Below are 70,555 nucleotides of genomic sequence, written 5' to 3'. Positions count from 1 at the left end.
GTGAGGCCCGTGGGTCAGGGAAGCAGGATTCTTCTCCAGAGAGGAGGCGAGAATATTTGCGAACAAAGGGACGGCGTGCCACAGGCCTACAAGCAAATCATTACTGGACGGGAGGAGTACCACATACTTCTGCAGGGTGCTAGGAGGGGAAGGGGTCCGCCCCTGCCTGGAGGGCAGGGAAAGCTTCATGGTAGAGATGATGCGTGAGCTGGGTCTTGAAGAACGTGTAAGAGTTTGCTAGGAAGCGAAAACAGGAAATCTTCAGGCAAAGCGGAAAGGGCAAATGCCAAGCCATGAAATTGGGAAAAGGTCCCGCGTGTTCTCAGTGCCTTGAGCACCAGGGGGGCTAACTCTGGCCAGTGATCTGGGCCAGGACACGGGTGCTCTCTCTGTCGGGCTAAAGACTCAGGATTTTTCCGAAGGGTGTTGGAAAGGGTGAGGTTTCTGAGCAAGCAGATACGATTTTGAACCCTACGGTGGCCGACTGGGGTGGGGGTGGGGGGTCATCCTCGGTGCAGGGAAGCAGCCCTGAGTCAAGGCAGAACCGCCGGGAAGGGCAAGGTTTATCTGCACTACGGCTCAGATAGGAACGATCTCTAGGGGCGGGGGGGTCCCCCTTCCTGCTGCGGGGCAGCGGGGCCGGCAGGAGCCCGGGAGGAAGGGCGCTGCGGGCTGAGCCCCGCGGACCCGCCTGACCCCGCGCGGCCCCCAGCGCCCGGAGAGAGGCCCCCCTCCCCGGCCTCCGGAGGCCTGGCGTGGCGGATATTTGTGTGCGATACGATTGTAATTTGGGCGCCTTTCGGCCGCAGTAAATTGTCCTGTTTGCACAGCGCCGGGGCTGAAATAGCCCGGCGCGCGCGCCCCAGGAAATGAGCTCAGGGCCGGGCCGCCGCGGAGAGCGCGCTGCAGCCGCCCCGGCGCTCCCCGCGCCCCCGCAGGCCCGCGTGCGGGCGGCGCTGCTATTTTTTCGTGCCTCGGCTCGGCTTCAACACGTAATTTGAATCATGACCATGAAGAAGCGCCCCAAGTCTCTGTCTGCCACCGGGAGCTCCGAGCAAAGCGGGGACGTGGTGGTGGTGGTGGTGGGGTGGGGGTGGGGGGGTGGCACCTTCCTTTGGGGACGCGGAACCACCGAGGCTAGGTCGGAGATGGGCTGCTTGCCTCCCCCCTGGCGCCCCGCGATGAAGAAAGCCAAAACCAAAGGTGACAAATTCCGACAGTACACAAATGATTTCCCAGTAGGACTCGACAGCCGCCGTGGAAGAGGCCATGCGAAGCGCGGTGACACCCACCTTCCCCATCCCCAACACGCGACTCAGCCGCTGTTTGGATTCCTCCAGCTTCTGGCCGGGTCTTCACCCCTCCACAGGCACAGGCCGGTCGGCGCTGTAATCATGGTGGCAAATGTAGAGTCGTGTGCACTTTCTCCCCCCCCCCCCCCCCCCCCACATGCCTTTAACTTCTAAATACTGTTTCTAGTTGCCGCAGAATTTTCCAGTTTGCCATTGGTACTCTGGGCCGCCCTTACGGGACCATGCCCCTGTGTTGGCGGAGGGAAGGGGCCTTCAGTTCCTCCCTATCATAAATAACATCGCAGTAAATGTCTTTGTAGATATAGAATTGTTCCCTCTTCCTGATGAATTATTTCCTTAGGATTAATTCCCGGGAGGAAGATTATTGGGCCAAAGGCTATGAACAGTTTTATGTCACTTGGTATTATTGCTAAATTGCTTTCCAAAAGGGTTGTGTCTGATGATTTACAGTTTGGAAGGAGGAGCTGGCCAAATGTGTAAACTGCACGACCCTACCCGCACACAGAGGGTACGACCTTGGGGATCCAAAGGGTAGGTCCGTGGGAGCCGCTCCAGGTGGGGACAGGGGAAGGGTGACACAGGGGAAGGGAGAGCCTTCCCCCCCAGTGTCGGTTCTTTCTGGAAGGGCGGGCTTCCTAGATTTCGGACTCCCTCTCCTGCTGTCTCTGTTCCCTCTGTCAGATGTTCACACCTGTCACTCCCAAGCCCCCATTTCGTGTCCACCCCGCAGAGTTCCCTTTAGCGGGATTTGCTGAGCCACCTTCTCATGAATCGGGAGAAGCCTTCAGCTTCTTGTCATCTTTGTCTTCTGTAGCACAGCTGACCCCCTCAGTGACGGGCTAAGGAGGGGCAGCTGGAGTTTGCTCTGGGAGAAACCATCTCCCTCTCAGTCCTCGCCAGCTTGGGTGGTGGCGGAATCTTCTGGATTTGCCAAGACCAGGACCGGAAGGTGAAACTGAGGACGGAATATCTACTACACTCCAACCATCTGGTGTGATGCCGTGTCTCCCACAGAGAGGGGACAATTGTAGGGGACAGCTGGCCAAAGGGAAGACAGTCTTGGTTTCTCTTCTTCTGTAGAAACCCGTGTGTTCTTGGGATAAGCCACTCGGGATGTGGGTCCCAACGTTGCTAACACGATGAAGCTCCGGGTGGGTCAGCCACGTCAGTGCTGTCCCTGGGATCAGGGAGCCCTTGGCAGAGTCTCGCTTAAGGCCCCCAAGCCGTCCTCCCATTGGCTACACCGCAGAGAAGAGGACAGAAGGTGGCCCTGTCAAGAGGGACTCCCTGGTGGGAGGACAGTGAGGCCTTGGGAGTGACAAGTCTGAACGTCTGACAGGGGAGGTGGAGGGCAGGACAGGGTGTCTGAAAACTGGGATAAACTGGTACCCGCCAACGAGGGTCCAGACGCAGGTAACACGTGCTTTCCTCTGACCCCTCAGACCCACAGCTCCTGCCTCCAGAGCCTGCTTCCCACGGGACCGCTGGAAAGCCACCATGCTGTCACCGGAGGGCAGCACCCTCAGAATCACCCCTCCACCCCAGCTGCCAGCCGGGCCCTGGGGTCCAGCTGTGCCTCTGACTGTTCGTCTGCTCCAGTGAAGTTCAAGACCCCTTGGCTGCCCTGCCGGCGAACACAGAGGGAAGCCCACACACAGAGGCTACCTAGACTGGTAATGGTTACAGCCTGACTCCCCATTGGGTGAAACTGGGTATAAACTGGGGGATGTGGCTGCTCTCTCAGGCCGGTCCTTCCCTGCCTTGGGCCATGTTTTCCCACAAGCACCGCCTACTAGCAGACAAGATCTTGGTTGCAAGTGACAGGAAGCAATGCGGCTAGGAAGCAGCAAAGGAGCGGGGCGCCTGGGTGGCTCAGTCAGACTTCGGCTCGGGTCATGATCTCACAGTTCATGGGTTCAAGCCCCGCATCGAGCTCTCTGCTGTCAGCACACAGTCCACTTCGGATCCCCTGTCCTCCCTTCTCTCTGTCCCTCCCCTGCTCAATCTCTCTCTCTCTCTCAAAATAAACTTAAAAAGAAAGCAGCAAAGGAGTTACCTGGAAGGATATTAGTGAGCACAGGGGGTCCACGGGAAGGCTGAGCACTGAGATGGAATGGGCCAGGGGACAGGAAGCCAGTCGGCGTCATACCTCAGGAAGTTGAGTTAGGAGGCTGCCCAGGCACCACCCCAGCTGGTCACCAGGGCCTGTGCTGTGAGATCACTGCCAAGTGTGAATTCTGGGCAAGATGAGGGAGCGTCCGATTGGCCAAGCCAGGGTTACATGTCCAACCCCGGACAGAGGTAGAGGATGTGGCCTCCCCGACTTCTGTGGTAGGATCCCCTTCCCGCCAGGCCCACTCCAGGCCAATTCCACTCCCCGGTGTGGGATGCTGAGTACCCTCCCCCCCCGTGACAAATGTCTAACAGTTACTGAGAGTGTGGCAGGCGTTACCCCTCCGCTCCCCACCCCCTGTGCTGGAATGCAGGCAGAAGGAAGCAGCCAGGCCCCAGCCAGCCAGCCAGGGAGGCAGATGGGAAAGCACTCTCAACTCCATTGGTCACTTACGGGCCCCCACTCCATGCCAGGCACTGTCCACAGGCTTTCTCAGACATCACCCCATTTAATCCTCATGGTGGTCAGGGCTGGACGACAGGGGCTAAGGGTCAAGGGAGCAGCAGGCCTGCCGAGGAGTTAGGACAGCATCACACAGAAGCTGCTGCCTAGCTGGGTCTGAGAGACAAGTCTATGGACTCAAGGGGGAATCACTGAAATAGAGAATACAGCCTCCTGCTTTGGCTGGATCCTTTCAAGGCCCTACCAGACAGAGGGACAGCTGCAGAGGGATCTGTCAACGGCCGTTTCATGTTTGGGGCTGTGTCGCTAAGCTGCCCCGGTTTGAATCCCAGCCGCCCTGCTTCATGAGTCGTATGACTGTGGGCAGGTTAGCTAACCTCCTCTGTGCCCCAGTTTTCTCATTTCTAAAGCAGAGAATAACCCCTCATAGGGATTGGGGGGAACACAGAATGTGACAACAAGCCCACGCTCTGTGTGGCCGGGACCACGAGGGCAAACCCTGGAAGGGCCAGAGGAAGGAGAGGTCTGTCGTGGTAGAGAAATTGGGAAAACTTCTTCCATAACATGGAATTTCCATCCAGCTTTCAGGGATGTGTAAGATTATCAAACCTCGATGGGGAGACCTCATTCCGGGTAGAAGACACATCAGAAACCAACGTATGGAGGTAAGAGAGGGAGGAGGCCTTTCACACATCACAGCAACCCACGAGCATCTGACGGTCCCTATCGAAAACTCTTCAACGTTAGGACAGCCAGCCTTCCCTCCCGACTAGTCCAGTCGTGTCCCGCACAGAAACATCAAAGAGAGGTTCCCAGATGTGCGGACTTGCAATGCCCTTGAGCCACACGCTGTCTCTCCTTGCCCCAGGGCTCCCGCTGTGCTGGTATCACAAAGTGTCGCCTATCATCTGAAAGCACACAGCCTTCCAGAATGCTTTGCAGCTCAGCAAAGCAGGGAAAGATCTAAGAACATTGCTCTGGCAGGGGGCAGGGGGTGGGGTGTGTGTGTGTTGGGGGGGGGGGGTAGGAGACGTCCAAACCCTCCACGTGAGCACCCTGCAGCCCAAGGCTTGTCCCTGCTGTCTCAGGTGAAATTTTGGAAACCTCAACCCCTAATTACCGCCTGGCACAGGGCACCCAGTGGTTTCCGGGTGGCTTGTATTGACTTGCGCAGTGTTCATAGGACATGGGTCTGGGCTAAATTTAAGCACCGTCAGACAATTTAACAGTTTTCTCGGAGGGGGGGGGTAATTTAATGGTAAACCATAATTACCGATACAACTGATACCTTAATTCCCAAAACAATCTGTGGAGGTGTGTGGAATTCAAATCAGTCCAATTAGAATTCCATCTTCTCATAATAAAATACAGCATAATTGCTAATTGCCCCCCTGGCTCACAATATTTTAAGGCAGAAAGTTGGGTTTGTTTTTTAATATGGCTTTTATTTTAAAGTGTTTGTTTTCAATTTTGGACCATTGCCCACGAGAGGGAAAGGATCCAGGGCTCTGTGCTCACGGCTCCTGTGGAGCCTTGATGCTTTTCCCCCTTGGCAAGAGCGAGAGGCTGAGGAGAGGGCCAGATGTGCACGGGGCGTCTCTGATGTCTGGGGTCTGGCTCTCAGCAAGGCCAGGAGAAGCTCTGTTGATGTAAATCCCTTGAGTTTTGGGGCACTCTTCAACTGACAAAGCCTTCCGATGGACACTAGAGTAAGACACGCAGAGGTTCAAGACCAGACCATAGGATGGGGGGCAGGTGATTCAACCTCCCTAGGACTCCATTTCCCTAGCTGTAAAATGGGTATGATAAATGACCTCCCTTGGGGCCGTGGCGTGGTTGTGAAGACTGACATGGTCCCTGGCACACAGCAAACACTCCAGAAACGGTAGCTGTGTCACTTCATAAATCGTTTTATTTGTTCATACAGCATATGGAACAAATACCTACACACAGATACATGCTGAGTGCTGCATTCACCACGCATGGTTTCCGGGGCTGCGGATAAAATGGCAAAAGTGCCAGATAGAACCCCTACCTAGCTTCCATTCTAGTGGGGAGACCGGTGACGGTGACGATAAACAAATGAAAATGCAAAACGATCTGACCCCTTGGGAGGGTGACAGGTTCTGGCTCACGAGGTGTGGTCTGGGAAGACTTCTCTAAGGAAGTGGTACCTGAGGAGGCTGCTTCACAGATAAGGAAACTGAGATTCGAAGGTCAAGGTTAGGGCGGCTTGCGCATGCCATAAAAGCTCGGGTACCTACAGAATGGGGAAAAAAATATTTGCGAACCACAGAGCTGATAAGAGGGTTAATATCCAAAATAGAGAGAGAACTCATATAACTCTCTCTGCCGGCAGAAAAAGAAAACACCAGATAGCCCAGTTAAAAAAAAAAAAAAAATGGGCAGAGGAACCGAACAGAAATTTCTCCAAAGAAGAGACACAAAAGGCCAAAGGTCCATGAAAAGATGTTCAATGTCATTAGCCATTAGGGAAATGCAAATTAAAACCACGATGGCGTATCACCTCATGCCTGTTAGAACGGCCAGCATCAGAAAGCCAAGGAATAACAAATGTTGTCGAGCATGTGGTGAGAAGGTAATCCCCGTGCGCTGCTGGTGGGAATGTAAATTAGTGCAGCTACTATGCAAAACAGTATGGAGGTTCCTCAAAAAATTCAAAACAGAACTACCATATGATCCCGCAACCCGACTTCTGGATCTATATCCAAAGGTAATGAAAACGCTGACTCGAAAAGATATCTGCAACCCCATGGTCAGAGCAGCGTTATTTACAATAGCTGAGACATGGAAACCACCGAAGTGTCCATCGGTGGGTGAATGGATAAAGAAGATGTGCTGTGTATATACAATGAAATATTATTCAGCCATAAAAAATGAGGAAATCCTTCCATTGTGACGACACGGACGGACCCTGAAGGCAGTCTACTCAGTGAAATAAGCCAGAGAGAGAAAGGCAAATACCGTACGATCTCGCTCATACGTGGATTCTGAAAAAAGAGAAAGCCCTCGTAGCAAAAGAGGTCAGACTTGTGATTACCAGAGGTGGAGGGTTGTGGGAGGGGGAAATAGTGGAATGTGGTCAAAATGTACAAAGTTCCAGTTATCAGACAAAGAAGCACCAGGGACGGAACATACAACGTGATGGCTACAGCTAACGCTGCTGTCGGGCATCCCGGAAAGTTGTTAAAGGAGTAGATCCTGGGAATTCTCATCACAAGGAGAAAATTTATTTTTCCTTTTTTTCTTTTCTTTTTATTGGATCCCTGTGAGAAGATCTATGTTAGCTGGATCTATTGAGGTCATCGTTTTACGATATATGTAAATCAAATGATCACACCTTAACTTCTCTAGCGATGAACTCGGCCAATTATTTTTCAGTGAAATTGGGGGAAAAGAAGTTGGGGAAAGAGGACACCGGAGGAATAATTTCGGTGGAAAGATGCTAAGTGGTCAGGCGGCAGAAGCCACGGGGAAGGCATGAGAGGTTGGGCGCTAAAATCTCAGCTCCCTACCTTTAGTCTGGAAGGCTCACCTGGAGGTCTCAGCGGAGAAGTTGCTCAGGCAGTGGAGTAGGATCCTGGCTTCAGAGCCTGGCCTTGGACCTGTGAGGCCCGAGACAACTGGTCCCCCTCTCCCAGGCGGTGTCCTCTTCCCTGTAACCTGAGGGAGCCTTGTGTCACAGGGTCACTGGCAAGGGTCATGGATCATGCACATCAGGAACATGGTACCTACGGGGCACTCAAGAAGTCCCAAGTCTGTCCCCCTGCTGAAACTGAGGACCAAAGAGGAGAAGTGACTCGCCCCAGGTCACACAGCAAGTTGTGGCAGAGAGTAGGCAGGTTTGGGCCCAGTGTTCTTCTCATCCCTCCTGACAGCCAGGAGGCAACTTCTTCAGTGACCAGTTAGAGGGTCTTTACAGGGCAGTCGCTGATAGGGACCAAGACAGTGAGGACGTTTCAAAGGACGAAGGAGGAGGTTCAAGCAAAGAGGCACCCCAATTGGATGCCTCTGAGTTAGTACAAAACAAGCCATCCCGATTTCGAATTCAGCCACACATTTGCTTTCAGCTGCTGGCATCCTGGAGGGGCAAAACCGTCTTCTGGGGTTAGGGGAGGTTGGAGGGATAAGATGGGGGGCTGGTCTGGAACAGAGACGTACTGCCCCAGGACGACCTCCTTCTGCTGAGAGGCCCTCTGGCATTCCCAGACAGGCCCTCCCCTCCCCACTTGACAAATCCCACTTCCCAGCTGAGATCCGAGGGGGCTCTGAGATTAAAAACCTGGTCACCCACTGGTTATGGGGCAAATGGCTCCTATTATGAGAGGGCTCCAGGGGCCTGGGAACCCAGCAAGGGGTGGGCAGGCGCCTGCTGACACCATCTCTTCCAAGGCCATTCACTGCCTACATGGACGTGGGGGCATGGGGGGGCCCCACCTGAGCTCCCCGCACCTCGAAGTAATTACCGCTCTTTGGCTGGCCACTGCCCAGACCACCCCTTGGATGGGAATCTGGGTCCACATCCAACAGGGCTTGGCTTGCTGCTGAAGGGCTCCCCTTCCCACGACTGGAGCTGGAGGAGGGGGGTTGGGGGGAAGCTTTCAGACTTCTAACAGCCTATGGGGGAAGCAGCGAGAGTCAAGGACAGAGTCCCTAGAAACGGGGGCTGACGGGCTGAGAAAACTCTTGGGGTTTAATTCACACTTTTAACCAGGGGGCCCCCCTGTTCCCATGCCCTCAGAGGCCTTTTGGATGTAATTTTAGACTGCCGGGTTCTCTAACTCGTAACTTCCGTGATGGCAGGTTATCACCGGTACGCTGAACAAGCACAGCTCGTACCATCAAAATGCAACTTTATTTTTGTCTCCCACCTTCCTTTAAATTTCCTTCGGTAAGAGTGATCTCCTGTTTCTGAATGACAACTCCCACAGGCCCATGACTTTTCTGCCCACTCTAAGGTAGGAGAGAGTCCCAAGTCACTTTACGTCCCTAACACCATCTCCGTTCAGACACTGGAATTTCTGGAGTCTGTGCGCTATTACCGTGGCAAGAACGGTCCCTTTGAGTAACGATAACGAAAACGAGACAGTATCTACATTGGTATTCTGACACAATTATCATTTACTCACCGATTCTGCAAACTCTGATGACGGGTACCCATGTTGCTGATGCTGGCTGGGAGAGCCCCACAGATAGAGAACCAGTCACATCTGGATGTTCAAAGACCCACACTCAATCACCCACCTCACGGTGACCGGAAGCTCCATGAGGGGAAACTCACTTCTGTCTCTGTTTAGACAATAGTCAGGAAGCATGGTGCTCTGCAGTTTAGAGAACGCTTCTAAAGACTACATTTCATTTAGCCATCAGCAGTGATGGGGAAGCTGAGCCTCAGAGAGATTAACTAACATGCCTGATGAGGCTGGGTTAGTAAATGGCAAAGTTTAGATTCTAACCAAAGTCTTCTAGCCCCAACTCTGGAGCTCTCTCTGCTCCACCACCAGTCTCTTCTGCATTTAGGGCCACCACCTGACTCTCTTGTTTCCTGTGTGGGAGAAGAGCGAGGCAGGGAATCTGCACTCTGAGAACTAACCAGAAAGGAAGGGCAGGCAGCCTAAGCTTTCCCCATGATCAGCAGAAAGCAGCCAGGACTCAGACCCTCACTGTGGCCAGGGAAGCCACAAGGCGAAAGGCAGCTTTTAACTCCAAAAATTTGAGAAACCACATAAACCCTGGAGTGCTGTGGTATTATTGGTGGGAGGAAGAACGTGGGGTGGGGGTGGGGGGGGCGGGGAGGGAAGATTTGGAATGATTAGGAGTGATAACTTGGAAGTTGAGGGGGAACAGCATGACGGTTGCCAACAGCCCCTGACTCACATACACTCTCTCAACCACCCCAACTTTAGGAGAGATTTTCTTTTCCCATGAGTTCAGAGAGAAGTCCCAGAATACAGCCTCATTGGCCCTGATGGGTCACGTGTCTCTCCATAAGCCAATCACTATGAAGTGGGGCGGGTCAGTGACCTGATTGGGCAGATCTGGGTCATGTGATCAGTCTGGAGTGAGGCAAGGTGGAGTCAGTTCCCCCTGAACTAGGTGTGTTGCAGGTAGGGAAAGGGCTATTACCAGAAGAAGGGGGCCAAGACAAAGGAAATTAGGTAGGAAAGGGGACTGTATACAGATTAAGGATTTGTACTTGATAAATTGGCAGCAAGAGCTAACGGACACTCCTACACAGAGAAAAGAGGTTATCCACACGGTGTTTAGGGAGGTGAATAAGGGAGCAGTGAAATTGTTGCTGGTGATTTTTAATCCTTACATGTCTGTTAAACATACATAGGATCTATTAGTGTGAATTACGTAGTAATATGGCATCATAATTGAGAGTAAAATCTGCTTCTGTCACTTACCAGTGACTTTGAGGAAGTTACTTCTCTGTGCCTCAGTTTCCTCATCTGCAAAATAGATAGAATAACAGTAGCTATTCCTAGGTCTATTGTTTTAAATGCTTACTTATTTATTTATTTTTGAGAGAGCAAGAGGGGGGGAGGGGCAGAGAGAGAGGGAGACAGAGAATCCCAAGCAGGCTCTGAGCTGTCAGCGCAGAGCCTGACATGGGGCTCGAGCTCACAAACGGTGAGATCGTGACCTGAGCCGAAGTCAAGAGTCGGCCGCTCAGCTGACACTCAGGCACCCCTGTTTTTTGTTTTTTGTTTTTTGTTTCATCATTAAATGAATTTATATAGATAAGGTACTTAAAGCAAGGCTAGCCAGAATGTTTGCTTCAGTTCCCAGGAGTTGGGACACCTCAGATCCGGGGGTGCCACCAACTCTGGCTGCCCAAGATCTGACCAGGCTGGCCTGGCAGCAGTCGCCTGCCTGAGCAGTGACCCCCTTGCCCGCTGCCCTCCACAGCCCAACTTGGCTGACAAACAGGAAGGTGGTAGGGCTGCCTGGGTGCCCCTGCCGCCCCCACAGCCCTGTGTCTGGCCCTAATCCTCGTCTCTGCTCACGGCTGCGGTGAACTTGGATGGTGCTACTCTCACCACAAGCCACAGTCCGTCACAAATTGGCCTGTGGCGAGTAGCGACCACATTTATAATTGATGAAATCAGGCGGTGAGAGCTCATTGTTTAGTAAACAAAACCTGGACCCTTGAGTGGGGGCAGGGATGCTTGACAGAAAACAAGGGGACAGAAAAAGGGGGGCCCAGCTCCCTCGGACGGTGCTTTAAAGACCCTCCCTGTCAGCTTTTGTTTTTATTTTTAAACTTATCTGGAAAAATTTCAGTCCTACAGAAAAGTTGCAAGAATATTATAAACTCCCCAGACCTACCTAGATACATACCTATCACCTAGATCCACTCATTCTTAACATTTCGCCACATTTGCTTTAAGTTCTTTCTCTCTACACATATGTATATCCAATATAATAATAGACACAGTATTTTTCTTAGCCTTTTGTTTTACTGAACCATTAGCGTAAGTTGCAGAGATCACGACCTTCCTCCCTAAATATTTCCAAGACATTATTTTATATACCTACAGGAGAATGATCAACATCAGGAAATGGACTATCAGCACAATACTATGATCTAACATAGTCTATTGTTTAAAATATTTATGTATTTATTTTTGAGAGACAGCACACAAGCAGGGAAGAGGCAGAGAGACAGGGACACAAAATCCAAAGCAGGCTCCAGGCTCTGAGCTGTCAGCATAGATCCCGACATGGGGCTCGAACTCACAAACTGTGAAATCATAACCTGAGCTGAAGTCGGACGCTTAACCAACTAAGCCACCCAGGCGCCCCTACACAGTCCATTTTTGAATCCCAATGATGGTCTAAGTAGCTTTTTTTTTTTTTTTTTCAATCCTACCTGACAAACTCTTCGATAGTCAGGGTCCCCAGGGACCTGGCTCCCTTGCCTCCCCACCAAAACTGCTGGCCAGGACTCCGAAGTCAGGCAGGAGGAATGAAGCTGTGTTTTGGTCAGAAAACAAGTCCAAGCTTGGGATAACAAGAGGGGCTGGATGTAAGAGCTGGCTGGGCTTGGGAAGAACCTGGAAGCTTCTTCCAAAAGGTCACGAGGGATGGAAGTCCAGGTGAGCAGGGAGAGGGGCACAAAATTTATCCAAGGCACTAGGAACTCGACGCAGACAGGAGGCTTCTGTGCCTCCTTACAGCAGCTAATCCCTAGGCAGCACAGGTAGGGGCAGGAGAGCTGGGTTAGGGAGATGGGGAGACAATCCACCTTTCATCCCAGAAGCTGGGAAGAGAGGGACAGCCCTGTCATTGGAATGCTAAGTGGTTGATCTGTATATTAGCAAGTGTTTATTGCATCCTGGCTACGGAAGGAGAACTATTCTAGGTGCCGGGGTAGAGCTGGATACAGCCGCAGCCCCAGCCCCATGCAGTTGATGTGACAGTTTGGACTGTTCTTATGAAAACAGTCACTCCCCAACTCGCCCCACCTGCCCCCATCCACCCATTCACACACCTGTTGTGGGGGGAGTATACTTCCCATTCCCCTGGTATTAGACTTGGCCGTGATGCTTCTTTGGCCAGTAGAATGTTAGCAGCATGTCATAAGCACCCTGAAAGGTGCTGTGGCTTTTAAGTCCCTGCCATTCTCCATGAGAAGAACCCCAGCTGACTAACGGACTCATAAATAAGACAAATAAATGATTGTTGTTTTCAGCCCCCGAGTATTGGGGTGGTTTGTTACACAGCATTATTTCAGCAACAGCTGACTAAGATGGGCAGGAAACAAAAACAAGCCGGCTAGTAAATGAAATGTATGATGTCAGGTAGTGACGGGGACAGGCATGCATAGAAAGCTGGAGAAGGGGAAGAGAATGGCGAGTGCTACTGTAGCTGGGCAGCCAGGAAAGGCTGTCGGATAAGGGAGCAGAGAGCTGGAGGAAGTTGGGGGAATGAGTCATGTGGTTACCTAGAGCAGAGAATTTCAGGCAGAGGTGATAGCAAGTGCAAAGGTCCTGAGGCAGGAATGAGCTTTGTATAGGAGCCATCCTGTGTGGCTGGAGCAGAAGGAGCCAGCAGGGGCAGGGTGTGGGTGCTGGGGGATGGCTCAGGGGCCAGGGCCAGATCCTGTGGGAAGGACATGGAATTTTATTAACATCATCTAGTATAATTTGTTTCTAGCTGTCTGATGAAAGAGCCTGAGAATATGTGAAAAGGCAGAGTGGGGTGGGGTCACTGCTGAACCCCCCCTGGTTTGGGATCTGTAAGGACAGGACCAGTGTAAGCCACATTCCAGCCAGTGTCCAGGGCCTTTCCCAGTCCTCATTCCCCTGCTTTTCCTTGAGGTTCTCCTCGCCTTGTCTCAATGCCCTTCCCTACCCTTATTCCCCTCTCGTCTACTCCAATAGTCCCTACCACTTTTTCTGCTCCCCATTACCCCTAACTGGACCTTCCCCGACACCCAGCCCTTAGCTTCCCACTGTTCCGAGCCAGCCCTGGCTGGGCTCTCGAGGTGGGGACAGCTCCCAGCTCTCGAGCCCCACCCTGTCTCTGGAACTCTGGGCATTCTGTCAACAGCTCCCTGCTTGGACATATCCCTGGCGTGGCCTGTGGTCCTCTCACACTGGACTCGGTTTAAATTGAACCCATCAGCAGGTGAGGGGCTCTCCAAGGACTGTGTGAAAACTGGCAGCTTTGTAGACTCTTCCCAGAGTCCATTCAGTTCACAGGTCAGCACTGGCTGGGCCACCAGCTCCATTTTCTTAAAATGCCAATTTCAAAATGTCACTCCTCACCTCCTACCTTGGGTGGCTGCTTTTCTCCATGGGATGAAGGAGCCCTCCTGGGCTTCTCCAGTTGGGTTTCAGCTCGCCTTTGCTCTCTGAGAAAACCTTTCCTCCAGCCTAGCTGGGTCCCCCACCGCCCTGCCCTGGCAGCAAGGTACTTTGCATCTAGGTCTTTGCCTTGCCTTGAAATTAATAGGTATCTACCGAGGGCCTACTGTGTGCAAGGCACTGTCCAGGGTGCTGAGGAGCAGAGGGACACCCAGCAGACCTCTGTCCTCACGGAATCTACAGACTCTAGAGCCCCCTAGGGTGCCTCCACTACCCTCCCTGCTCTTCCCTTTCCTGCCCCTCCCTCAAGGCTGGGCCACTCAGGGCCTTGGGGACCAATGCTTCTCCTGCCATTTGACACTTGTGCGTATCTTGCCTTGTGTCTGATTGTTCTTTAAAAGGATGGTTTATCTTTTTTTTTTAACTGTAGAAGTAATGCATGCTTATTGTGGAAATATGGAAAATACAGAAAAGAAAGAGAAAAACCATGCATAATCTGACTAAGAACATTTATGGCTTCTCTTTAAAAAAGGCGTTTTCAGCCGCTGGCCCTCCATACCCCTTCCTAGCAGAGGAGGGCACAGCGGCCTTGATTTCTCCAGTGGGAGATGAGGCTGGCATTAGGGACCCCACAGTAGTTTGGGTGTGGGCTACGACCGAATCAAAGCTTTTTCTGGAGTGGGAAGAGTTTTCTAGGGATGGGAGGAGGGAAGAACAAACAAGAGAATTGAGTTCTTAACGGAAAGTGGTGGTGGGGGGGGGGGGGGGGTCCCACGGAGAGGAGACCCAGAATCCGGGAAGTCCAAGAGAGCAGGTTAAAATGAAGAGCAGAGCCCTGAAAAGGCCCCAGGAGGCCCCAGCTCTTCCTTCACTTATGGACTGCGTGAGCCTGAGCAAGTCTCTTGGCCTCACCAAGTTGCCATGTTTCCCCACGAGAATGGGCGTCACCGCACTTCGTAGGGGACAGCAGCCACCGCAAGAACCCTTTGGAAACTGTAAAGCCCAGCACAAATGGGAGAGTGTGCTGCTCTCCTGTACAAGGCCCCGCTCTGTGTCCCACATCTGGCCTGGGTACTGAGCCTCTTCGAGGACAAGGACCACATTTATTCATATTTCTCCTCTGTGCACTCTAGTGCCCAGCACTGGGCAGGGTGGCAATACAAACACATTTATTATGCACCTACTGTATGTTAGACACCCTGTTGGTGGGGGGGGGGGGTCTCACTCTTAAGGCTAAAAGGAAGCTTGGAGCTCAGACCCGCCCTCTACAGGATGGGAAAAATCAAGGCTCAGGTGACTTGACCCTCCCAGCTGGTGATGGGGCTACCACTCAGACCCCAAGGAATGAGGGAATAAATGAAGTGAAATGGGGCGGCAGTCAGCATGATCAACAACTAATCTCTGGTGAGTCTTCACCTCGATTCTGCCCAGTGGCCACAGAGCACAGCTGTGTCTCCCGGGGCTCTTGGGAATCTCCAAGGAGCCCCCCGGGGTGCAGGGCATGGAGGGCAGACCCCAGGGCCCAGGTGTGGGGGTGTGCTGGCAGGCTGCACAGCTTCGCCACCCTGCTCCAGGAGCACCAGCCTCTCCCCAGGGCACACAGGACGCCACTCCTGGCCACCCTGGACCCGTTTCTTACAGGCTGCTCCGGGATGGCAGCGTCCCAGCCCCGCTATAAATAGCGTCTCTCCTGGGCCCCAGACGGCCAGTTGGCAAACACTGTAATTTGCTGAAAAGTTTGGAATGTGTCTAAAAATGAAGAAGGCAAATGAGACCAGCCTTGAGGGGGTGTGACCGTATCCATTTCAGAGGGGGGCTGAGCCGCTCTCCTGCTCCATGCCAACATCCTTACGAAGGCACTGCAGGCAAGGCTTCGGGGAGAGGGAACGAAAGTAGTCGAGGAAGTAAATATTATGGTTTCCACCGACAGCGGCCACGTCCCATATTGGCCTCACCCCTGACCTTCCTGTCTGAAGAAGGAGAGGGGCTGCCGCCTCTGGGAAGGGGCTGCGCGTTGCTTAACCCTTTCTGGGACCACGCTGGCCAAATCAAAGAGGTTGTAGTGACCATGGAAGGATGACGAGAGCCAGAAGAAAGCTGCCAAATAATTTCATCCAACTCCCCGAGTTTGCAAATGAGAAAGTGATTTGACAAAGTCCCAACAGCAAATTGCGGTAGAGCCAGATTTAGGCCTACGTCCCTGGGCTCTGAATTTGGTGCCAAGTCCTGGACCCACAGCCCCTTGTAAGGGCCACCTCTCTTGGGGACTGGGGAAGGGTCCCCGGGGTTTCCAATCACACTGAGCGCTGATACCTGTCAGGTCGTCTGTCAGAGCCTCACTGCGCCCCTAGAGGCTCAGCCATTGTTCTCCTCATGGCCCCAGGGATAGACTTATCCTCACCCACACACCAGAGAAAGTGGAACTCACCACTCTGTCCCCAAGCCAGGATCGGAGCTTTTCCTGACTTTCCAGTGGAACTCACTGCCTCAAAAACGACCTTTTATTGTTCTTTGCACTGTTTTCTGAGGTTTTGGCTTTTGCCTAAAGGAAGAATCAGAACATTGAAAATGGAAGTAGACTGGGAATGAGGAATTCTGAGACGGATCCCCAGATCCAACAGGATCTCACGAGGTGAACTCAGGCAACTCACTTCCCTTCACAGGGCCTCAGTTTACCCATATGTGAAACCATGATAACAACAAAAGCTGCCATTTATGGAGGGAGGACATAACCATGTGCTTTGCATGTACTCGTTCTCTGCCCTCCTAGCAACCGTCCGCACAAGATAAATTCGTATCCCATTTGACAGATGAAAGACATTGAGGCAGAGGACAGATAACTTGTCCAAGATCTCACTATGCTTTTAAAAGTTTGCAGCTCACTGCACCAGATGTTCTGAGGTCGCTTTCGACTCTAATAATTCTGCCTTTGGTGGTTCCAAACACAAAAGGAACAAGTATTAGCCCAGTTGGTAGCTGTCAGCTCATGTCTGCAGAGAGGCTTGGTTTGAGGCAGAAGCAAGCAGGGAGCGGGGACAGTTCACAACCGTGGAGGGGCCTTACATCTAGAAGGAGCCAGGATGCCACGGAGTTGACCCATCAGCCAAGGTCTATCATGGAAGGCCAAGCACCTGTCTCCCTGCCAGTCCATAGGCCATCTGGCAGGAATTATGGCTGGAAAGCGACATCTCGTGGCCGTTAGCGGAACTGTACCTAGCAGAACGCCTGGCTTACTTTCTAGCTTGACTCAGGACAATGAGAAATGGGGGGGAATATTCTATTATAAATACTATGGGGGCGCCTGGGTGGCGCAGTCGGTTAAGCGTCCGACTTCAGCCAGGTCACGATCTCGCGGTCCGTGAGTTCGAGCCCCGCGTCAGGCTCTGGGCTGATGGCTCGGAGCCTGGAGCCTGTTTCCGATTCTGTGTCTCCCTCTCTCTCTGCCCCTCCCCCGTTCATGCTCTGTCTCTCTCTGTCCCAAAAATAAAAATAAAAATAAAATAAATACTATGGACTCAGATGGTCATCTAAAGTATTTGTAGAGTTTCAAAAATACACAGGTTACAGGGCCTCATCCCTGACCTAGAGAAACAGAACCTCAAAGACAGGAAGGGAGGAATCTGTTTTTCAGGTATAGGCAGCCTGAGAATCCCAAATACAGATGGCTTTTAACGGGGGTGCCAGAGTGCTGGCATCAGCTGCGATGCCACTGACTGGTGCTTCACGTCTGTCCGAGCTACCAGAACTTCCTAGGCAACCAACAAAAGTAAATCCTTTGGGCATTATTTACAAAAGGAAATCTAGCTGCACCTTCGGTTTGATCGATGCTTTATTAGGAAATAAAGTGGCAGCTTGTCACTGCCACTTTGTCAGTATGGAAATGGCATTGGTCATTTGAGATCAATGTCAATGAAGTTTAGTCCATGAGTGGAAGATACAGAAGTCTCGACTGGGTGTGATTTTGCCCCCAGGGGACACTTGCCTATATCTGAAGGCATTTTTTGCTTGTCAAAACATGGGCATCCCACTGACACCTAGTGAGCAGAGGTGAGGGACGCTGTTGAACATCTCACAATGCACACGGTAGCCCCCACGAGAAAGAATTACCTGGTCCAAAATGTCAGTATTGGGGCACCAGGGTGGCTCAGTCAGTTAAGCATCTGACTCTTGATCTCAGCTCAGGTCTTGGTCTCAGGGTTGTGAGTTCCAGCCCTGCACTGACTGGGCTCTGTGAGGGCAAGAGACCTACTTAAAAAGACAAAACAAAACAAAACAGACAATGTCAGTTCTACTGAGGCTCAGCATCTTTCTTTAGTGAGCACAAAGGGCTTCTCTGAGGGTAGGGATTCTGACTCCTTCCTCCTCCCCACCAGGACCTGGCAAGGGGCAGGCTCTCAGTACACAGTGAGCAAAAGTATTTGATGTGGACACATTTGCAAACCCCCTTAACATGCAGACCATTCTGGGTGCATTTCTACATGACACAGGCTTCCTAAAGCTGAAAAAATCTCATTCTCCAAGGGGCGGCGCACAAATATCACCTGGGAAATGGGGTAGAGTGGAGTGATCAGGAAAGTTCTGACCTAGGATAAAATGGGTTTAATCTCAGGTTCTCTAAGCTGTGTGACCTTGGGGAAGTCGCACAACTTCTCTGGGCCTTAGCCTTCTGTAAAATAAGACCAACACACCCCTCTCACAGGTTGTGGTGAGGGTTAAGCGGCATCATTTCATAAAATCCTTAGCCCAGAGCCTGACCCCGTAAGGGCTCATTAAAGGTTAAGCTATTATTGGTGTTACTATTACTCATGTCTGGACTTGGTTGTGTGTGGCCGCTGCCAGAGACAGGCTATCACCCACATGAGTAATAGCGCAGCATTGCTAACAAATGCGGGTCACTGATTCAGACCCTCTGCAGGAGGGGCCTGGGAATATACATTTGTAATAAACTCCCAGGAGATTCTTACGGTTGGGTGCGTTTGGGCAATCTGGCTTTCGAAAGACTTTGGAATGAGGCTACCTGGGTTCCGATCCAGGCTCTGCTCCTCACTGGCTGGGTGATCTTGGGCAAGTTACTTCACCTCTCTGCGCCTCAGTTTCCCCCCGTGAGGGCCCAGCACTATTTGTAGCCACCAGTAGGATTCAGTAGTTGGCCGCTGCCCCTCCCTTCTCTAGCTCTGACTATTGCCAATTTCCACCTTTATCTTCCATACAAGGCCTGTCTCCTGGTCCCAGCATTTCCTGGGATTCGTCCTTTCTCTCAGCTCCCACCGGTCCCAGGTGGGTGTATTTATCACCCCCCCCCTCCGGCCTCCTCACGGGCCTCCCCAACTCTCCTCCCCGTGCCTCGGTGAGTCCTTCGGACGGCAGCAACAACAGAACCCGCACTGTGGTTTACAGCTTTCAAACCACTTTCCACCGACTTTACCTGATTCTTCCCAATTGTCCTGAAGCATCAGCACCATGATCCGCCTTAAACCAATAAGCCCGAGCCTGAGCTGGGGGCAGTGGTGAGTGTCCCAAACCACAGAGCACGTTAACAGGAGCACCTGTGGCAGATTTCCCACGTGACCTGCAGCCTCTTGGCTCCTCCCTCAACCCCTAGTTGGATCCTCACCCCACCCTTCCCTTGCTCAGGAAGCTATTCTGGCTCCCCAGGGATCAAGTCCAAGTGCATAGGCCTGGTGTCTGGAACGACCTTCCCCCTCCACCTGTATGTCCTGGCCTTTCCCCTCACCCCTCTCCGTCTATCTCATCTTCCCTGCTCGTATTCCTCTGAAGAGTATCCCCCGGACAGAAGATATAATGCGGGGGAGGAATGGAGGCGGTCCTCTGCAGGCGGTGAGGACCGACTGTGGGTCCCCTTCATAACACCCTCCAAACCTCCATGTCAGGCCTCACTTCTTCGGCCTCTACTAACCCCTCCTCCTCCGGGAAGCCTCCCTGCCTTGGTTGAATATCCACTGCTCAGCAGGGCAACCACAGCCTCTCTGGGCCTCCTATCTGCCCCCCACCCCACACACACACCTCCCACATACACCTGCCATTTGCCCTTTCTGCCCAGCACCTTAATTTTTTTTGAGTTATTTCAATTTTCCCATCTGTGAAATAAGGGAGTGGGTGGAGACAGAGTCCCACGTCCCTCCCCCCAGGCGAGTCCACGAACAGGATGGGGGTGAATGACAGAGTCCCACCCTCCTGCCACCCTACCTGCCAGGGCATTGGCAGAAATCACCGCTGGCTATTGGGACCTCAAGGGGCACTTGTCAGCACTAGAGTGACCCAAGAGCACTTTCCAGCTCTTCCTTGTGGCCAGCGGTTTCCCTGGGTAAACTGTGAATCTCCAAGCAGGTCCCTATCATGCCCCCTTTGAATCCTCCCTCAGCCCCATGGGCGCTCAGTGTCACACACACAGGTAGACACCCAGGGATGGTGGCTGGCTCCACTGTGTCCAATGTCGGGGGTCATGGACTAGATGTGATTCACGAGTTTGAATTGAAAGCTCTGTTCTCCAGAGACAGCTAGTTCTGGTCACACTGGAGGCCTCCGACCTGCGTCCCCACCTGCCATGTGGGAGCTCTGTGTCTCCGAGCAAGCAGCCTCCAAGCGGTGACATGGGAGTGAAATAATCAGAGCCGCTCTGGGGTCAGGGGGTGCCAGCTGGGAGCGAGGGGCTGGGGGGGGAGGGGCTGAGGAACCCGGAGCGTCACCACGTGCCACTCCCGTGCCATCCTCTCAAAGAACAGGGACAAAAGTTTTTACCCACACCTTACAAGTGAGAACCTGGAGGCAGTGCTGAAATTTACAGGCAGCTCTCCCTGCTCTTAATGCCTGAACTTGGCCCTGAGGCCAGGGGTTCTCAGCCCCGGCAACACAATAGACTTACGGTGGGGGGAGGGTGGTGGAGAGCTTTAAACACCCCAAGTCCCAGGCGGCACCCGGACCCTCTGTGGGGGGACGGGGACCCAGGCGACAGAATTTCCGAGGTCCCCAGGAGATTCTGGTTTGCAGCACAGGGAAGAACGCACACTGAGGGCTGAGACAGCGTTTTGCAAACCATCCTTCCTGTCACAGTGTCCCCGTGTAACTTCTCACCTGCCCTGACCCTCTTCCCTCATCTGTGAACTGGTAAGGGTTGCATTTCCTCGAGTTGCTGAGTTCAAGTGCCTCCTTAATTAACATTGCTGCACTTCAGCTCCCTTTACCCTGCCCCTTTTGCCAAGGCCCTTCTCGCCTGCAAACATACTCTATTATTTTCCTTTTTTGTGATGTTCATGCTTTCCTCCTTGGCAGCCCCCCTACCCTTGCTAGAACATCATCCACGTGAGGGCCAAGATCTTGGTCTTTGCTTCATTTTGGTTTTTTTTTTGCTGTATCCGGATCACCAAGCAACACGCACAGCGATTGGCACATAGTACGTACTCAATAAACATTTGTTGAACTAACGAATGAATGAATTGAATGAGTGAATGAGTCACCACGCCTAGCACCACAGCAGGCCTCTAAGAAATGTTGCTATCAGAACTAACCATTTTAAAAGTATAGAGGGGCGCCTGACTAGTTGAGCGTTAAGTCGGTTAAGTGTCTGACTTCAACTCAGGTCGTGATCTCACGGCTCGTGGGTTCGAGCCCCGCGTCGGGCTTGCTGCTATCAGCGCAGAGCGCACTAGGGATCCTCTCTCCCCGACCTGCGCTCTCTCTCCGTCTCTCTCAAAAATAAATAAACATCGAAGAAGAAGAAGACGGTGAAGGAGAAGAAAGAAAGAATGAAACGTTACTGATATCACGGCTGCTGCGATTGTACTCCGCAGCCATCAGGCCTGAACTATTCACTCCCCGAGCTGTTCAAAAACCCAAGGCCACCCAAAATCAAGCTGAATGTTCCTTTCCCCTGGAAATGTGCCTCTGTGCCCAGCTCCCCAGGGCCCCTCCATCCTGCCAGTCCCCCCCTTGGTCATACAATGCCCAGGCACCAGCCGGGAGAGGCAGCAAAGTTTCAAGGTATCATTTGTAATTCTTTGCAGATGAAATGTCAGAAATATTGGAAAGGCAGAGTCATAAATCTGATCCTAATATAGCATGGAGCTTATTAATGAAGAATAAATCACAGAGGGAACCCTCCCCGGAGTGCTTCGCCAGGGCCTGTGGGGAGGATGGCATATTTATGTGTGAGTGTATGGGGCCTTTTACTTTCTCAGATATATGGCCCAGGCAGATTTGTCAGGGCAGTGGCCTTAACATCAGCCAATTATATTTTTTTCTAGTAAAAATTAATCTATTCTAGAGAAATCTCCTAAGCATTTATTGGATTAGGACCACATCCAAATGTAGAGAATTAAACACACACACACACACACACACACACACACACACACACACGCCCCACTGTGAGACACCACTGTGAGATTTTGGCGGGCCCCGACATGGAATGACCGTACACCCTCCCCCCAACGCTCCTCCATGAAAAACCATGGAAGGATCTAGAGGGGCCCACCGTCACTGCACAGGTGGGGAAACCAAGGCCCGGAAAGGGATGTCCTCACTCATGCTCACCGGATTGAGGCCAGTGTGAGACAAGAGCCCTTGGTCCTTATTCCCACCCCCAAAGATGACCGCATCTGGATCCCCTAAATTCCCTGGTACGAATATGTTACCCTTGTGTGGCAAAGGAGACTTTTCCCGGGGTGATTAAATTAAGGATATTAAGATGGGAGGTTATCCTGGATGCATCCGATATAATCAAAAGCATCCTTGCAGAGGAAAGAGGGAGGCAACCGAGTCAGAGCAGTGACACTAGGACAGAGGCCAGAATGATAAGGCGCCACGAGCCCAGGACTTCGAGGGCCTCTAGCTGCTGGAAGAGGCAAGGGAATAGATTCTCCCCTAGAGCCTCCAGAAGGAACGCAGCCCGGCGGACGCCTGGATTTTAGGACTGCTTATCCCCAGAACCACAAGGTATTAACTCTGTGTTTGTCGCGGCAAAGGGCACCTGGCCACGTCTGCAGACAGTGCTAGAGGGGGGACGCCCTACCCCAAAGGTCACCCCACGTCATCCCTGGCGAGAGTGGCACCTCCCGTGCAGGGGTCTGGGGGCACGGGACCATTGGCTGCCGCCTGCTGCCCCCTGGTTTGTGACTCCCCCCTTTCATGCTGGGCTGCGATGGGACTCTTCTCCCATTTCCTTGGTTCTTTGCAGCTTTTCTTTCTTTCTTTTTTTTTTTTAATTTTTTTAACGTTTATTTTTGAGACAGAGAGAGACAGAACATGAACAGGGGAGGGTCAGAGAGAGGGAGACACAGAATCCAAAACAGGCTCCAGGCTCTGAGTGGTCAGCACAGAGCCTGACGCGGGGCTCGAACTCACGGACCGCGAGATCATGACCTGAGCCGAAGTCGGCCGCTTAACCGACTGAGCCACCCAGGCGCCCCAAGTTCTTTGCAGCTTTTCTGCAGCCTGACCCACCGCAGTCTCGGGAGAGGAAGCCACAACCCCCAAGGGTTATCACGACACCCTCAGCTCTCCTACTTCTTCCCAAGGCCCCCTCTTACCTCTGAGAAACTGCAGAAACAGTGACCTTGTCCAAGGGCACTTCCCCACCCCACCCCCATCCTTTTCTCAACCACCATCCCCGCAGCCCCTCATGATCTCGGGAGCCAGAGAGTGGGACCATTCATCCTCAGTTGAGCTTTGGGGGTCTGGGTGCCTCAGGGACGGACATGTGAGTGTCCAGGGGGAACGCCTGGGGAACGACCCAAATGGAGGGGAGGAGGGAAGGTGGAAACTTGTGAAAAAGAGGCCAGCAGTGGCTGTGGCATAGTCATTCTGGAAGTCTGGCAGGTGGCCTGCCTACCCTGGCTGGCAGCTCATTAAGTGCATATGCCTGGACGCCCCTCTTACTCCAGAAATGCCTTGCCAGACTGGAGACTGAGGGGGGGGGGGAGCGGGAACGTGCAGCTTGACACGCTCCCCGGGTGCGTCTTACTACACAGATATCACGGAGCAGACAATGCCCTGGAGTCAGCACCCTCCTGGCTGGGCCGAGCCCTCCTAGTGTGGGGAAGTTATTCAACACCCCCAATCCCCAGAGTCTCTCCCATAAAGCAGGGGCTTTGATGTGCATGGGCCACAGGGAATTGTAAGGATTAACACAAATACCTTAAGCACAGAGGCAGAGGCTCTGTCCCCCGGGGCCCATCGTGTTGGAGCCCAGAAGACCGAATGTCTGACCCCCTGAGGGCCTGGAAGTGCCAGAGAATGAAGGCCCCCATCCCACCCCACAGGCTCACCTAGTGACAGAGGGGAGCGGGTGTATAAATACCCCAGCTCCCTCAGCCCTCAGGCGGGATAAGTCTGGGCCATGGCTCCCACACTGGCTCCCCGAGCCCCCTTGCAAGATGAAGCCCTAATGAGTTACCCACGGGGACAGGAAGCCTCATACCAAGCCTTCTTCGTAAGACGTCTTCTCTGCCCTGCCCCACTTCCCGCCCTCCTCCCGGAGTTTACTGTGAGCGCCTCTCAGATAAACGGCTCGCCCTTAAATCCTGGTCTCGGGTAGGCTTCTGGGAGACCCCCCCCCAGGCTAAGACAAGCCTTCACACAGGGTCTGACAGCCAGAAAGTGAGTCCTCTTTGGTTCTTGGGCTGGAGACCAGGTTGGCCCAGACCAGGAAGTCACCACAGGGCCTTGGCTAGTGCTGCCGCCTGGAGGGGAGTGTGCGCTCACTGCTGGCCAGGGATCAGCAAGGCCGGGTCCCCACCTGACCGGAAGATGGCCATCATGGGCCCGGGGAAGCCAATTGGCCCTTTCCTCTCCCACATACCCAGTCCCTGCTAGCGAGGTGGGCAGAGCTGTATCCCAGCTCAAATAAGCCCATCTTGCCCTCACCCTGAGTCCCTCTGCCTGAAATCACCCCGACTGTTACCATCTCTCACCCCGTCTCCCCTCCCTACTTCCTCCAACAAAGCAAACACTCCTTAGAGACACCTCGCCTCTAAATCTTGAAAGTGCCACACCAAGCCCCAGCTGCCTGGGCCCTCAGCCACATGAATTCAAACCCCCAGGGGCACTGAAGTCACCTCCCAGAGAAATCCCTATGATTTCATCTTCTATTTAATCTTTATTTCGCCTCATACTTTTGAGAACTTCAAATAATTTCTCATTTGTAGTAACTAGGAAGCTATAAATCGCCCCTTTATGTCTGAGGAAAATCAATTGTTATTTGACATTTTACCTTAATATTCCCGACTTCCTTCAACTGTAATAAAGCCTCCATCTGCCTTTTATTTTACAGGCAATTAGTAAGTCACCTTTTAAAAATTTCTCCACATTTTCTATCAAATGAATGGCAGGATCGAAAGAGGAGAGCTGTTTTATGGGATTGAACTCACTGAGGAGAAGGGGTTTATCTGTAGCCTTCGAGGTACCAACACTCATTAATGGGTTTTATTGATTCGGGGGCTTTTTAACCCTGAGCAATATTACAGGTGTCACCTGCCTGCCGCACTCAGGAGGGGGCGGGGAAGTGGGCGGGGCAGGGAGAAGCCAGCTCAGTTCTGAGCTCTGGGCCCAAGCTGGAAAAGTAGACTTCCAGCCCTTTGAAATGTGATCAACCCCGCTCTCAGACGTAAATCACAGTGCAGATACCCTCTCTTTTCCTAGAGAGAAAGGGTTTTTGTTGGTGGTGGTGATTTGGTTCGGTTTTTCTCAAATTACCCAGGGGAATGTGACACTGTTGCCCTCCCCCCACGAGATCAAAAGAAAGAGGCTTGTTTTGGGGGTCCAAGGACCTACACGTGGTTCCTTGGTCTGTCCCTTTGAGCCCTGTGACCTTGGGCAGGTCAAGGAAGGAACCTCTGAGGTTAATCTTCCCTAGCTGCAAGGCGGGGAGAAGAATGTCCTCCCTGCCCCCCGCACAGGGCTGCCCCGGTCTGCCCACCAGACCCCATTTGTGAGAAATGCTTGGAAGAAACTGTAGAGGGAACTAACAGGAACTATGGCCACAAGCAGGAATCCCAGTCTACAGACTCCAGAATGACACCTTCCTTGCTATTCTCGAACTATCCTAATCTGTTCCACTCCACAAGGTTGGCGGGAACTTTGGTCCCAGCCTTTCCCCAGCAGGTGCTCCAGACCCTCCGGCAGGCTTCCTTCCGCCTCCACAGCGCCCCTTCCTGCAGGCCACCGTCTGGCCCAGAAGCCCGGGAGGCCTTTCTTGGGCCAGACAGCCGGGCCAGAAGCTTTACAGCTGCCAGCCAGAGAGGAGAGTCCAGTACCTGAGGACAGTCCAGAGTGAGCACAGATAAGGCAAGAGCCTTACCCTAGCTGTGCAGTGAAACAAGTCCAGGAGATGTTCTCGGTGGGTTCACGGCAGGTGGCAGAGTTACGCGGTGTGCAGTCGAAAATTCTTTCAACGTTGCCACATGTTTGAACTTTTTAGTTAAAATACTGGCGTGGGGGGAAAAGGCCGGGGCAAATCTCGCACGTGGGGGCCTGCCGGTGATGGCAGCAAGGAACTGGCACGAGCAGAGGGGAAGGAAGGCAAGGGGCCTTCTGCACCTAGGGGAACCTGCTTGCAGGGACGGCTGCATTGGTTGCGGGCCCAAGCGCAAAATGAAAATGCAGGGTTCCTTCTTCGTTATAGAGAATATCAAGATGGTGGGGCACCTGGGTGGCTCGGTCGGTTAAGCATCTGACTCTTGATTTCAGCTCCGGTGGTGGTCTCACGGTTGGTGAGTTCGAGCCCCGCATCCGGCTCCTCGATGACCGTGCAGAGCCTGCTTGGGATTCTCTCTCTCTCCCTCTCTCCGGCCCCTCCCCTGCTCTGTCCCTCTCAAAAATAGATAAATAAACTTCAAAACAAAACAAAACAACATCAAGATGGCAACAGCAGAGCACTAAACTAAGTGTGAGGCCCTTCTAAGACCGGGCCTCGTATGCCTGCACACGTCCCCACCCATGAAGCCAGCCCTGTTTGCTTGGATGAGAGGTCTATTTTGACTAGCTCCTTCCCACCCATCTCTTTATGTCTGATCTTAACAATACTCTGAGCCTAGCATCTGATGCAAGTGAACAAGTGGGTAGATTGGGGCCTTTTCTGGTAACAATAAGAGTAATTAATGCTCCTGTAGGCCTCCCCACGTGCCAGACAACGTTGTACTAAGTCATTTAATCCTCCCAATGACCCTATGACATAGGACTATTACTACTCCCAGTGGGGTGCCAGTGAATGTCGTCACAAGGTGTGGCAGCGCAGTAGAGGCAAGAACTGCAGGTCTAACCTCATTAATATGGGATTGGATCACCACTGATTTTTTTTTTTTAAACAATGATTTCTGTTTCCTGGGCGTCTTCCTCTCTCAGGGCAGCTGTCTTGGGGACACCACTGACACCTCGTGGCCATCGGTGAAATTGCAGACCTAGTGTCCAGGAGGTCCCAGGCAGGAGCTTCCCCCCACCTGGCCAGGACCAGGAAGAGGAGCTATATCCCCATCCCAATAATCCATTTTCCCCTGATCCCAAATCTCTCAGTCTGAAATTGCCCCTAACTTCTCTAATTCCATCTCCCTTTCTTAGCTCCTCAAACACAAAGCAAACTCAGCCATTTCCATTCTTCAGCGTCACCTTGCCTCTGAATCTTGAAGCCACTATATCAAAGGATCCTAAATGCCATCACGGAAAGAAGCGGGAGATTAGCTGTACTTGGGTGAATTAGGAAGACCTCTTCCCCCTTCTCCTCCCCCACCCCCCTCCGGGGAGGAGGTCCTTGCGGACAGGCAGGAATTGGCCAGGGAGACAATAGAGGGAGGACACGCAGGAAGAGGGGACAGAATTTGAGCCAGGCTTTGCAAAAAAAAAAGGGGGGGGGGACACACGGCACATTTTGTACCGGGATGCTCTCTAGGATTTTTATTTCGTTCCATCCTCATAAACAACCTTGCCAGGGCGCTTTTTCTGCTCATGCTCCAATACGAAGAAATTAAGATTTGGGAAGATAGGCTTACCTACCCAAAGTGATCAGATAACTGAAGTGGCAAGGCCAGCTTGTCTCATGTGAGTTGTGGAGGATTGGAGCTGGTACAGATGAGGAAGACTTCTAGATCACCCAGGGAAAAAAAATAATCAATGTGCAGGATGGCTCGCAAGTGCCCTTCGAATCCTCGGCACGGAAAGCCTGCCGGGTCCTCAGAGGCGCCGCCAGGATGGATAAGGGTCCCCCCGGGAAGGACCTGGCACTGGCCGGGCTGCACTTCCACACGGGACAGAGAGGGCTGCAGCGACTGAGATTTACGATGGCCATGGCCTTCGTGACTTAATGGTCAGGAGTCGAGCTATTTTATCTCATCATACATTCTGCCTAGAAATAGCTGCAAACCTTCATTTCAGGATGGCTCTCAGTCATGAGAGGGTGACCTGTGTATCTCCTAAATCACGTTAATCATCAGGGCAGCAGGCTTGAGATTCCTTCCCTCTGCAGTGTCTTTCCCCGTAAGCCAGCCATTTTCTTCTCTGAAGGAAAGGCTCTCCGGGCCAGTTCTCCCGGGAACGCACAGGAGGGGCAGGAAGGCCACTCGTGCGGCCCAACTTGGGACCATCTGCCCACCCCAACAGAGCTGGGCAAATGGTGAAGGCGAGCAAATTGGCCTGGCCTCTCCCCACGCTCTCTGAGGATTAACATAAACACCCTCCCTCTCTCTCTCACCACCTCCCTCCTCTCTTCTCCCCTCTCCTCCCTCCTCACTCTCTCAGCCTCACCCAGCTGCCCCCTCCCCCCATCACCCTCTAGCCCTCCCCTGCGGTGGGACTGCTTTTGGAGCAGTTCAGATGAAGGTGAACTTCCTCCCAGGGGGCTCAGTGCTTGAGTAAGACCCTCCGGAAGAGCCATGTATAAGAGGGTTCCCTGTGTTCCCCAGAGCCCTCGTCCCAAGTACAAGTGTGGGAACTCCTCTCCAGACCTGCAGCCTGCTTTAGGACTCCAGGGGTCCGGGTACTGGGCGGAGCTAGAGCAAACTTCCCATCCTGGGTGCAGACTGGACAGTCCAATGCAGGGTCCTGGGCACAGACCGTGGGACGGTCTCAGCTGTGGGCGTTGGCTGGTGATGACTCTGGCAAAAGTGTCCTCATTGGCTCTCCTCACCATCAGCTCACTAGCCCTTCCTGACACAGGAAGGGGCCTCACGAACCACCTCCCCACAACTCTTCATGCTCTAAGCCCAGCATCTCACCAGCAACCCCTCGCTTACTCATCCTCCCTTTATTCTCCCCCAGGGTTCCCACCCCACATCCTCTCGGCCCTCTACAGGACAAGCTCCTTCACTTTTCTTTCTCGGTATGTCGATGGCCCAGCAAAAGCCAAATCCAAATTATTAGCGAAAGACAGTTGCCCTTCCCTGAAAGCTGGGAGGGCTGGTCTTCAAACCCTCCCTGGGAGGTGAGCTGCATTTGTATCTGACCCTGTTGGAGTCATACCCTCCCCACCCCCTCCGCCCCCAGAATGAGCAGTAAATAAAAGGAAGAAAACAAGAACAGGCCAATGTCCCTAATAAAACAGAGGACGGCTCCCTACAGCCCCCAGAGGGCCCACCGCCTCAGGAAGTATCAGTAACACACCAGCTGCCTTATATCAACATTTGCTTATTTTACCTTTATAAGGAGGCTTCTGGAACCTCCTCTCTTTCACAGCCAACACGTGAGATGGACATTATCAGTAATCGCTACCGTTAAAAATCACCTACTGTGCTTTCCATGTGTTCTATGTAATCCTCACGTTGCCCTTGAAAGGTGAAACTGTTATTCCCACTTCACAGGTAGGACTCTGAGAGGTCAATTCGCTTGCCCAAGGTCATGCAGCTAAAATGGAGAAAGAATCCGCGTGGATCCTCACTTCCGTGGTACAGGGGCTTCTGGCGTTTGCCCACAGACCGAGGCACGGCAGGGCTGTAGTTCCGGGCTCGGCCGACAGAGGGCGATGAGGGGGTGGGTTGCTGTGGGCACTCCGCCCCTTTGCCTTGATTTTCAGCGCCCAGAGCCCGGATCGCTGGGGCCCGCGGCTCCTCCCTCGGAGTCGGCGGGCAGGTGGGGGCCAAACACTGCCAGGGCGTTTCTCTGGCATCCAGAAACTGAAAGTGCCCTGGACAGCGCCGCAGGCACCCCCTGGGCATACTCAGGCCAGCTGCAGCAAACCGGAGGTGCCTCCCAGGTTCTGGTCCCGGTTGGCGATGGAAAGGCCGAGGATTTCTCCGTGCCTCTGTCGAAATCGCAGGATTAGCGTGCCCCAGACCCCTGAGTCCCTGAAGGCAGTGTGGGTGGAGAAAAGGAGGGGTCATCTTTTGCCGTTTCAGAAAACCCAAGGGAAGGGGCACCTCTACCCTCTAGAAGTCTGCCGGGAGGAACCGGGTGCCAAAAGGCTGACCAGCCTGCAGACACCCCCCCCCCCGCCCCCCCCCCCCCCCCCCCCCCGGCCGTCTCTGATCCAAAACTAAGAAATGTCCCAGGTGACCAATATGGGTGAAGAAATTAAATGCAAGTATATGCAGCTTCTTTGGAAAATAAGAATATCAAGTCACGGGGTCCGTGGGAGTTGAGGTTGGTGGTCAGTAGAGGTGATAAGCCCTTCCAGCTCCCCCAGCCCTGCCAGTCTTTCGTCCCAGCTGTCTTCTCTCTTCCCTGAGGAGGAATTGTCATGAGTCTCCTCAGCCTGGGTGTTCTGTGTCCTCCCCACTGCTTAAGCCATCACAGCTTATTACTGGAAACAGGGCTTTGTTCTAAGAAGAACAAAATGGGGCCGGAGGGTGAGGTCGCTCAGATCTGGCCTCCACTGGAGGAAAATCAGGATGCTTGGGACACGCCAGCGAGGGGCCCCCAGGCACTGACTTCCACCAGCCTCCCCGGGGGCAGCTGAGGGACTGACAGTGCAAACTCTTCTCCAGTGCAGGGACAGATGACCCAGGCCTCTTCCAGCCGCGTGGGCAGAAGTGGGGAACTAGAGGGACTTGATGCGGCCTGGGACCCCGAAGCAGTCGCCACAATGCCCTCCTTTGGCAGAAGAAAGATGCAGATCCCTGGCCACCCCAAGCGCCCGCCGCCCCCCCCCCCCACCCGCCGCAGACCCTGGGACAGCCTCTGCAGGGGCCGCCCAGGGGCCTCACAGCTTCATGGGAGCTGCCTGGGGAATCTTGCTCACCCCAGGGAAACAGCGGCAGCTTGGCTGTTACGACCTTTCACCTTGACCTTTCGTGTGGCCTGACCCCTCCCAGGTGAGAGCATAGAAGCACAAGGATGAAGGTCTCTGTCAGAGGAGAAAAGGCTTTTAAACAGCCCTCTGGGATTTGTGCAGCTCATTCGGCTTCCTCTTCCAGCCCCAGTCAGCAAGGCTGACGGGAGTTAGGGGCTCCCAGGGTGTTGCTGGGATCTCTCAGGTCACTGGGTCAAGCCCGGAGTCCCTGCTTGGGATTCTCTCTCTCTCTTTCTCTATCTCAAAATAAAGAAATAAACTGGAAAGAAAGAAAGAAAGAAAGAAAGAAAGAAAGAAAGAAAGAGGGAAGGAAGAAAGAAAGGAGGGAGGGAGACAGTGGAAAAAGAAAAACAAGATGTCAGAGGCCAGAGCAGCCTGAGCTGCTCTGCTGAGAATCTTCCATTTCACGTGGGGGGTGAGGAGAGTTGACTCTGCCCTCCAGCCCCTCCTTCTGCCCGGGATTTGATTGCTCTGCAAGTTCAGGGTCCTGTTCAGTGATTCTGTTCAGGGCAGGCTGGGCTGGGCTGGTCCAAATACAGGTGCTCCCCCCACCCTTGACTGTATACGAGACCCCCAGACCCAGAGAACCCGGCAGTAGTAATTCAAGGAACTTTCTGCCAACCCAGGGGCATTCCAGTGCCAAGTCCTAGAGACCTGTCGAACCCCATAGTTGCTTCCCCAGGGAACAGGAAGAGAGGGCGCGTGCTCCCAGCCCCCTTCAGAGCCTTCTGTCTGAGCCCCTTGCAGCCCCACTGTCTTCCATGCCCCCACCTGCAACAGCTCACCTCAGTCCATTTCTCTCCCTGATTCCCCACCGGACCTCCTGCCTCGCTTCCCCTGCCCCCTGCAAGCCCTGCCTCCCCTAGCCCACCGCCCAGCGAGCCTTGTACAAACACTCCCCCCCCCGCCCCCCCGGCCCCCTACAACCTCAGCCCCTTCCGTTGCCCTCTGGACTCCTTATCCACATTCTCCATTCTGCACTCTCGTTCTCAGGGACCCTGAACCTTCCCTTCCGGTTTTTTCCTGTTTTCCACTGCCGATTAGGCTCCCCCGTGCTCATTCTTGCTTTGTTCTTTCCCATCCCTCCTGACGCACACCCCTACTGATGGGTGTCTTGGGGTGATGGTGGGATTTGGAGCTGACAGCCAAGAAAGAATCCTTGAAGATGTTTTTGGTGCAAAAAAAGGTGATTTTATTAAAGCACGGGGAAAGGAATCGAGGGCGGAAAGGGCTGCACTGGGGTTGTGAGGCGTGGCTGTTTATATACCCTCAGGCTCGGTGGGGTTAGGAAGAGCATAAGTCTCTAAGGAATTTTAGAAGCAAAGTCTCCAGGGCCTTGAGGGGCTAGCTGTGTTAGGAAAATGCCATTTATTACCGTTTAGTGAAACCTCAGTCATGGGACCCTTCAGATGTATATCAGAGTGTCCTATGCTTGGAGTAGGATTGCCAGCATATATCTTGGGAGAGCTGAGATGAAGGAAGTTTCCAAAGGATTTTTTTTAATGTTTATTTTTGAGAGAGAGAGAGAGAGAGAGAGACCGAGCATGAGTGAGGGAGGGGCAGACAGAGAGAGGGAAACACAGAATCCAAAACAGGCTCCAGGCTCAGAGCCGTCAGCACGGAGCCCAACTCGGGGCTGTGACTCAGGAACGGCGAGATCATGACCCGACCCGAAGTCAGACGCCCAACCGACAGGGCCACCCGGTGCCCCTCCAAAGGAGTTTTTACATGTGAAAGTAGATTACAGGATCCTAGGGGGTCAGGATGATGGTAAGCCAAGATTCCCTTTTGCCCGCAGCAAAGTGTCATCATTGAGGCAGCTGAGCTCCTAGAGGGAGGTCACGCTGCCTGTTTCAAGGACTTGCCGGTGGGCTATAAGCAGTAAGAAAATTTAATTTTTCATTTGCCTTCGTCTCCTGCGTCACCATAGCAAGCACTTAAACCTCTTTCCTTTGTTCTTGGGGAGCCAGGATTGTCCGAGGGATAGCACACGCATCCCACCTGGGGAGGGGGGTTGTGTACCAGCTTGTACTTTGCTCTCAGCTTGCGTTATGTTCCCTCGTCACTACCACCTAGGTAGAGCTCACCTATTTTCCTCCCTCCTCTGGGCCTCCGGAGTCCTACCCCTCCTTCCCCTCCCTGCTCCAGCCCCACCCTCCCTGGACCTTCGCAGGCCAGCCCTGTCCAGGGAAAGCAGCTGTTTGAGCCTTTCAGGCTCTGAGTTGAGGTGGGCCCTGCTGGCCCTCAGCAGCATGATGGTCATTATCAACTTGCCAGCCTGGAAACGTTCTTGGCAATACTACTAGATTTTTCCAGCGTGGAGATCTGATCACGCCACTCCCACCCTGACGGCCCTCCAGGAGCTCCTTACGGCCCAGGCCCTGTCTGCCCTTTTCCCCATCCCCACCTCCACACCCCATGAGGCCACACCATGCCTCATTCGTTGCATGCCTGCCATGAGGAAGGCTCCCAGTCAGCGGCTGTGGAATCAAGGATTGAAGCATCAGACTGTCTTCAGTGCCTGGGGGCTCCTTGGCCAAGCCAACCCTGTGCCCAGCGAAGACCAGGACTTCTTCCAGTCCAAGGGTCTGCCCTTGCCACTGTCACCGCGAGATCTGACGGGAAGGAACACGTGGCCACCCTTCATGGTCTACCTAAGAAAGCAGACATTACCCCTCAAGCTCCTTTGGTCACATTGCAGCATTTTGCAACAGAAAAATGCATCGTTGTGTTTAATTCTCAAACCCGGTCCTTGAATTTAGTGGGGCAGGAATTCCTTTTTCCGTATTAGAGACGCCCCCTTACGGTAGGTACTGTTGCAGGTGATTTCTTGGGCCTACGTGGGCGCGAACAAGGCAAATGCAGGCACTGATAACATCTGCCTTCCAGCTGTGCCACTGAGTCTCACTGGCAGGGGACAGCACAGGACTGGCGTGAGGACAGCCAGTCCAGTCCACTGGCTTTCACTTGTCTTCCATTTAAAATTCAGAAAATAGAAGTTGGGGCAGACGGAAGTCTGGGGCTGTCTTGGAGGAGAGTGGTTCAGTAACCTGCAGCTCTCTCCCCGCCTTCCACGACTTCATGCAGCTGTGAGGCCACAGGAGTCACAGAAGCTTGACACCTCCCATCCCTCCCTCACCATTCTAGGGTCAAGCAGGTCCTGACACTCTGGAAGAGTGGACCCTAGGTCTTTGTAGAATGCGCTGCTATCCTGCTTCTGACCACCAGATGGCACCCCGGGGCCCATTGTTCTGTTCTAGTGCAAAAATGTCCCAGCCTGAAACCCTGGGACGAGTTTTTCTTCTGTCATCCTCTCAGTGTAGGTGAAAGCACCCCCAGAGGCTGTAAGGCAAGACCCTTTGACCAGGGTGGGAGAAGCTTTGAAGGTCCAAGAACTGGGACATTGACGGCGGACACCAAGGGTGGGAGCTGCGACGCGGGTTAAGCGGCCAGGGGAGGGGCATACTGTGTGTTGCTCCTGGAAAATGTAACCGCACGTTGGGCGCCCCAGCTAAGCCGAGGCTGAGGACATGCGTGGGTGTGTGCATGCGTGGGTGTGGCTGCGGGTGTGAGAAACCAGAGAGCCCATGCACAGCAGAGTTTCAGAGCTCATCTCTGTGCCCCACCATCTGAGCGTTGGGACTGATAAAACGATACCTCGCTGCGCCTGGTGAAGGCAAACGTTGGCTTGCGTAGAGAGAGAAGGATGTGGGGACACTTCTGTCCTGGGGCGCCTCCTAGCACGTCTAGCTGTGCGTGCATGTGGTTGGGAGTCCGTTGATCGGGCACGTGTGGCTGTGCCTGCCCCAGCTTTGGTATTCCCGCCCAGATGACGTGGGTACTGCCATTAAGGTAAGTTACCTGTAGCAGCATCTCTGAGAGCATCTGTCACGGACGTACCTGTGGGTGCTGGTGCCCTGAGCCTCTCTGTGTTTGACTTTGTGTGACCCGTGGCCCAAATATCTGGGCTCTGTGTAGGGCCTCACAGGGCTCAGGCAGGAGGGGTGCACGTATGTTCACACGCTTATGTGTGTGGTGTACCCCTTGCGACCCGCTTCTCCCGGGGCTCAGGCAGAGCTAGCTTGCTCTCTGTTTCCTCGGACATTTTACTTCTCCGTGACACAGAGTCCTGGCAGGCTGCTGCTCTCCTTGGTGAGCATTGCACCTGCCTTTCTCCTCGGCCAAGCATGCCTTAGGGGAGATTGTTTATTTCTTCAATTAAAAGAAGAAAGGCCCTGGGAGGCTGCGCACTCGAAATTACCACATTTTAAAATGCTCTGACATTCATGAAACCATAAACCTCATGGTGGGTTCACCTCCTCTCCGGACTCGAGCAGCTCCTCTCCCGACACTGGGGAGCTCTGACCTTTGCTTCTCTGTGGCCAGAGAGCTCCCTGGCGTCTCTGTGTGCGGCTGTCGCCACGTTAATCTTTCAGTTCTCCTAAGTCTCTTCGGCCTCAGTGTGGTGTTCAGGAAAGTCTAAGAAGCAGAAAACCCAGATTCTAGCAACCCTCCCTGGCTGCGTGAGCTTGGACGAGGGCCCTAACCTCTCTGGGTCTCAGACTCCTCCGTGGTAAGATACAGCTAGTACCTACTTTGATCTGAAGCTCCTTCCTGCCCTGATGCTGTGAGATCTGAGGCCGTTTGTTAAGTAGAAGCTTGTCCAGTGAGTACAGAATGGGGCCTTAGCCCCATTTCACAGGAGATGAAGGGGAAGGTCGTTGCCGCCACACGGCCCTGGAACAAAGACGGGGCGAGCGGAGCCGCGTGGAACGCAGACATGTGCTCTCGGCCCTTGTACTGCAGTCTTCTCGAACAGCCCCAAACAGCCAGGGGGGATTGATGAGAGCTTGTCTCCCAGGCCTACGCAGTAATTATTGGTGTTCATAATGATGCCCGGAGGTATTACATTCCGTCAGAATCATCAAAGAAAGATTAAACCGTGCCTACTATAATTGCTCTTTGAAATACCTCCTATTCTCTTGCTTGGAAAATTGATAACCTATGGATTTTCAATTAACTTTAAGTTACGAAGAATATTCAGTTTACCCAAGTACCCCATCCATTTTCTGTCCCTTGTAGGAGGAGTTTGTTATCTGTCTCGGGCTGTATCCCCCAAGGACGACAAAGTTTGGGGGTGGAAAATCGTAGATCTGTATTTGGAGGCCCTGGATCCGACCCTTCCGAAGACTGTAACTCGGTTTCCGTACCTGTGAAAAATGGAATTAATGCCAGTCCCGCTCCCCCAGGGTCATTGCCAGGATCAGGTAGGTCATGGGTGCGTTTGTCAATGGCATGTCTGGACACATGAGAGATGTTCAGAAAGCACTTGAAAACTGCTCCGTAAGACTGAGGGCTTGGCAGCGAAACTTTGAGCTTGAGCAAAGATCACTGGATAGGTTTCCATGGTTTTCCCAACAGCAACCTGTGCAGCCTTTGGGGGACCCACTAGGCCTCCTGGACCCCAGCTTTATCATCTGTAGAATGGGGAGCCGGCAGACTTGGGGAAGACCAGAGATTGGGAATCAGTAGTTCGAGAAACACATCATGCCCAGAGGCCTGTCTTAATTGACGAGTGGTGTTTTAAATTCATTCGCAACATTTAAAAATGGAGAGATTGCCTGTGCAAACCTAGCGTCATGGCTCTTTGTTTAAATGGTAAACACGGGGCAACGTTCTTGCAAGGCAAAATGGTCAGTGCCAAGTAGCTGTTGAGGCCCTTCTATTTCTTACTGCACCCCTTTCTCTCCCCTCCCCCCTCGGCTGGCTTCCCCGGCTTGTGTTTTCTTGCCTGGCCCCAAGTGGGTTCGTGACCCCGAGACTGCGTGAACTGCAAGGCTTTGGGCCTTGACCCGTCCCACCTGCCCCAGGGATGCTGGCCTTCATCCCAGGGAAGGGAAATCCATCAGGGACCTACCCAGAACCACCTTCCCACCTGGACCCTGGCCGGGGAGAGACACATTCCTTCAGCAACTTCCAGCCCATGCAGAGCAAAGCGCTGCGGAGAGGACCCCCCCCCCTCCCCACGCACACAGCCCTCGCAGCCAGAGCCAGTAACTCACAGCTGTGGTTACCCGCGCGCTGATTTCTGTTTTAAAAAATACTGCTGGATAAACAGTGAGGGAAACCCGAGCTGTTCCCACACCACATAAATCCCCAGTTTGCTGTCCTATCTGGTTAGCTGGTTTCCCCCCGAATAACAGCACTGCTGCCTTCTCAAGCAAGGGCTGGAAAAGTGCGTCCCGGGAAGCTCGGGCCGCTCTGGAGTCTCCCGGGCGCGGAGGCCTCCCTCCTTCTCTCTTTCAGCACTTCCTGCCCAGGGGCGCTCACCTTCGTCCTCACTCCCTCCACCTGGATGCCCTTCCTCCTCCCTTCTGCTTTGTCTCACTCAAAAGGCCTCCAAGGGAGACCCTTCCCGGGGGGCCCTGGGCTCCTCCAGCACCTAGATGGCCACAGTCAAAGGCAGACCTACCCGACTGCCTCGCCTCCCCCTGCAGTGCTCCCTGTAGAGCTCCTTCCAGGGCCCTCTGTCAAAGAGCAAATATCTTGGCTCAGAAGGTGCGGCCAGAGCCTTCTCCAGCCCAAAGATGGGTCTGGCCTTAGAGGAGGATTGCCAGATTTGGGTGGGGTGGAGAAGGGGCACGGGAAGGACGCCCAGTTAAATTTGAATTTCAGATAAGCAACAACTAATTTTTAGCCTAAGGATGTCCCCAGGGTTGCAGGGAACATACTTAACTGGGCGCCCTGTATTTTATGTAACTGTTCTACCTTAACGCCTTTTCCTTTTAAAACTTTGTTTTTAATGTTTATTTATTTTTGAGAGATAGAGAGACAGAGACAGAGACAGAGTGAGTGGAGGAAGGGCTGAGAGAGAGGGAGACACAATCCAAAGCAGGCTCCAGGCTCTGAGATATTAGCACAGAGCCCGATGCGGGGCTTGAACTCACGGACCCGTGAGATCATGACCTGAGCTGAAGTCGGACACCTAACCGACTGAGCCACTCGGGTGCCCCAACACCCTTTTTCTGAGGAAGGACAGCTTCTGACAGGGAAGAAGAGGCAGGGTTATGGGAGCTTGTGTCCCCCGCAGCTCCAGGTGGCCAGGTGACTAGTGCTGGCCAATGAGGCTGAAGAGCAGTGGTTAACCAGGACTTCCAGAAAGCCTCCTTGAATGGGGCAGAGAGATGAAGAAACTCTCCTCTGTCTTTCCTCCTTCCTGCCACTTGGAAGGCCAATGTGACAGTTGAGCATGAACTGCCAGCTGGATGAGGGGACCGTCTGGGTCAGAAAAAGTGACCGTGAGGAGTGCCCGGGTGGCTTGGCCGGCTGAGTGCCCGACCTCGGCTCAGGTCATGATCTCAACTCATGACCAGGTTCATGAGTTCGATCGAGCCCCATGTCAGGCGCTGTGCTGACAGCTCAGAGCCTGGAGCCTACTTCAGATTCTGTGTTTCCCTCTCTCTCTGCCCCTCCCCTCCAAAAAAAATAAATTAAAAAAAAAAAAAAAGAGTGACCATGCTGGGGTGCCTGATGACTTTGAGGAATGGTCATCCCAGGCTCGACTGCCACTTCAAACTCCTTTTATTGGGGAAAATAATAGACTCTGTGTTTTCCCTTTTGTTATTTTCATAAAGCTGCCTCCACTCCTCGGTGACACGAGGTCTTCTGTCCCATCCCTGCGGGGCGGGGCGGGGGGGGGGGTGGGCGACACCATCCTGCACCTTTGCAAATCAGCATGCCCCTAACTCCTTGGGACACAGAAACCCATAAAGGGGTCTGTTTATAGAGCCCCTCCTGAATGTCTGTACCTCATCTATTGAGTGAGCTTCCGCTTTTCAGGTGAGGGAACTGAAGTCACATGACCTCCAAGAGCCGGGGCTCGGACGCAGGCCACTGTGTGTATTATTGTGGTTTCTAGTCAGCCACCCACAATCTAGGTAGCAGGCACGTGACGGCCAGCACCAAAGGTTGAAAAGAGATGCACACGAGAGAACATTTTCCGCTGAGGTGACTATCTCTATTAAACTCGGTGTTTTCTGGAACGTAAGGACAGGCCCAGACGTAAACATCCTTATTCAGAACGATCTCCACCCTATTCAAAACATGTGTGTCTCCTGTCCCATCCCTCAAGGTCTTGCTCAGGAACGGGTGTCTTGTCCGATTCGCACGCTCTACTGTGTGAGTGAATGCTAAGGGCGTCATCTTTTCCCTCTGGGTGGCATACAGATATTTCACAGGGCCTTCTGGAGTTGTCCTGGAGACAACAGTTACACGTATTTGCATCACGATCATCCAGATTCTACCACTAAAAACTGTATCGCAGGCAACGGTGAGAGCTTTCCTAGGTCACCTCCAACCTGTCTCTCAGCAACCTAATGAAGAAGGGAAAAAGTTCGTCCCCACTTGACAGACGAGGAAACTGAGGCTCAAGTAACAAAGTGAGTTCCTCAAAGCCATTCCGTTCATTCATGACGGACCCGGGATTTGAACCCATGCTCTCCCGGTTCCCGAGGCCATGATTGTGACCCTCTGTTGTAGAAGAAGGGATTGAGGGGCTGGGCTGGGCCGTCATCATCCTCCATGGAGATGTGACCTGCCCAGTGTTCCAGCGGAATAAGGAAAGGGAAGGCATAAGGATCCTCACGTGTATCACCGGTTAATGTGCGCCAACTCTTGTCACGGACATCAGGTCGTTTCTCCTCACAGCAGCCACAGGAGGCTGGAACTGTCATCTTCCCTTTGCCAGTGAGACCACTGAGGCTCGGGAGAGCCATGTGACTTGCCTGAGGCCACACAGCTGATGAAAGGCCAGGCCGCACCTTGAGCCCCAGGCTCTCCCGCGGACACCCCCGAAGCTCCAGGCCCAGGTGGGTGGGGTGGCCAAGCTCGTGCTTGCGGAAGCAGGTCTGTGGCGCCAAGGACACGCCTGCCTGTCTTCTCGCACAATGGGGGAAATTCCAAAAGTTCCTTGGGATGGTTCAGGTGTGGCCCGGCCGACCATCGTCCTGACGCACGCTTTTCCTCTTCCTCCTCCTGCCACCCCAACAACAGCCAGAAGCGGGGTCCCCTCCCTTCCTGAAAAGCCTGCTCCCCTTGGCCGCTTGGCCGCGGAACCACGGGGCTTTTTTCCACAAACGGTCGTTTCCATCCATCTCTGTCCCGGGGGCCTGCGGGGGCCTTGAGGGGGAAATGCTGACTTTGAGGAGGTTAAAGGTGCTGGTGCCCGGCCTTCATCTAACAAATGGGCTGCCGTCGGGGGAGGGACTGTTGTTTTTTCCTGGCCTCAGAAGAGGGGCCTGTCAGGAAGATGTAGAGGCCAGCAGGGGGGGCCCCCAGGCCGCACCCCGCAGGGTGGCTGACAGACGTGGGCAGCTGCGAGGGCGCCGGGGTGCAGGGGGGTGCCAGGCCCAGCACAGCGCTCCTCACCCCTGCCGCCCCCCTCCCGTTGCCCCCCTGACCCCTCGGCCCACCTCTTCCAGGGGTGAGGGCCGAGGCTGGGCCTCCCTGGGCCGGTTCCCTGGGCCAGCTGCCGAGGGAGGCCAGAGGAGCCGGAGTCGGGTTACAGCCGCTGGGCCAGCCCCCCAGGGAAGGTTCTCCTAGGGAAGCTGACAGGCCAGGGCTTCCTCCCAGCCTCCTGTGAATTCCTTCTAGAACCCCCACAGCCCCGAGCCTCCAGCCTCCCTCGAGGGAACTCGCAAGGCTGTTTCAGTAGAATTTCCTCAGTGCTCCTCCCTGTCCACAGTCTCCTTTGGGAATCCTCGAGTTAAGGAGGAGGGGCTACGTTAGGAAGGGAGCTGTGTTGATCTATCACCTACTTGGGGCTCTGCTTCGCAGAACCGATTCATTTAAATTCTCAGCTGTGGGTGGGGCGGGCATTCTGAGGAGAGGGCTTTTGTGGGGATCCCTTGGGGGGAATATGAGTGAGGCGCTGAGATCACTGGGTAAATGTCAGCTAGGACAGTCATCCCAGCTGAGGAAACAGAAGCTCAGAGAGGTGAGGTGATTTCTCTCAGGGCGCGCAGCTGGGAAGTGGTGGGCCAGGGTTTGAACTCGCATTGGTCTGACCCCAAAGTCCGTGCTCCTTCCTGTGTGTCAGGCTGCTCCAGACTGGACAGCCGGACGCCCGAGGGCGCCTCCTGGTTCTGCCCTTTCTTCGCTCTGTCATTCGGAACAGCCTGCTTCATCTATTGGAGCCTCGCTTTCATTCGTAAAATATAGATCGTGATTCCTAATTTACCCATAATTGGAGAGTCACAAGGTTCCGAGGAGAAATGTGTGTTTGACAGCTAAGTCCCGGGCAAAGCAGGGAGATGAGTCTGGTTTGTGGCAATGATCCCACCTCTTCTCCTGGCCTACGACACCCTGCCCATTCCAGAAACCACATGCCGATTTAATGAAGAATGTGTGTGCGGCCTCTGGGCTGCGGGGCTGAGACCCATGGGCCCTCCTGGCGTCTTTGGAACCGGCCAGCACACAGTTACGTCCTGATCCTGCTGCTCTGGGCCGTGGAAATATTCGGTGGGAGGGGAGCTCGGCCCGTGTGCTTGGAATGTCATCCTCCCAGAAATTATATTAACCCTCCTAAGAGACCAGCAGGGCATGGGGATTAAGTAGACCGATTGACCGGTTGAAATGGCAGTTGGCTGTCCTGTGACAGGCACCAGCCAGAAAGACCATATGATCGTTTGCCAAGGAGAACCCCTTTGGGAGGGAGAATCTCCCTGATTCCTATTTCCATGTCCTAGATTCCACAGAAGCCTTGGCCTCTGGGAGTGGGGTAGGGGAAGCAGGTGGGTGAAGGTTAGGGGGCCTAGAGAAACGTCAAGAACCTTATTCTAAAAACCTTCCCTTTGCTGTGGAGAAAAATGACTTGAAACCCTCCCCGCCCCCCCGCCCCCCACATGCAACCTAGAGAAGATCGTAGCTAATTGGCATGTAAGTTGGGGTTAAAGAACGGAAGGAAGAATCTGATTGTTTTTTTAAGTTACTGAGAAAGTGGGAATGTCACTTTGGGCAGAGAGAAAGAATTTTTTTTTCTGGAGTGTCTTTCTCTATGCTACAGTCCCTAGTGGGCCGCTGAGACTTGAAAAAAAAAAAAGATTTCTTTTAATCCACCTTCCTTTTTGCAAGCAGCAGCAGAAGGGCCTTTAAATCAAATGCAATCAGCAAACTTGTCTCTTGCATTTATTCCCTGCTTCACTCCCTGGAATTTGGCACTTGATGGATTCTGGATCTGACTTCAGGCTTTTTCCAAATCCAAGACTTGGGGAATTTTGTTAACAGCGCAATAAAATAACTTCATAGCGTACAGGAGGCACATTAAAGAAGTTGTGTGTGTGCGCGCACTGCTCTCTCCCCTTAAAATTAAAAAAACGCAATACAGACAATGTTTCTTTAAAAGTCTCCATCTGCAAATCCCATTAGATGTGCATATAAGGTTTCTGATGATTAATAGTTGCCTGCTCGGGGTTTTGGTTGGAGGGGATCGTGTGTGTGCTGGTTAACCCCTCCCTCTCCTCTCTCATGTTTCACTTCAGAAATGTGTCACTCTCTCCCCACCGCAGGATTTAAAAGTGTGCCTCACAGCCCTGGTCCAGCCCTCGGCAGGCATTTGCTGCGGGCTCCAGGACGGGCGCTCATCAGCTGGTGCGTCTGGGCTGACACAGTGAAAATGTTTTAGTGTCATCGGCGACACATACACGTGCAGGGGACCCCACTAGGCAGGCTGGCGTGTCGGGGAGGGGCAGGAGGCCAGGAGTGAAGCCTGACATAGGTGTGCCCGCACCCAGACGCGTGGCTGGCCACATGCGTGCCTACTTGAAGGAGAGACTTCAGTTTTCGTTTTGGTTTTGGTTCCTGGGGTGAATTTTCCATTGATCGTTCTCCCCTCTTATTTATTTATCTTTTTTTTTTTTTTTTTGGCATTGTTCAAAACTTGAATATAAAAAGCGTAAGAATCAAAACTTTGAAAAGACTGAGGCGCGCAGCGACAGACCCCCCAGATGGATCCCGTGGCCAGCAGCTGCATGAGGAGCCCCCACCCCCCGGCCCCGGTCTGGGGCTGCCTTCGAAATCCCCACTCTGAAGGCAGTGGGGCCTCGGGGCTGCCCCACTACCCGCCAACACCGTTCTCCTTCCACCAGAAACCAGACTTCCCGGCGACAGCGACGGCAACGTACCCCGACTTCTCAGCCTCCTGCCTGGCAGCCGCCCCACACAGCCTTCCCCGGGAGGAGCGCGTCTTCACTGAACAGCACCCCGCTTTCCCACAGCCCCCCGACTGGCACTTCCCTGTCTCAGAGGCCCGGCGCAGGCTCAACCCGGGCCCAGCTGGGGGCTCCAGGGACGTGGGGGCCAGCAGCCCGGGCCTGGTGGACACCACGGGAGGCCCAGGCGAGGACTACGAGGTCCTGGGGAGCACTGCCCACGAGACGGAGAAGAAGTCAACCAGACGGAAAAAGGAGAGCTCAGGTATGTGGCTGAGGAGCAGCTGAACATTCCTTTGCTTGGTTGCTTTCCCTCTCTGAGCCGAGCTGTCCTGACCAGGAATTGCAAACGATAATCTCTCATCTACGCAAAGGCAGGAGTTACCTTTGGGGTTCCTTCTACTCAGAGGTCCAGGATTCTCTGGTGATGGGGTTTGTCTCTGCGCCCCCAGCACCCCTGGACCCCGGGAAGATTATTTCAGCAAGTGAGTGAAATAAGATCCACAAAGATTGGGAGGATACGTGGGATAGTGCAGGCGGGCAAGGGCTGGAGAGGGGCTTTCCTGAATCCGGGCTGCCTCTGGCTCATGCTTCTCCCCACCATGCCCCGGGAGGCTCCAAATGGTCCCAGAGCCAAAGGGTTTGCTCGGCAGAGGAGTCAGCTGAGATGGGGGCTCGGAGGGCTAGGACGAGGCTGGGACCCTGGGATGTCAAGCAGAGCCAGGACTCTATGTCTCCAGGAGGCTAGAGGCAGAGAAGCAGGCCTGGACCAGGATGGGAGAGGCAAGGGGTAAGGAGGAGATGGGGTATCAAGATTGGGGACATACTGCCCACAAGGTATCACTCTGCCCGTGCCTGGGCCAAGAGAGCAGGTCAGCGTGTTAAGAACAAGGCTGTGCCCGTGCCTCCTGTCCCCACTGCCCGCTGTGTCCTCCTCACAGCCATCCTTGGAGCAGGGTCTGTCTGTCTGAACCTCTAGAGGACCTTCTCACGGGGCTAAACAGGGGCAGGTAGAAGAGGAGAGTGCCACCCAGTCAACAAGAGCACTCTGTGCTTTGCTTTGCTAAGCACTTTCAATGTAGCACAGACTTCCCAGAGAATCTTCTCTTCGCCATGCACTGCCCAAGGCGCCGGGGACGCAGAGATGAATGCAAAGGTCTCACACCCCAAAGGGCTCAAACTGAGAGGGAGAAGAAGCTGCCTGTCTAGCATTGGATGTGCTCTGATGGCGGGGGGCGGGGTGTGGGGTTCCGAGGTGCTGCATGAAACACCTTAGCTCTTTTGGGTCCCGCCAGTGTGTGAAGTTGGTACAGCAGGTCTGATCAGCATCTCCATCCTATACGCGTGGAAAAGGAGAGACAGAGTTTGAGGGGAACCCTGCTAGAATGGAGTCTAGATAGTGACCCACTTAATCTGGATTTGCCCAGGACTTTTCCGGGGCTAGCATTGAAAATCCAGCATCCCAGGAAACCCCTCAATCCCGGGCAAATCTGGTAACCCTAGAACCGAGCTCAAACCCTAGACCTCAGACCCCAAAGCCCGCACCTTTCAGCAGATTTCAAACAGAATCCTCATTCGGAAATATTCACTCTCCGTGCTTAAAGAAGCCCCTCAACACGCTCACGATGGATGATAGTGACCACAGGCCTCCTGGCTGCCTGATAGGAGGGCCCTTTAAATCTCCAGCTGGTTAAATCCTGAACTATTCCTAGCCCTGGCTGGAGATGTGCCGAGATGGGGCACTTTCTGCTTCTCCTCGCCAAGGGACTCTCAGCGACTTGGCTCTGTGCCCAGTTGAAGAGCTCTCCCCTCCGTGGCGCCTGCCCGGTACCTCCCCTGCCCACATCTTCCCCCGATGCATCCAGCCACTTTTTTTTTTTAAGTTTATTTATTTATTTTGAGAGAGAGCGCACATGAGCGGGGGCGGGGGGGGGGAGGGACAGAGAGAGGGGGAGAGAGAGAATCCCAAACAGGCTCCGCACTAAGAGCACGTGGAGCCTGGCGCAGAGCTGGGTCTCACGAACCTGCAAGATCATGACCTGAACCAAAATCAAGAGCCGGTGGTTAACCGATTGAGCCACCCCAGGGGAGGGGGAGGGGGAGGGGCGGGCAGCCACTTTCCAGGGAACTGGGAGCCGAGGCACCAGAAGGCACGGGCAAGGGGCTGGGCTGAGGCAAAATCATTCTGTGTTTCAGCCAGACCCAAATGTGTCCTCATTCCTTCGGGCGAGTGGCCTGTGGCACTGCATTAGGGAATGAGCTCCCGTGCCAAGCAGGTGACCATCCCAAGAGCACAAGGACACCCTCCACTGAATGCCCTGCAGCTCTTCACAGGGTCAGCCTCTGGTGGGGGGGGGGGGGGGGCGCGGTGCAGATTCTCATGGGCCCCGGGATCCCCGTCAGTCCGGGTCCCCTCAGGAGCAGCAGCGATGGCAACAGCAGTCGGGCAGGGCACGGCAAGCTGAGTTTCATTCATTCTTAGGCTTCCCGACCCACTCTCTCTGTTCAGCTTGGGAATCTTTACAGCCCAGCTAGTTGCTTGAGTCTTTCCCTTTGGAATTGAACTGGAGGGGGCCGAGGCAGGAAAAATCAGCTTCTTAAGAGCCCGAAGAAAGGCGAAAGCAGGTGAGCAAGGTTCACAGCCAGCTCTAGGAATCTGGAATCCAGCTCACGGGAAACAAACCCGGAAAGAACCCCCATCCCACTCCACTGATCCTGAGTCACGGCTTGCATTCTCTATTTAAAATTCTGATATTTTGTTCCGCAGGGATTTTTTTTTCCACATTAAGTTTTTAAATTATTTATTTATTCTTATTTATTTTTGAGAGAGAGAACACAAGCGGGGGCAGGGGGGAGGGGTGGGGAGAGAGGGAGACACAGAATCCAAAGCAGGCTGCAGGCTCCGGGCTACGAGTTGTCAGCACAGAGCCCGACGCGGGGCTCGAACCCACGAACCGCGAGATCATGACTCACTTGAGCCAAAGTCGGACGCTTAGCCAACTGAGCCACCCAGGGGCCCTTTAACTTTGATTTTTTAAAAACGTTGCATTAAGATATTATTTCTCTTGATTACTGAGGGTTTGACACCACCCGCATTTTGCGCTGTGCGAGTGTCTCACGTGCCCTTGCTAAACTATCTCTGAAGATTAATCAACCATGGATTAGAAATGTGTTTTCCATGGGGCGCCTGGGTGGCTCAATTGGTTGAGCGTCCGACTTCAGCTCAGGTCATGACCTCACTGTTTGTGGGTTCACGCCCCACATGGGGCTCTGTGCCGACAGCTCAGAGCCTGGAGCCTGCTTCAGATTCTGTGTCTCTGTCTCTCTCTGCCCCTTGCCTGCTCACACTCTGTCTCTCTCAAAAATAAATAAACATAAAAAAAAAAAAGAAATGTGTTTTCCAGAATTCTTCACGAGGCAGGCAGACAGGTTGCGTGACTTTGGAAAACTTCTTCATTGCTTTGAGCCTCTGTTTCCCCAGCTGCAGAATGGTATCATAACAAAAGCACCTTCCATACAGAGTCACTGTGAAGGTTAAATGCACTGATCCCTGAGATTAGCACTGTGCCTGGCACATGAGTTCAATAAATAGCCGCTCTGAATGTTATTAGGCCCATGTTTCCAGAACCAACCTTCAGAACATAAGGGGGTCGATGGAAGTGAATATTTCAAATACACTGACTCAGAAATTGCTGAACTTGGGTATAAGACATGGGAACGTCTTGCAGTTATCCCTCGTCCCAAAATCCAGTTGTCCTCAGTTAGGAGCTTGGACCCCAGAGTTCTGCTGGGGAGGTTGGGGGGTGAGTCGTGCCTGGCGAAAGGGCCCCGTACTGGCCGGCGGAGGCGGCTCCAGTAACAGAAAGTTACTGGAAGTTTGTTTCAAGAGGAACGTTCTCTGCTCTTCCCTCTCCTTCTGCCAGTCCCAGCTGCTCCCCTATCAACCCCCACTAGAAGTGGAGCTGATTAGCTCAAATAAATGATCAGGAAAGCAGGGGTCTCTGGCTCCCACTCAGAGACCTTCTGTTGGTTCACAGCACAAAACTGATTTAGGAGACCAGTGTGATGTTGTCTTACCGCAAACACTCCCAGCCCCAGGGCCCATGGGTGTTAAAGATCCCTGCTGGCAGGGACAGCTGTGAGGCCACTGTTGTTTGCCCTCGATCTGTCGATCTGTCTTGCTACCGTGGTCGTCTTTAATTTATGGGAATGAGGGATTTCGCGGTGATTTCCTGGCGGGGTTCAAGGGAAGGTCGCGCGTGATCCGCCTGGCTGTAGGTGAATCCGATCTCCCGCCTGGGAGAGGTTCTACCCCCACCCCCACCCCCACCCCCACCATGCTGGGACTCAGCTCTGCTGGCTAGTGCTCTCACGTACTCCCCCTGCCTTCCTCAGACTCGCTTTGTCCTGTCTCCTTACTGCCTCCAGCCACATGAGTTCACTTGCCCTGCAAACGCACCCCCCTTTTTCTCCTCCCAACCTCATTTGCCTGAAGAACTTTCCCTTGCTTCAAGCATTCTCCCCGTCTCCCACTCCTCTGCCTGTTGAAACCCTTCTGATGTTAACATCCAGCTCGAAAATCACCGCCTCGAAGAATCTTTCCTCTCTTTTTTAAAAGCTACGGCTCCCCTTGTACCTAGCATCATTTCAGTGGAAGCTGTCGCTGAGAAGTTGCAGCTTTTAGTGTCCATTAGAACCGGTGCTGATTTTCTAAATATATAGCTTATAATGGCACAGAGGAGCTCTCCTGAGATTTCTTACCATGGGATGTCTTGTATTTGAAATCTCCACTTTAAAAATTATGATCAGGGGCACCTGGCTGGCTCAGTTGGTAGAGCATGTGACTCTTGATCGCAGAGGTGTGAGTTTGAGCCCCACATTGAGTATGGAGATTACCTAAAAATAAAATCTTTGAAAAAAAAAATACATACATACTATGATAAAAAAAAACACAAATAAAACTTACCATCGTGATCATTTTTCTTAAATATTTATTTTTGAGAGAGAGAGAGACAGAGTGAGAGCTGGGGAGGGGCAGACACACACACACACACACACACACACACACACACACACACAATTAGAAGCAGGCTCCAGGCTCTGAGCAGTCAGCACAGAGCCCAGCACAGAGCCCAACACAAGGCTCAAACCTATGAACCGCGAGATCATGACCTGAGCTGAAGTCGGACGCTTAACCAACTGAGCCACCCAGGCGCCCCAAGACAAGTTTTTTTTAAATGTTTATTTATTTTCAAGAGGTGGTGGGGAGAGGCAGAGAGAGAGGGAGACACAGAATCGGAGCAGGCTCCAGGCTCTGAGCTATCAGCAGAGTCTGACATGGGGCTCAAACCCACGAATGGTGAGATCATGACCTGAGCCGAAGTCGGACGCTTAACCAACTGAGCCACCCAGGCACCCCTACCATCGTGATCATTTTTTAAAATATTTTTTTAAGTTTTATTTATTTAAGCAATCCCTACACCCCATGTGGGGCTCGAACTCACAACCCCGGGATCAAGAGTTGCATGCTCCTCTGACTGAGCCAGCCAGGCGCCCCAAATCGTGATCATTTTTAAGTGTACCGCCCAGTAGTATTAAATCTATACACATTGTCCTGCAACAAATCTCTAGAACTTTTTCATCTCACAACACCGACATCCTAAATCCATTGAAAAACAACTCTCTCCTTTTCCTTCTCCCCAGGCCTGACAAATAGCATTCAACTTTCTGTTTCTGTGCCTCAAGGTGTGGGGGCGGGAGGAGGGGGTGGCCAGGGGGTGGGCTGAGGTGGGGCTGTACCATTATATTGGATGAAGAGTAAATCTGAACAGAACACGGAGTTAGTTTAGGCCAAAGTTAAACCCATTTCACTTTGCCTTTTAATACCAAGCGTTATTAAAGGCTGATCTAAAAAAAAGAGTTAGACTACTTTTGATATTTCGTGTAAGTGAAGTCACACAGTATTTGTCTTTCTGTGACTGACTTATTTTACTTAGCACGATGTCCTCCAGCTTCATCCGTGTTGCAGCAGATAACAGGCTTTCCTTCTTTGTTAAGACTGAATAATATCCCATTGTATGTATATACCACCTTGGCTATATCCATTCACCTGTTGATGGACAGACACTTGGGTTGCTCCCAAGTTGGCCATTATGAATAATTCCACAATGAACATTGGTGTGCAAATATCTCTTTAAGATTCTGCCTTTGAATTCTTTTGGATACATACTTTAAAGTGGAATTGCTGGATCCCACAGTAATTCCATTTTTAATTTTTTGAGGAACCTCCATACCCTTTTCCATAGACACTGCACCATTTTCCAATCCCACCAACGGTACACAAGAGTTCTGATTTCTCCACAACCTCACCAACACTTGTTCTTTTCTGTTTTGTTTGTTTGTTGGTTGGTTGGTTGGTTGGTTTTGGTTTGTTTGTTTGACCGTAGCCTTCCTAACATGATGAGATGATAACTCATCATGGTTTTGATGTGCATTTCCCTAATGCTTGGTGATGTTGAACATCTTTGCATATGCTTGTCGGCCCGTTGTAGATCTTCTTTGGAGAAATGTCTATTCAAGTCCTTTGCCCATTTATTAGTTGGATTGCCTGCCTTTTGCTGTTGACTTGTAGGAGTTCTTTATATATTCTGGATATTAATCCCTTATCAGTCTATGGTTTGCAAATATTTTCTCCCACTCTGTAGCTTGCCTTTACATTCTGTTGATTGCTCCCTCCGCTGCATAGACATTTTTAAGTTTGACGTAGTCTCATTTCTCTATATTTGCTTTTGTTGCCTGTGCCTCTAGTGCTATATTCAAGAAATCATGGCCAAACCTAACGTCATGAAGATTTTTCCCCATGTTTTCTTCTAGAGGCTTCACAGTTTTAAATCTCATGTTTAGGTCTTTAAACTATTTTGAGTTAATTTTTTAATATGCTGTGAGTTAAGTAAGGGTCCAACTTCATTCTTTTGCATGTAGATATCCAGTTTTCCCCACATCGCTTATGGAAAGTCATCCTTTCCCTACCGTGTAGCCTTAGCAGCCTTGTTGAAGCTCATCTGACCATATATGTGAGGGCTGACTTCATAAGTATTCTGTTCCATCGTTTTACACGTCTGACTTTATGCCAGTGCCATACTGTTGTGATTACTGCAGATTTGTAATATGTTTTAAAAATCAGAAAGTTGTGAGGCCTCCCTCTGTTTCACTTTCTCAAGATTGTTGTGGCTGCTCAGGGTCCTTTGAGATTCCATATGAATTTTAGGATGATTTTTTTTTTCCATCTTTGCAAAAAATGCCATTGGGATTTTGCTAGGGATCGAGTAAGTGAGGCCATTGTCAATGTAAATTGTTTCCTTAATATCCCTTTCAAGATTGTTCACTGGTAGTGGATAGAAACACAGCTGATCTTTGTGTGTTGATGTTGTATCCTGCAACTCTGCTGAATTCGTTCGTTAGTTCCGAGAGGTTTTCTTTATGGAATCTTTCGGGGTTTCCACGTACAAGATCGTGTCATGCGTCAACAGAGATCATTTTTACTTCTTCCTTTCCAAAATACATGCATTTTATTTCTTTCATTGTACGTTGGTTTTTGTTGTTGCTGTTGTTGTTTTGTTTTTGGTTCACAATTGAGTATGATGTTGGCTGTGGGATTTTCATATACGGCCTTTATTATATTGAGACAATCCCCTGCTGTTTCTAGTTTGGTGAGTGTCCAAGGATCCTTTACTGACCTCCCTCTCCCAAGACACAGAACATGCCTTCTTTGTACCTCCATTTCTGCATCAAACCCAGTTTGCCTTTCATCCAGAGCTACAGCATATGGCTCCCTTCTCCGTAAAACTGAGGTGTCTGGAGGGCCAGAACGATAACTGGTTTCCCTATGCAGTCTCCCTAGCACCGACTAGAACATTTACCACGGGAGGAGCTCATTCGATGTCTGGTCAATAACCTCTGTTACAGCCTGGCATCCATCCGTCTGTCCATCCATTCATTTTTCTCACCTTCTCTCTGAGAGTGGCTGTGCCACCTGGCCCCGGGGGTTTCCACCATGTGTGATGAACTCCTGTAAAATTCATCAGGACTTTTACAGTCTCGCTCAGGAAACAGTGTGCAGACAGCCGGACTTCAATCATAAAACCAGCCCAGGGTCAGGGCTAGTGCTGGGGCCAGAAAGACACAACGAACAGCCACTGGGCTGGCCACTTCTCTGCAGGAGTGCCCCACAAGGTACTCAGGTCAGCTCCCAAGTACCAGGGCCACCAAGGCTGGGAAGCAAGTAGAGCTTCTGTGGCAGAAAAATATGGTGGACTCACCACTAGGACAGATAGGGGGGCTGCGATGGCTGGGCAGCTGGAGGGCCCAGCTGTCATACGGATGTGTGGCTGTGTTTCGGGTCTAGAGGAAAGGGTACCTTTTCTAATTTGCAGAGAAGTCTCCTGTGGACTGGCATCAGCCTTGCCAAGCACCCCTCCTGGCCTTGGTCCCTCTCCTCAGAGGCGAACGCTGGCTCCGGGGATTTAGGGGCATCTCAGTCTGCCCGGGTTGCCGTAACAAAACACCATACGCTGGTCGGCTTACACAGCAGACCCTTATTTTCTCATAGCTCTGGAGACTAGAAGCCAAAGATCAAGATGGCAGCAGGTTTGTTTCCTCTGGAGGCTTCTTTGCTTGGCTTACAAATGGCCGTCTTTTTGCCATGGTTTCACGTGGTCTTTTCTCTGTGTGTGGGCATCCTTGGTGTCTCTCTCTGTGTCCTAATCTCCTTTACTTACAAAGACACCAGTCGGATTGGATCAGGGTCCACCCTAATGGCTTCATTTTAACTTATTCATCTCTTTGAAGACACTATCTCCAAATACAGTCCCATTTTGAGGTCCTGGGAGTTAGGACTTCAACATATGGGGGAGGAGGGGGCAATTCAGCCCATAAACAGGAGGTGTAAAAACAAGGGCAAGGTTCTAGCTGTGGCACCAAGGCTCCAGTTAAGTGAAAGCAGCATCTCAGGGGTGAATGACCTCAGAACTTTCTTAGCCCCGGGTCCTGTTGGCCACTGGAGCTTTTCCACTCAGAGCATTGTTTCTGGCTACAAAAAGATCCTTACATTCTTATCTTACACCTACAAGGAAAGACACTTTTAGGAATGAATCTTTATATTTATTTTAAGGTTTATTTATTTATCTTAAAAGAGCGCGAGTTGAGGAGGGGCAGAGTGAGAGAGAGAGGGAGAGAGGGAGAGAGAGAATCCCAAGCAGGCTCTGCGCCGTGAGCCTGACACAGGGCTTGAACTCGCAAAACCGTGAGATCATGACCTGAGCCGAAACCAAGAGATGGACTCGACCGACTGAGCCACCCAGGTGCCCCACGAATGAATCTTTGAAGAAGTGGGCTGTTTGACACAGGAAGAAGGAAATGAGGTGATAATGAAATGAACGGACAACCTCAGTGTCACTTGGGTCGCAGAGTACCATGCTGGGTGATGTCACATCCCTGCCCACCCTCCGTGCTGGGCTGCAGCCTAGTAAAGAGGGTGGGGGGAGGGGCTCGGGGGGCTAATGTCAAGTGCACTGACAGGGCAGAGCTGGACGCAGTCCCAGATCCTCAGCTTCCCGTCTGTATGAGCTCCGGCGAGTGCTAGACCCCACCGAGTCCCAGCCTCCTCTGAAAAATGAGGATCACGGGTCTACCTCGCAAGGTGGCTGTGGGACAAGATGAGATCGTAGATGTAAAGACACAGCCAGCACTTGGTAACCCTTCAATCCATTGTTTCCAAGCCCACAAATGAGCAACCCTTCTCTTTTCAAAGTCTTCCCCGACCCTGGCTGCATCCCAGGTCACCTGTGCTCAAAACCTGGCAAGGCAGGGACCCGAGGTCAGAGGGAGCCTTTGAAGCCCGTCACCAGCTGGCTCTGCCTTGTCTCTGAGGGCTCGTTGGTCCAGGGTCACTGCAGTGCTGGGCAGGGTGTGGCTTGAGGGGCACGCAACGGCTGCAGCCCCCCTCATTCCAACTCCAACTCCAGACCCCCCCCCCCCCCCCCCCCAGCGAGGAAGAAGCCTTAGGAGCCAGAGCGGCCAGTGTGGAAGGAGAGACAGGTACTCCACATCCCGCCTGGTGAAAGCTCCTGCCCCCCACAGTCAGGCAGAGATCAGGGCCCAGATCGGGACTCGAGGCCTTGGCCATTGTCTGAACTCAGAGTCATCAGCACAAACCCTGTGCCTGAGTCCCCTCGGGCCCCAGCCAGATACGGTCTGGAAGTTCTGCAGAAAGTCAGTATCCACCAAAGCAGCACAATTCTGACCAGCATCTAACACAAAAGGGTCCGAAGAGCTCACAGGCTGTAAGAAGGTCAGCGAGGAGCAAACTCAGGCCTGCCCACCGTCCTGCCAGGCCAGGGGCTCAGGAGTCCCGCCCTACTCACCTATTTCTCTGGCTTGAATAAGTCAGGACATCTGGGCCCAGGGGGGCGGGGACGATTCCAGAAGCAAAACAGTTCTTCCTTCCCCTGCCGACCCCCCTGAAGCAGCGCCTGTCCCCCAGTGCCCTTTCTGCCCCCTGAGCTGGGCTTCCCTGGCCTCCGGCCAGGATTCCTCCCCCGCCCCCTCCCCAGCCTTTTCTATTTCATGGTGTCCCTGTGTTCCTTGAGCACAGTGGTGGAGGGACAGTGTGAGCAGTGGGGTCTGGTCCTGAAGCCCACACTTCCTTTGGTGACAGCTGAGGGCGACATCTGGAACTTATAAACACAAACAAAGCCCAGAGCCGCCCGTGCCTCCCCCCCGCCCATCTCAGAGGCTGGCTGCTGCTCCCGGCCCTCATTTCCACGGCCCCCCTTCCCCTTCACCTCTGTGCTCCCTTATTCCACGGCCATCTACACTCCCATCTCATCGCCCGTCGATTCCCCTCTCCCTCACCACCGCATACCCCCACTGCCCCACCCCACCCGGGGTCCTTCAGCAAGGACTATAGCACCAGGCATTTCCATTCCAGAACAATCTGCTTCTCTCCCAGGAAACATACTTTGAATTCCCCCCACCTACTCCTGGGCTCCTCAAAGAGGCTGTGAACCCTCCCCATGTCTTTTGGAGCACCCATAGGAGAGGGAAAGGGCCCGGACCTGGAGGTGGGTGGAGCTCACGGGGGCCCAGTGAGACAGGCAGGCCAATCCCAGGAAGCCAAGGACGTCCTGGGACACAAAAGTGCACCTCGTCTTGGGCTGGCTCCATCTGGGTCCGGTCTACTTTGATGCACTTTGACTCCTCCCGAAGTTGAAAGTATCAGAACTAACAAGGACGTCAAAGGCCCGCACTGTGACAGCCCAGGAAGCCACATTTGCCATTTTCAGAGGGTTTGCCAAGGTTTCGCCTGCTGACAGCATGCCCCAGGTGTCTCCTCCCTTTCTCCTCCCTGGGGAGTCCCAGGGAATCAGACATGGACGCACAACGGACATGTCCCTGGAGTGAGCACAGTCTCTTTGCTCACCGTCCCCCCTGCACAATGCGACATATTGGCCGTAGCCCCAGACTGGTACCAGGGCAATTCCACCAAGCCTTTCAGTCTCTGGGTCTTCATTTCTTCATCGGTTCAATGGGCTGGTGTGTACCTTACCTGCCCTACAGAATAATTAAGAGGACACGACAGGAAGCAGCCCAAGATGTGGAAGAGCTTCCTGTCGAGGGAATCTGGGTTTGAGGTCTAGCCCTGCCGCTAACTAGCTGTGTCTTAGGCCCTCTCTCACCTACTCTAGGCTCCCCTGTAAATGGAAAGGTGACTGGAGATAGCTCTAAGCCTCTTCCAGTGCTACTGTTCTATGATGCTGCAGTAAATGTGAAAGCCCCAAAGATGTTTATCTCTGGGGAAAAGAGACCCATTGTCAACGGCAAAGTTGTTATTTGAATGCAGAGCCTGTGGCTTTCTATCGTCTTGGACAGAAATTTATGGAAAATGGCCATGACAACTGGGGAGTAGGGATACAGGCCTCCAAAAAGGCATGTTCCCCAGCGTCTGTCTGAACTTCCTTGTAGCTCCGATAAAGCTGTCTGCTAACTTTAGGAAGGCCTGCCAAAACTGACAGCTATTTATGAAATAATTTGCCTTGGATGGTGGAAAAGCTCACGGTGGAAACCACAATCACACATACATCCTGTTTGCATTTCTCCGGGCACGACCGTTCCATCGTGGCCCCACTGGCTGGCTGGGAGGGTGGTGCAGGGGCCGGGCAGGGCGGGCCGCTCCTCCTGAGCCACAGAGGCAGGCCGGCGGAGCACCAGCCCATCCCTCTGCAGTCCTGGAAAACGCACCCCTGCCCTGGAAAGAGAAGCAGGACCAGGACGGCTGGGGTGTGATTCTGATCGATGCTTTAGTTACTGTGCCTGGAATCATTCACTTCCCCTCCTGCCACCCCCCACCCCCACCTCCACCGCAAGGCTGACATAATGGTGGCCAGAGACACAGATCCAAGCAGAGATGCAGAGACATAGTGGAGAAGGGAAAACAGCTAAAAGGCCAGACGTTAAAAAGGCATTGCTTCCACACAGCTCTGGAGACGGGGTACCTTGACAAGTCTCATCTCTAACCTCCACCGTGACTCACGTCTGCAATTTCGTCTCCGGGAGAACCTCTTCTCTTCTCGTGGTTCTTTCGGACGGAGCCTTACGGCACACCCAGCGCCGTGCTAGGGGTTAACACGCGTTACCCGTGGCATTTTACCCCTGCTGATTGCCGTGGATGTAGATATGCTTTTTTCGCAAAGGAAGGCAGTTCAGAGAACTTAAGAGTTGCCCCAGGTCAGAGAGCCTTCTTTAGAGCCTGCTAAGGCCCAGATTCTCCAAGGAGAGAATCTGAATCTCCCATTCAGCTCCGGGAGGGGAGCTTTGCACACCAGAGGGAGGTAGAGGTTCCCTGGCATGGCCCTGACCTTTGTGCTGAGGACCTTGGGAAGACCAAGGACGGCCTTGGAACAGAGCAGAGAGCATGACTTCGGATCTGACTGAAGGGAGGAACTAGGGGCCCAGACAAGAATATTTGAAACTGGAGGGGCCTCAAGTTCAAGGCCAGGGGTTCTCAACAGAAGAGAGAGTAGGGAGACAAGAAGGGGATGCCAGGCTGCATACTGGGGAAGGACCCTGACACCAGCTCCTCAGGGGCGCGAAGACCCAGCCCAGCCCCATGCTCCTACACATGGGGAAACTGAGGCCCAGGGTGGGAAGGAGGCCCCCCAACAAAGGTGTACTCGCCTGGGGTCAAACTATCCTGAGGGCAGTGTGCATGTGAACTGTGCACAGGAGGGAGCTGGCAGACCGAACACCCCGAGCCAGAAATGGCTCAGGGTTTGTCCTCATCCTTCTTTTTCGATCTTGATGAAAGTGGTGAACAAAGCAGAACTTCCACTTCTGTCCCCCGTACTTCAGGCCCTTCTGTCATTTCTAACAGTGATGAAAGGTCTTCTTCCCCATTCACGGAATGGCTCGCTCACTCCCCGGCTCCGGCTTCTCTGCCCCATTACTGTTTCCCAGGCTGAGGCCCAGTGCCTAAATCAGGGCAATAAGAGGAGAGGGGAGGTGGGCAGAGAGAGGTCCAAGAACCAGTCCAAGACCAACACAGAGGGGTCCTCTCCCTACCTCCCCTCCTCTCTCTTGGGTCTCCTGGGAGGATTATGTGCAGGACTGGGCAGGGGCGGGGGCAGGGGCTGTTTTCTGGGGATTCCATAGGAACCCGGGCGCACCTGTGCGGGCCCAGAAGAAGGGGAGTGTAGGTGTGGGCATCCATCCGGGACACGGCCTCCAGGAGCCCTGGATGTGGAGACAGGCGGAGCTGCGAGTCCAGATCAAGCCGTGCCAGATGGATGATGGAAGACCGAGGCCAGCGTTGACCACCACACCTCTAGTCAAAGGGATCTGGGTCCCAGTCTCGGTTCTGCACTCCCCCCTCCCCCAAAACACTGCTGGGCACACTGGGCAAGTGCCTGGGCCTCTCCGAGGCCACTTCCTCCTCAGTACACTGAGTAGGATTTAGCAAATGTTTAGCAAATACTGTGCCAGGTACAGGAGCATGTGGGAAAAAGCAGTCTCTGGCGGGGAAAAAGAGAACCCTGTTAATCAAATTTTCACAAATTTCACACGACAGTGCTAAAGGGGATAATAATGCTCCTGGGGGTGTTTTGTGGAACGGATTAAATGCATCTGACGACACAGAAGCCTTCAAGAAACCACAGCCCCTCAGATGGCATCTCGGGGAGCCGAAGAATTGGAAGAATACTTTTTTCTTTGTCATGCACTTTAAAGTCTCCAAAGCAGTTTCCACACACAGGAGCTGGTCCAGGCTTTCCAATAACCCTGGGAGGTAGGTGCTTTATTTCTGGAGGAGGCAACTGAAGCCCAGAGAGGTTAAGTGACTTCCTCAAAGGCCCCAGCAAGGAGACCAAGGACTCAACCTTGGCACGTGAGTCGGCCGCGTGGTTTTACACTCACTCATTGTGACAGGGAAGAGCTGGGAACCACTGTGAGCTGTGGGTCAGGCGGGGATGGGAAAAGGCCGGCCAGGATGTGCTCCGGAAAGGCTGTCTCCCCCCGCCCCCCACCCGCGGCCGGAGGCTGCCAAGGCCTTCCTTCGGACTGCCTGGGATCCCCGGTCCCCGGTCCCCGGTCCCCGGGGCTGCGCGTCCTTCCCCGCCCCCCACCCCCCCCCCCACCCGGCCCACGTTCCGGCTTCCGGAGGGGTCTGGGCCAGCCTTCTCCAGAGCCAGGGAGATCCTGGTGGGGGGGGGGGGAGCGGTGCGCTCCTCCGTCTTCTCTGTTCCTGCAGGGGCGCCCGGATCGCTTTCACGGTGCGCCCCTCACCGCGTCGGGAGCCGCCACCCCGGCCCCTCTCCCTGGCTCCTGGGCGGCGGGACCGGGACGTGGGGGTGGAGGGACTGGAACCCGAAACACGGACTGATGGAAAGCAAGAGAAGGAACTGCCGGGAACGACACCCAAGGCCGAAGTTCCAGAATGGAATGGGGTTGACGAGGGGTCTCCACCTCCCCACCTGTTTGCAATGTAGCTGCTTGGTGGGGAGTGTGCACGGCTTCCCTGCCCTCCCCCACCCTGCCTAAAAGCCCTCCCCCCAACACCCGCCCGACACACACACACACACACACACACACACACACAGGGATGCGGTCGTGGAACGAGGTGGGGGCGCAGTTTTCAATAACGCACCTGACTCTGAGCCTAGGCCTCCTGGTCTGTGAAAGGACAATGAAACGAAAAGACTTCTAAATTTTAGAGCCCTGCAGGCAAAGTGGGTCCTGTAGCCATTCGCGGGACAGTGGCACGCGTGGGTACCTGTGCCGGTGTCTGGGTCTCCTTCCGGCCCCACCACCAAAGTGAAGGTAGACACGCCTCTCACCTTGCTCAGGAGAGAACATACAGTCCCTGTCGTTCGTACCGCACTCTACAGTTTGTAAATCCTCCCTACAAGGATCTTACTTCAACAGTATGTGAGTCAAACTGCCTGGGTTTGAGTTCGGCCTCTGCCACTGCCCGGCTGGATGAACTTGCACAGCTTGCTCACCTTCTCTGTGCTTAGTTTTCTGGTCCATACGTTGGGGCTAATACAAGAACGCACCTGGCTGAATTATCGTGAGGATTAAGTGGCTGACACGTGTAAGGGGCTTGCTCCCGCCACCACTGTTGGCAGTTACGATTGAGGCCCTGCTGTGTCTAACTCAGAGCCCAGAACTTTCCAGACCCGGCCCCTCCCGGGATCAAAGGGGGAAAGGAGCTTAAGGCAGCACACTTCTCAATTTCCGTGGGCGCACAACTCCCCTGGGGATCTTGCTAAAATGTGATTCTGATTCAGCAGGTCGTGGGTAGGGCCTGAGATCCTGCAAGTCTGACCAACTTCCTGGCCCTGCGGCAGCCGCCGTGCCATCCTTCGAGAAGTGTGGTCTTAGAGCCGTGGTTTGTAAACTTGACCTTAAGTCAGATTCACCTTGAAGTCTTGGTAGGGGCCACTGGGCCCTACCCCCCCAACTTTCCGATTCAGTAGGTCTGGGATGAGACCTGAAGATAATGCATTTCCGATCGTTCTCAGGTGATGGTAAGGCCACTGAGGGCAGAGGGCCTTTATTTTAGAACCTCTTGCCCCACAAGCTTCTGGCCACTGCTAAAGTCAAGTGGTTGGGGATGGGGAGGATGGGCTGGATAGTAGAAATCATAAACAGGGTGCCTGGGTGGCTCAGTTGGTTAAGCGTCTGACTTTGGCTCAGGTCATGATCTCATGCTTGGTGGGTTTGAGAGCTTGGAGCCCGCTTCGGATTCTGTGTCTCCCTGTCTCTCTGCCCCTCTCCTGCTCGCGCTCTTTCTCCATCTCTCAAAAGATAAATGTTAAAAAAATTTTTTTTTAAATAAATAAGAAAGACAAGGTAAGGATGTCCTGACTCTTAAGGATAGAAGGGAACAGAGGAGACCTCAGCGACTCACATCTTCCTCTTTGGGATGCTTTCTCCCCAGACAACCCAGAGAGCCGAGGGAAGCCTGATGGCAGCAACAAGGCTCGAAAGGAGAGGACAGCCTTCACCAAGGAGCAGCTTCGGGAGCTTGAGGCCGAGTTTGCTCACCATAACTACCTGACCCGGCTCCGGAGATACGAGATCGCTGTGAACCTGGACCTCTCGGAGCGGCAGGTGCAGCCCAGGGGCCCCTCCTCCTCCTCCGGCCGTCCCTTCTTTCCTCTGCTCTCTCACCCCCCCACATCCCCCCACGTCCCCCCACACCTCTCCTTTTTCTCCTCTCTGCCCAGTGCAGTGGTTCTCAACTGTGGCTCTTACCTGAGAATTACCCGCAGAGATCTGAATAACATTGATGTCTGGGCTTCACCCCTAGAGATTGTTTTCATTGGTCTGGGACATCGGAGTTTTTCAAAGGTCTTCTAGATGGTTCTCACAGGCAGTCAGGGCTGGAACCTCTTATCTGGTTATTCCCAAAGTGTGCGTTGAAATCGTCTAGGCCCTTGCTTAAAATGCAGACTCTAAGGGGTGCCTGGCTGGCTCAGCCCAAAGAGCATGTGACTCTTGATCTTGGGGTCGTGAGTTCAAGCCCCATGTTGGGTGCAGAGATTACTTTAAAAATCAAATTAACAACTCAAGGGTCACCTGGGTGGCTCTGTCGGTTAAGCGTCTGACTCTTGGTGTCGGCTCAGGTCACAATCTCATGGTTTGTGAGATTAAGCCCCACACCAAACCCTGCATTGAGCCATGCATCGGGCTCTGCACTAAAAGCGTGGAGCCTGCTTGGGATTCTCTCTCTCTCCCTCTCTCTCTGCCTCTCCCCCAACCGCTCTCTCTCTCTCAAAATAAATAAACATTAAACAAAATTTAAAAAGTAAAAAAAAAAAAAATAAAAGGCAGATTTTGTAACTCTGGAGAGCCATTTTGCAGTAATAATAAAGTGGGACCAGGAATCTGCATTTCTAATAAGTTCTTTAGCTGGTTCCTGGGCACACCCTAAAAAAAACTTCCTACGCCTTTCATTCCGGGCTTTCCCTCAGAGCATTCCATCCACACCCGTACTCTAACATGGCGTAAAGTCTTATAATAATAATATTTGATAGCAACTTTCAGTTGATGAAGGGCTCTGCTGGAGTGCTAGGTTTAGAAAACTAAGATCAGGTCCTGTCTCTACCACTTTCTAGCCCTGTGACCTCTGGGATGTGTCTCCTAACCTCTCCAGGTCTCCATCTGTAAAACAGGGTCGTGACCACACCCTGCAGGCAGTGCTGAAACTCAGATGAGGGAGTAAGCAGCCTGGAGCTATCTAAACTGACTAGTGCTTCGTAAATGTGCCTGGGGACGAAGGTGGTAATCCTCTTCTCCCAGAGCCTTGGGTAACAGAAGCGGGAAGGAGGAAGGAGGCGTGTTGCCACAGGAGGGGCGGGGCATGTGAAAGGGGGTGGGGCCAATGCCGAGTGCCTTTTAGACCCTGTCCCCAGACTGTCAGGCTTTCTTTGTCAAGAGACACAAGACAGGCATCTGGACAGATTGATGTGTCCTCCCTGTCGTGTCAGTTCCTGGTGCCTCTGGAGGAGTGGGGCAGGGCAAGCAGAGGTTCAAGTTGGGGGTCCCAGGAACTACGACCTGCTGGCTCGAGCATCCATACGGGGAGGTAGTGGCACCTGTCTTGAAGTGACCAGGTGCCTTTGCTTCCTCTGCCAGGTCAAAGTGTGGTTCCAGAACCGAAGGATGAAGTGGAAACGTGTGAAAGGGGGTCAGCCTATCTCCCCCAGTGGGCAGGACCCAGAGGATGGGGACTCTGCCGCCTCTCCAAGCTCAGAGTGAGAGTCTCCGTGGAGGAACAAAAGACTGAGGACTGAGCCCCCTCCCCAACTACCCTCACCCCAACCCCACCTTCACCTTCTCCCACCCACCCCAGGGCCACCTCTCCACGTCTTGCAGTGACTCTTAAACGTGAAGCTGTCCAGCATTCCTGGAAGCCTTGAAGTTTCCCAGAAAGTTCTATCCAGTTTTGCTCTGCCCCAAGCCCTTGGCTTCCCACATTTCTTGCGGAATCCTACAGCAGCCTGATTGGACTGAACCCGAGCGAATCTGGGGAACAGCTCTGGGCGCACCGTTGCTCAGGGTGTCTCGGCTGCTGCCCACACCTCCTGCTCCCACCTTCCTCCTACCCCAGCCAGACCTCCTCTCCAGGTCTGGACACCACCTGATCTGCTGGGAAAGGAGCCCTGGGACCAACTAGTGACCTGTGAAAGCAAATGTTCCAAAAGAAAGGAAACGACTAGGACACACGCACCCCCTGGACCACCCTTCCTTTCTGGGTTCCATATCTGAGGCTTTGGGGGCCTTCAGTTACCCCCAAACCCCAGGGAGAGTCAGTGTGAGGAGGGTTGAGGACAGAAACTCAGTCCTTGTCTCCCAAATCTGTTGTCTGAGTGGCCAAGTTTATGACTGTCAGAAAACTGTCAGAAAAACAGGCTGGTGTAAGCGGTCCCCGCACCAGCCCGTTCGCGCTGACTTGACTGGGTGGCTGAGAACGGACCCAGGACAACACTTCTTCAGAGTCCATTCAGGGATGCGGCTGGGACTGTTGAGCATCTAGCTACTCCTTTTCAATCCACAGTTTTTGGATTGAAAACCTACGCAGACGCTCACATTATTGAGTCGAGGGCTGGAAAGTGTCCCCTGTGTTCTGAGGATGAAGAGATCACTCTAGGGCCAGTGAGTGAGGACCTAGAAATGTGGATCCTTGGAGCGGAAGTATCCTGTGCTTTCAAAGGATGCTGTCTGCAAACAGGGACAGAAAAACAATCCCTCTTTCTCCGTGGGATACATCGGAGCCCTTCTGATGTGTTCCACAATTGCTGTCATTATGGGAGGAGCTGCTAAGTTTATGTACGTGGACCGCCCAGATCTTCTGGGGTGACCCTCCAGGGACTGATGGCCAAACAGCCTGGGGCGACTGGAGCCTTCGAGAGAGACCTCAGCCTGCCTCGTACGCTGCCTCCCAACACCAGCTGGTGTCGCAGAGGGAGGTCAGCAAGAGTTTGGAGCTCTTGTGTGTAGATTTAATCACTCACATGTAAAAAGAACCCCACCTCCCCATCCCGCAAGGACAGACGCTGGGGAAAATGATCGCCAAATGAGATGGCTGGTTAGAGCATGTGTAATTTTTTTCTAAAGCATATTTCATATATTTTCTTAAGATGACATCAAGTTAACTGTGCAAGGTTAATTCACTTAGTAAGAAAACTCTTGGAGAAATAAAATCAATAAAAAAGCAACGTTCCCGGGCCTTTTTCCTTGCAGAGCCACGCTCTCACTAGGTGCAACCCTGTGATGCCCATGTGAGGATCACCCAGACAATGTCTAGAAACAAAGAAAAAGGGGAAGAAAGAAAGCACTGAGAATCAAGGTGCCCCCCTTTAGGGTCTTCAAAATGTGGGGGTGCAAATGTAATCGTTGTAGCAAAGAATGTTCTTCCACAAGATGCAACCACATCGTCTCCGTGTCCCCTTGTAAAATTTTAGCTGTCCGTGTCCCTAACCTATGGCTTATAAAATCATTGAAGTTCTGTAAACAAAAGATGGGTTCTTTTGTTAATAAAGGAATCTTGACCATACACTAAGCCCCCTCACTTTTTTTAACATTTACTTATTTATTTTGAGAGAGAGAGAGAGAGCGTGAGTGGGCGAGAGACAGAGAGAGAGGAGAGAGAGAATCCCAAGCAGGCTCTGCACTGTCAGCTCACGCACCGAGAGATCACGACCTGAGCCGAGATCAAGTGTAGGACACTTAACCAACTGAGCCGCCCAGGTGCCCCAAGCACCCCTGACTTTTAAATTCAGAGTCTGGAAGTTTTTGTTTTCCGGGGTAAAACGATGCACACCAATAGTAATACAAATGCCACAAGAAGCAATGGTCGCCATCCTCTGTCTTTTTTAATTAAAAAAAGATTAGTTTCACCGAGATGTCAACAATGCACAAAGTAAGACTGGCTACAGAGAGGGGGGTGAGGGCGCCAAGAGAGGAGACCAGGCCAGGATTCAGTCTTGAGTCAGTCTGGGCCCAACGTGGGCATTGACCAGAAATGACATCATCAGGAGCTGGCAGAGGAAAGCAGACCAAAATCAAGATGCCAAAGAAAAGGTTCAGGCTCAAAGACAAGCAAAACAGACATCCTCGGGCACTTCAGCGCCTCCCCCCCCCCCAACTCTACTCCAGGGGCTTCAGAGGATATCAGCCTCTCCTGTTTTCCCTGGTCTCTCCAGAATGTGCCTTCTCTGTCTCCCATGCAGACCCCTTTCTCAGTTCTTTTGCCCCCACTGCTGGTTCCCGAGCTTTGCTCCTTCTGCCCACTGCCTTCCTCACTCTTCACGCTCTGCCCAGATGGTCCCATCGGCCTACATTTTTTTTTTACCAAGGTAAAATATACGCAATATAAAATTTTAACCATTTTTAAGCATACGGTTCTGTGTCGTTAAGTACCGTCCCGTTGTACAATCATTGTCACTATCCCTCTCCAGAACTTTTTCATCTGCCCAAACTGAAACTCTGTGCCCACTAGAAAAGAGCTCCCCTTCCCTCCTCCTTTCCACCCACCTACATTTATACAGTGTTTACTCTGTGCTCTGTTGGGCACTGTTCTAAGTGCTTTATGTAACAATCCTAAGAGATAGTACCAGTCCTCCTGTTTTACTGATGAGGTAACGAAAGCAGGGAGAAGTTGAGTAAACCGCCAAGGTTTTATAGCTGTTGGTGGTTGCGGGAGAGCGTATGATGGGCCCAATTATTTTCTCCCTTCTCCACTAGGGGAATATGGCTCTCTGATCATGGCCACATGCTGTACCTCCCATGGGAAGAGTGTATTTCCCCACTTCATTGACCTCAGGCTTTCCGTGTGGCTGACTTTGGCCAACAGAATGTGAGCAGAGGGGCTGGGTGCCCGGGCTAAGCAGAAGTTTTAGAGAGTCGCTGTGTGTCTCTGCCATTGCTTTTTTCCCTCCGCACAAGGCTGGGTTGAGGGTTCCACCATGAGCCTGGGTTCCGGAATGAGAAAGATGTGGAACAAAGCCAAAGTCGACCCACAACTTTCATATGCGTCAGCGAGGATTTACAAGTTTATTGTAAGCCATTAAGACGTGGGGATCATTTGTCACTGCTGCACCACCTTGTGAAAACTGACCACCAGTGATGAAGCTGGGATCTCAATCCAGGCATTCTGGCACCGGGCCAACACGCCTCTACTGGGATCTGGGAGCTTACATTTTCATATTCTACTCCCTATTGCTTATACCACCTGGGTGACTACAGGTTTCTCCAACTCAAAATATTTAAGGGAAAATCTCCATTTCCCTGATTTCTGTACTCAGTATTCTGTATTCTAAATCCTCTATTTTAGTTAGTGACACCACAACCTACCCATTCACTCATGCTAAAGACCTGGGACACCTTGTTAATACCGCCTTGCTTTGAGGAGCCCGTCAATTACCAGTTCTTGCTCATTTCACTTCCTGTGTAGGTAGGTACTCCTCATTCCCACGGTGCCTTCTTCCCACCACCCCTGCCTTTGTCCAGGCTGTCAACAATGTGAATGAAAGCCTCCGGTAGCTCTCCCTCCTTCTGATCTGAGACTCCTCAAAGTCCATCCCCTAAAACAATCTCTCTCTCTCTCTCACACACACACACACACACACAATCTAACTTTGTCACCCGGATTTTAAACCCATCAATGACACACCATCACCTACGAAGTAAAGTTCAAAACCCTTCACAGGCCTCCAAGGCTCCCATGCTCTGGCCCTTGCCTCCCTTTACCACCTCATCCTACCACCCCTGCCACAACACCAAACCTCTCACCCTTCTGTATGCACACACTAGCTCTGCGTGTCATTTCCCTCCTACCTTCCTTTGCCCATTCCCTTCCCAAGGACTTAGGCATCCAGGAGCCCTTAAAGAGGCAATTGGAAAGGAACACAGAGCAAGTGTTAATGTGTAAACATGGCCCAACTAATTTTCAACCTCAGGCAGCAACATTAACCAATTTCTAAAATCAGTAGGAAAAAAGGTCTCTTTCAATGCGAGAATTTAAATTTCCGCCATCAACACGGTTAAGAAGTCTGTTGAGGAGAGTCTTACGGAGGAACTAAAGGTGGATGCACACATCAATCAAGGGTTTGCTGATTTCTTTGGAACGCTCCCTGCTCTCCTCCCACGGTTCAGCATTGGCATTTGAATGACCAGCGAACAGTAGCTGGGACCGGCTGCTCCTCAAGTGAGTAAAAATCCTCTGCTTTGTCTTGGGTGCAAAGCTGTGCAAGAGAAGCAAGGCCACCCACCGGCGACTCCCTGACGTGAACCAGTGACTGTGACAGAGATGGCGGCTTGGTAGGAATCCTAACGGCCAAGAATTCCCGTACAGTAACTTTTCAGTAATGGGTTTCTTCAACCTTGAGCGAGCATCGAGGACGGGTGAGCTGGTGTGTGGCTGCCCTTCAGAGAGAGGCAGAGAGAAAGCGGGAGGGGGAGCAAGTAGGGGATCCATTTCCAAGTGAAAGGAGCCTCGGCTGGGCTCAGGGCCTCGGATATCTGCCCTGGGATGGACGCATGCATGGCTCTTCCGTTCAACAGAAAGAATGGGGGTCAGGCAGGGATCCACTCTTTCCTATCTGTACCCCTAAAGCACTACACTTCCAGCAACCAGAAGAGCTCACAGTGGGTGGCTTCCCTTCCTTCCATTGAGTGGACATATTTTCCATCGAAAGCTGTATATTCTCAACCAGGCGGTGGCACCTGGGCCAGCTAATCCCTTACAATTGCCAACACAGCAATTGCCAATTGTGACCTCTCTTGGCCACCGCAGCACAGGGCTGTCACTATGTTCCTTCTCTCACTGCTTGTACCCTCCCATTCCCTTTGCTGTAAACCCTGAATAGACCCCTTCAAAGATACCTTGACACCCCTCTCCATACCCTCTCCACACCCTTCTCTACTGTCACATCATCCCTGGTCACCACCACCCTTTTATCTCTGTCTTCCCACCTGTGTTTGTTCCTTTATGGCTATTGCCATGATTTATAATTCTTGTGTTTGGTGTTTGCTTATTCATTTGTAGTCTGGTTTCCAAGCTGGAGGGAGGAAAAGGGGGTGTGTTTCTCTTCTAGCGGCTAGCATGATGCCCAGCACATAATAAATGCTCAATAGATAGTTATTGTACGGATGGACAGGTGAGTGCATGGATGGGTGAGTGGATGGATGGATGGATGGACAGATGGGTGGATGGATGGATGGATGGATGGACAGATGGGTGGATGGATGGATGGATGGGTGGATGGATAGATGAGGGATTGTTAAATTAGTGGTATCACCTGGCTCCTTAGCTCACAAGTGCCCACTGCTGGCCACACAGCCCACGTAGAGGAAGCTGTGGCCCAGAAGTGGGTTAGACTGGCTGGACGGATGCAATCCAGGCTTTCTGAGACCACCAAGTCCAGCATGTCATGCCAAAAGAGGGACACTGGACACCCACCCTGCTTCTGTGGCCCCACAGAACTATCTCTGATTCTAGCCAGAGGACCAAGATTCTCTGTCACTCCCTCCCCCACTCCTAGCCCTGAGCCCTGTCTGAAGTCTAAATGAACTTCTCCTCTTTAACCTGCAATTGGCATCCCGGCCTGGCCTCTGACAACAGCAAGTTCAGAGCCATGCCCGATAAGAGCCCGGTGAGCAGTTCACGCTCATTTCTGAGGGTGATGCCTAATAGCTTGAAGGTGACATCAGGGTCGGGACTAATATCCGATTGAACAGAAAGAGACATGACCTAACTCGTCTCTCACCGTGGGCCTGGCTGCAAGAGCTTCTCTTTCTTTATTAATTTCCTAACCGGAGCTGCTGGCTCAGGACTCCAGCCTGTCCCCAGAGCTGGGGCCCATGACTGGGCTTAACTCCAGTGTTATTGGGAAGGGAGCAGGCTCAGCTGGGTCTGGGAGCCCCCGTGAAGAGCCGTGCTCATCTTGGCCAGAGCCCTCTGGTCGGATTTCTCTACCATCCAGCAGATTTACCACGCTTTGAGAGAAGCCACTAGGGCAAATTCAAAGTCTATAAAGAATCCCTCATGGCCTAGAAGAAAACGTGCTGCGGCCTTCCATCAGGCCGCAGGCTTTCCCCAGTGCCTATAAAGGATGGTTTTATTTGTGTTTTGAAAAGTGATTTAAAACCAGTTTTCCAGGAACACAAATCCTGTCTCAAGCACCCGCGCACCTGGCTAGAAAGCAGCAGGCCTGCGTCTGAGCTGGCCGCCGGCCCGGTGGGACCACGTTCTCTTCACATTGTTTTCCTTTAATATTCTCTGCCTTGCTGGAGGAGGAGTCCCTCCCTCCTTATCACCTTCCCTCCTCCCCCTCCCCCTCCCCCCAATCCCCCCTCCACCCCACCCCACGGGCCTCTGAGACTGACAGACTGCAGTTCCCACACAGGCTCTGCTGTGTGGCTTTCATCAAGTCACTTAACTTCTCTGAGCCTAGTTTTCTCATCCTAGTGGCCTGCAGAAGTTGTGGGGCTGGAAAACACTTGCTGAAAAATGCTTCTATAAAACAGAGATCGTATTTTACTCACAGGTTGGTGGGGGGATTAGCTTCATTCATCCACTGCATGAAAACATTTCTTGCGTGTTCCGTCCTGGGCGTGGTGAGTGGAGACAAGCAGCCTGTCCCCAGGACAATGGTGTCAGGACCACAACGTGTTTAGCACAGGGCCTGGTTCAGAGTGGGCCCTCAGTAAAGTTCTCTCTCTCTCTCTCTCTCTCTCTCTCTCCTCCTCTCTCACACACACACACAACCACATTCTAGACAGTTTTCTTCTCCTTCTACAGGGAAGCTGTAACCTAGCGACAACAAAAGTACCAAGTAGGGAGGAGGAGGCCTGCTCTCTTACTTGTTTGCTGTGTGGCTTGAAGCAAGCCATTCACCCTCTCTGGGCCAATTTCCTGACTCATAAAAAAAAAACCAGAGCATTCTAATGCCTTGCTCTGCCTTGAGCACAAAAGATGTACCGACACTTTGGCCAAGCACCACGCTGTCCACATCAGAAGCACTGCTGGTCGGGAAAAGCGATGGAGGTCAAGGGCTTGGAAGATGCTGGGTCCGTGTTTGCGTCTGATGTGCTGGCCCAGAGCAAAGCCCTGTCCACTTTCACACTGGGATCACAAACAGCACCCCCGAGTGCCCCCTGTAATACCGATTCAGCTATTAAAGCCTCCCCTCAGCCAACATACACATTCTCCCCACAAGAGGCCCTGCTCAGAACTTGACCCGCTGGTCTGGCATCTGGAGAGGAGCAGCCTCTCCGGAGGTGTCCCCAGGAGGGAATCAGAAAGCGTACACCCAGAGCACCGTTTGGTGGCATTCTGGGAAGTCCTGCAGTGTCTCTTGACCCCATAGACCCCTCTTGCCAGCCACTCTCCCCTCATTCTGTCTTGCCTCAGGACATGCACTGCCCCCCAGGACCCCGGTTCCCTTCCCTGAATGTGCAACCTGCGAAAGAGCTCGAGCAGGAAAAAGACCAAGCCCAACTGCCTCTTCCCAGCAGCCCGCCCTGCAGGCTGCCCGCAAGCCTACGAGTCCCCCCCAGGAAGGGCAGACCGAGGGCTAAAGGCTGCATTTCTTCTGGGCCAAGGTAGGGAGGCCTGGTCGCCTTAAAATGCTTTTTCATCCTCAGCCACTACCCCTGACATGTTTTCCTCACCCACCTCTTCCCCGAAAGATCGGAGGAGAAGCTATTCCAGAGCCTAGGGGGGTTGTGGGGGGGGGCCGGGGAGGACTGCTGGGAGGCTGGGGGACCCCTCAGCCCGGACCAGGCTCTTTCTGCTCAAGAATTTGTGGCCCTTCTGGGGGATGTGGCGCCTTCATCCCCCAAATCCCCTCTGTGCATCCCTGGACAGATCTCTGTGGAGCAGATGCCAGGGGCAGGAAAGAGGACACAATGCCCCTCTTTGTTGGGGGGATCTGGGCCGGCAGTCAGGGGAGGGAATTAGACAGCGGCTCCTGACAGCAAGCTCTGTCTGGGGTGTCTGTGAAATATGGGCCAGAGGGGCTCCTTCCCAAGACCCGCTCATGGCTGCCGACCATCCCCGCCCCCACTTTGGGCAGAGAGGACACTGCTTGTTTGGAGAGAAATGATATATGACCCCAGCTTCCTTCCCTCCTCCCCTGAGGGGCTTAAGGGAGCTCTGAGGGCTCAAGGGAGCTCACAGTTGCTCCTGGGAGGTGTGGATGGACATGTGTGTGTGTACGCACGTGTGCATGTGTGTTTGCATGTGCACGCGTGTGCCTGGGTGCGTGAGCGTGTGCGTCGTGTGCCTATTTTCTCTGGGCGTGAGTGTGTGCCCGTATGTTCACTCCGTGGCCAGAAGAAAGAGTTCAAAATGCTGCCCTCCCCCCAAAAAACAACTAAAACAAAACGCTGGCCAAGATGGCTCCCTCTTTCAGCATGGCCGCCTTCGCCCACGCCAGCACGAGGGCTGTAGGCCCTAAACAGAATTATTTAGAGTCGTGCTGTGAGGAGAAGTAAGGCAGCTCCCTGAGCCCAGGCCCTCTGACTGCATCCGCCTCGAGGCCGTCTCACATGTAGGAACCATTTTCAAGACCAGCACAGCTCCTGCCTCACAGAGGCTCTGGGGAGCCTCCTAATCCAGCCACAGCCTCCAGAGCCTCCAGTGGCCCCTGAGCCATTTGTCTTCGAGGGAGGAAATGGCAGGATGTTCCCACCCACCCACCTCCTTTGTGGCGGGCCAGGCTTCCACATCTGGGCCACAGCTGGCTGCTGAGCTGCCCTTTCAGGCCTGCTCTCTCCAAATGACAAGAAGACAGAGGGCTGTCAGCAAAAAGAGCCCCAATTCCTCAGCCCAC

The 70,555-nt window shown here is 52.9% G+C and overlaps 1 protein-coding gene across 1 annotated transcript; it reads left to right on the top strand.

Annotated features, from left to right (window-relative positions):
* The first annotated feature begins 42,560 nt into the window (after positions 1-42,560).
* Positions 42,561-63,188, top strand: MEOX1 (mesenchyme homeobox 1). The gene is made up of 4 exons (XM_042915365.1): positions 42,561-42,600; positions 42,904-43,425; positions 59,653-59,825; positions 61,353-63,188. Exons 2-4 carry the CDS (start codon positions 42,957-42,959, stop codon positions 61,473-61,475), a joined length of 765 nt encoding a protein of 254 aa, XP_042771299.1. The 5' UTR covers positions 42,561-42,600; positions 42,904-42,956; the 3' UTR covers positions 61,476-63,188.
* The last annotated feature ends 7,367 nt before the right edge of the window (positions 63,189-70,555 follow it).

The sequence above is a fragment of the Panthera leo genome, chromosome E1 (genome assembly GCF_018350215.1).
Source record: "Panthera leo isolate Ple1 chromosome E1, P.leo_Ple1_pat1.1, whole genome shotgun sequence".
Taxonomy (NCBI): domain Eukaryota; kingdom Metazoa; phylum Chordata; class Mammalia; order Carnivora; family Felidae; genus Panthera; species Panthera leo.
The sequence above is the reverse complement of the archived record's forward strand: the minus strand, read 5'-3'. Positions and strand labels throughout refer to the sequence as shown.

Excerpts from the sequence above, each read along its gene's own strand:
- MEOX1 (XM_042915365.1), top strand. The coding sequence starts at position 42,957 with ATGGATCCCGTGGCCAGCAGCTGCATGAGGAGCCCCCACCCCCCGGCC. Across the intron at positions 43,426-59,652 it reads ACGGAAAAAGGAGAGCTCAG|ACAACCCAGAGAGCCGAGGG; the intron begins GTATGTGGCTGA and ends CTTTCTCCCCAG. Across the intron at positions 59,826-61,352 it reads TGGACCTCTCGGAGCGGCAG|GTCAAAGTGTGGTTCCAGAA; the intron begins GTGCAGCCCAGG and ends TTCCTCTGCCAG.